General features: G+C 42.3%; 1 protein-coding gene and 2 pseudogenes across 2 annotated transcripts; 2 read left to right on the top strand and 1 right to left on the bottom strand.

Moving 5' to 3' along the window:
- Nucleotides 1-33,287: 33,287 nt before the first annotated feature.
- Nucleotides 33,288-36,284, top strand: LOC147446552 (uncharacterized; the record flags this gene model as incomplete). The annotated part of the gene is made up of 6 exons (XM_086524718.1): nucleotides 33,288-33,465; nucleotides 34,789-35,184; nucleotides 35,273-35,281; nucleotides 35,363-35,467; nucleotides 35,635-35,672; nucleotides 35,730-36,284. Coding segments are annotated over 6 exons (1,068 nt in total), but the record flags the coding sequence as incomplete, so codon positions are not given.
- A 14,094-nt stretch (nucleotides 36,285-50,378) lies between these two features.
- On the top strand, nucleotides 50,379-52,923 carry LOC147446551 (uncharacterized; annotated as a pseudogene). The gene is made up of 3 exons (XR_015189883.1): nucleotides 50,379-50,493; nucleotides 50,886-51,044; nucleotides 51,147-52,923. The product of XR_015189883.1 is annotated as an uncharacterized LOC147446551 (transcript).
- Nucleotides 52,924-65,785: 12,862 nt separating this feature from the next.
- On the bottom strand, nucleotides 65,786-67,244 carry LOC147446550 (uncharacterized; annotated as a pseudogene).
- Between the last annotated feature and the right edge of the window lie 4,845 nt (nucleotides 67,245-72,089).

Below are 72,089 nucleotides of genomic sequence, written 5' to 3'. Positions count from 1 at the left end.
CGCTTACCGCCCCACGGGCCGATTTCAATTACAGCCTGTTGTGTTTTTTTGCAAGTTTAGGGTTTTGCACCTAAACTATAGGGAATCGCCAAGGGAGCCTCGGAAAGGCCTTAGGATGCGTGTACAAGGTAGTACGTACCTAAAAGTGGAAAAACAAAAAATTATAGCATGCTGAAATTGACATGCAGCTCACTGGAAAGCTTCCATACCGCAAGGGGAAGTGTCCTTGACGTGTACTTTTGACCTACAGGGATATTTGCGCCGTTATGTTGGCGAAATTGGGTCAAAAACCTGCAATTACAGCCATGGACAAGTTTGGACAGCTTGGTGAGGGCTAGGTGCAAGGGTTCGGATCGTTTATTTGTCAGGGGATCCTCAGAAAAGCATTGGGTGCTTGTACAGTCCATTTTGGAGATATTTCCCGCGAGGAATCTCGTCTAATTCAAGGGGCAAGTGACCCTACAGGTGCGAGAGCTCGAGGACTACCCAGAATCCTTCTTGCTTATTAAGATTTTAACTTTTTGACACAATAGGCCTTGAGTGTACTAAAGATCTCTCTCTCTCTCTCTCTCTCTCTCTCTCTCTCTCAAACTTCAAATCCACCTAGAGCCATTGGGCTTGGGAGAGAGAGACAATTACGTCTACGAGGACCACCAAGACATTGATGGAGCTCTTTCATAGGATCAAGACTATCCTAGCACAACATGAGAGTCGTTCAATACAACTATTTACAGAGACGAACATTAACGATGCTCTTCAAAGACTGGTGCAGTACATCCTTGGATAGCGCCCAAAGTCGGACATCCTCAAGCACTCATGTTCTTTTAGCTTTCATTTTACTTTATTTTAATTTATACCCAAGCATATAATATTTCAGTTCATTTCACCTTCTCTCTCTCTCTCTCTCTCTCTCTCTCTCTCTCTCTCTCTCTCTCTCTCCCAACCTTAATTTAAAGGGTTGAAAATATACGTAGAGCTTTCTCGTTTTGCCAATCAGCAGATTTGTGCGCGCAGTTGAGGGAGGGATTAGGAGCTGAGGGCGAGGGAGGAAGATGCGACAGCAGTCTCGTGAGGGAGGCAGATGGGTGCAGCAACACGCACGCACAGGACTTAGAGCTACGCCATTGCAGCAAGATTAATAAAGCAGCTCTAGGGCGAAGGCTAGAAAAATGAAGGGGAAAAGTACCAAAATACCCCTCTTATTTGTGGACATTCCCAAAACACCTCTCAAATTAAACAAAATCCCAAAATACCCTCTATTTTGTCAAAAATTCCCAAAATACCCCCGGATAGGAGACTAAAAATCTCCAAAGACAACTTTTTTTGTACCTTTTCATAAGATAATTGATTGTTTATCATTGTAAGATGTTAAAACTAGAATTTGATATGGTTATGTAGGCTTTGATGATGAATTGTTTCATAATTTTTAGAGAAAAATGCCTTTTTTTGGCTGGCTAATTCATGAGAAATTATGTGTTCAGCAGTCAAAAATGGATCTCAATTGCCAAAAGGAATAAACTCTAAAAAATCCAAAGCAATCCATCCAAAATAGGTACAAGGGTATATTGGGAAATTTTGAAATTTGAGGGGTATTTTGGGAATTAGAGGGGTATTTGGGTAATTTTTCCAAAATAAAATTTTCATGTTCTCCCCGTTTTTTTGGTAAAAATTTGGTAATTAAACTAAAACTTATGTAAATCTCCCTCTCTCTTGAATAGCAGTTCTTGAGTTCAACTCTCCTCGGCACACAGATCTTTAAGGCCTCTTGGGATAGTTTCCTATGACGTTAAAATTCTCTTCTTCTTCTTCTTCTTCTCTACCTTATCTCGTACTTGCCCTAACCAGTGTCAGAAAAAAAAAATCGGGGTCTAGTGTATTTTAAATAGCTGAAATTGTAAAATCCCCGTTAGATTTTGAGCTTGGCTTTAGGAAAACCGGGATATTTACATAAGTTTTAGTGTAATTACTAGCAAATGCTTCAAATTTTGACCAAAAAAATTGGGATAATTTCAAGTTTGCCCTTATTTTCACCGGTTAGGAAAATTGTAGTTTTCTAGCCTTATTCGCGCGGGGAATTGTACGTGTGGCAATGTCAAAGAAACCCGAGGTCTAGTGTATTTTAACCGACTGAAATTGTAAAATGGCAGTTAGATTTTGAGCTTGCCCTTTAAGAAAACCGAAAAATTTACATAAGTTTTAGTGTATTACCAGCAAAAGCTTCAAATATGAAGAAAAAACTAGGAGAATTTCAAGTTTGCCCTTATTATCACCGGTTAGGAATATTGTATGTTTCTTGCCTGAATCGTGCGGGCACTCATCAAGACCTTCGGAGCTTGGTACAATGGTATCTGGGGAAAAAAAATCTCCAGTATTGGGAAAAGTCAAAGGACACACGACCTAGGAAAATCCTAACCAGGTGCCAACTTTCTCTATAAAAGAGGAAGCCATTGTATCCAGTGAGCATACTTACATTTGTAGTCTTTATGAGGATGCTTGCATTTCGAGACTCTCTGATGAGGCAGCAGACGACAAGGTGCTTTATCTTGATCATCTTGATCATCTAGCACTTCAGGACTATGAGGATTACATGTCTAAGCTAGATGATTACTATGCATGCTGTGTTTTGGAGTATATGGAAAATCTAGAGTTAGACGACCACTTTCCTTTAGGAGTAGAAAATCTGGCACTTCATGATCGAGACGATTATATGCCCAATCTAGATGATTACTGTGCATGCTGTGTTTTGTAGTATATGGAAAATCTGGAATGTATTTCAATGCATCTTGTGTGTTTGGATGTGTATTTGACTGTATACTTGGATGAGTCTGTGTGAATTTGGTTTGAATGTGTATTTGATTGTATATTTGGATGCATCTATGTATATTTGGTTTGAGTGTATATTTCACTTCATATGTGAATGCATATTTCAATATTGGCTAGATTGAGTATGATGCTTGAAAGAAAGCATTGTAAGTAGTAGATGAATTGTAAGTAGTGCAGACCTAAAGAAAGTAGTACAAACCCATGCGTAAGTAGTGTAGTAGTTAGCCCCATATATTAATAGCAAAGACCCATAATTAGATAGGAGACAACCATAGTTGGATAAGCGACAACCATAGTTGGGTAGCAAAGACCCATAGCTTGATAGGAGACACCCATAGGTGGCTATAGACATACGGATGGTGTCAGGGAGCTAATGAATGAAATATCAAAGAAGGAGATGCCCATGCTCATTAATTTATATGTAGAAGTTCTACTGTTTTTCCATTTCATTTAATAGCATGTCATGGGGTTGAAATTCAAAGTTTCATAAAACATGGGACCCAAGTGTACATAGTTAGCTGAGGGTTTCCCACATATCAAACGTGATAGCACGATAATCTGTGGTCTCTCAGCCTATGTCCACCAAAATCCTGTAAGACTTGGTGCACAAACTGGTGCTGCATACATAAGAGCTGGGGTGGGTAGTGTGTCAAAGAGTCATCCCTTGGTGCGGAGCTCCTGAAAATGTGCTTGGCAGTATCGTCGCTTTAGCATGGCTAATGCCGCATATCCTCATGCAATCATGTCTCTGGTTGCACTCGCCGTGGAGAACCAACCTGTAGTAGCAATGAAAGTGATCCGCAAGTATATATATGAGTTGGTGTGTGTGTGTGTGTGTGTGTGTGTGTGTGTGTGTGTGTGTGTGTGTGTGTGTGTGTGTGTGTGTGTGTGTGTGTGTGTGTGTGTGTGTGTGTGTGTGTGTGTGTGTGTGTGTGTGTGTGTGTGTGTGTGTGTGTGTGTGTGTGTGTGTGGTGGACATGTGTGTGGGAGCATATATCCACTATCACTGACGACTAGTGGGGATGTTGTAGTATTTAGTCATAACTATGCATGGTGGAGCTGATGGTTATGTTGACTTGTGGATAACTACCTTGCACTTTCCTTCAAAGGTGATTTTGGGCTTATCTAGGATTGATCTTGGTATGTATGTATTATTTGGTGACCTCAACTCACCCTCCTGCTACTAGTGTTCAACTAGCTCTACTCCTGACCTGTCTTGAACTATGAAAAATAAGAACCTTGGTTTTACTGAGGTTCATAGTGGGACCTCTCTGTGTGCAAAGTCGTCTAGAATCTAGAGAGGTCGATGTAGTCCCTCCTGTGACTCAGATACTCATACAATATCATCAGTTAATAACATAATATGGATAGGTGTACTTGCTAAATCCACGTCCCCGCCCCCGCCCCCATCTCTCGAAGGATATGCTGTGACAACTCGTGGATATATAGCTCAAACAAAGTCGATGACAAAGGGTGGCCCTGCTTCACACCAATGGTGCTAGCAAGAGATGGTGAGGTGCCTCCTAGACAAGGTACTCTAGCTAAGACGCGATCGTGTAGAGAAAACTCTGTTTCTTGCAATAGCTCTTCGACTAGAACAACCACTTATTTTGTTCCATCTCCCACTTATTCATCTTGAACTTTTGATATGTCAACTAGCACCCTTGTTGCTGGATTGTCTATGTGAAGAGCTTTCATGATAGTTGCTCCATCATTGGTGTCTGTTACACTTTGACCTCGCCCTGTAGATTGCAAAATCTTGTCCATTCCTTTTGGCCCAAGGGTGATTTTCACCTAATCTACAATGGCCATGGCACCAATAAAAGAAGCCATCCATGCACACTCTCCTTTCTCCTCCATGACTTCATCTTTAAGTAGCTTCTCGCCCTCGACTCCCATGGCTGATGCTTGAGAGAGAGAGAGAGAGAGAGAGAGAGTATCGCAGTCTACCTAATAGTGAGAGGAAGCTATATACGTAAGCATGTCGAATGTGGCACTGTTACCTCCCTAATAGGAAACTTATCTAATAATATGTGTTAATCTATGTAAGGGATCAAAAGTCACGTGAGAAGTGTATAGTGGGGAAACAACTCTTTCTGTCAAGAATTCTTGAACTTCTTGAGAAAAAGATTATTGAACAATGTTCCATTGCCCTATTTGCATTTCTAACAATAAGTGTCTCTACTATTGGCATGTAAGTTGGCCTTTTGGCTCTTCCAATTGCTACATGTGGTAGTCCATGTATATGTTTCATCCAAATTCCTTGTGGGAGAGCGAGATAAAACAAAGAGAGCCTCTGCATATTTTGTTACAAGGCAAATTTTTATGTTATTTTAAGTATGAGTCAATACAGGTGGGCTACACACATCATTATGTCATATATTTGATCCCGTGTTACTTAGTCATAAGGAAGGGCAACAAGTGAAATATCTAAGTCAATCATGAGATACTAACCCACCTCTTTTCTTGTAAAAAAAGAGAGAGAGTGCCCATGCGTAGGCAATGAAGGGGGAGGTTGAAAGGCTGCAGCAAGAGAAGGTCTGAAGTCGTCGATGCTCAACCGTTTGTTGTTGCTGGTGAAGCTATTGTTCAATTGTTGCTGGTGAAGCTGCTATCCTATGTAGTTGTCAAAATGTTATGGCTTTAGTATGTACCAAGTCACTAGGTGTACTTGCCATGATCAAAATGAGAGAACATATGGTCTTATTTACTTGAAGACATATCTTTTGGCATCTTCTGCTTTCTTGTTGTTTTGGTGAGTGGTGGTGGTGTCCGAGTAGTAGTTGTATGGACTAAAGCAGGAGGCTCTTGGCTGCTACCACCACCAATGGTACCTTACTCTTGACCAGTTTCTTGTGAAGCTGGTCAAGAGTAAGGTATGGACTAAAGCAGGAGGCTCCTGGCTACTACCACCACCAATGGTACCTTACTCTTGACCAGTTTCTTGTGAAGCCGGGCCTTTGTTGGCATGCCTCATCGGATGATATGCAAACCGCTATGTTGTGGTAACGATCGCAACTTCCTTTTTTCCTAGAAAATGTATCATGAAATTTTTTGTCACATGATGTTGAGATTTGTTACGTGCTCCATCAAGGCCGCGGCACACCCTCGATCGATTGCTAATCTTCTGCTCTTGCTACTAAATGGTGGTGTCCTAGTAGCAGCGGTATTCTTGAAGTGGGCAGAGGAGATATCAAACTTCTTGTGGCGGAGTAACTTGGAAGTGCATGGTGATCTACCAAAAGAAAATGTTGAAAGTCATGAGCTTGTGATCTATTGAGCTTGAAAAAGGCAACAAAGATCTACCTCTTGATTCTTGCAAATCTAGAACTCATCACCAAAAGGACATAATCTTTAGTAGCCACATATGATGTAAACCACTCTTTGTGCGGGGAAACATGTAAAGATGCTCCTGAGTTGATAATCCTATCACTCATAGCATGTCCATCCTCTGCAGTCAAGAAAACACAATCAAGATTGCTTGTGAGGAAGATATCACCAGCTGCTATACCAGAATCACTGTCTGAACCAGATCCTGTGACATTCACCTCTTTAATCTTCACTGAACTCTTCTTTTCATCTTGCTCAGAACTCTTTGTTTTGCCTTTTTCTTGTTTCCACTTCGTACAGTCTCTCTTCATGTGACCCTTCTTGCCACAATGGTAGCATTCTATGTCATCCTTAGACTTCGAGTCACGAGACTTACTTCGGTTTTGTGTCTTCTTACCCTTCTTCTCTTTAGACTGTTGTCTCCCTCGAACGACCAAAGCACTATTGCCTTTGCCTTTGTCAATGTTCTTCCTGTTCACTTCCTCTGTGAGCAAGCTTCCTTCTACATTGGCACTTGTAAGACCTTCTGGCGCGACAGAATTACTTAACGCTGTGCAAAAAGTATCCCAACTGTCTGGCAAAGTGATTAAGAGAAACATAGCCTTCACTGAATCTGGAAAGACTATCTCCTCTGCTGTTAGCTGGCTGAAAATTGTGTGAAATTCATTGAGATGATTTGACATTGCTGCTATCCCTTCCTTCATCTTCAAATCCACCAATTTCTTGAGCCAGTAAATCTGAGAAGTAGCACTTTGTTTCTCGTACATACCACATAGCTTTTGCCATACGCCATACGCTGTAGTCTCTTATGCTATGTTGAAGTAAACATTTTCTGCCAGTGTCAACATGATTGTGGAACAAGCTAACTCGTCAAGCTCTTCCCACTCATCTTCAGCCATATCTTCTGGTGTCTCCCCTTTGAGCTTGAGTGGCTTCACTTGTTTTTTCTGCACCAAAACCTGCCAAATCTGCTTCTTCCAGAATGGAAAGTTTGTGCCATCCAGCTTCTTTATGTTGTAAAGAGTCTCACTTTGAGAAGATGCCATATCTACCAAACTATTTACTTTTGGGAAAAATCCGGCAGAGTTCCCCTTGTAAATTGGCCTCTGTACACAATAAACAAGCTGTAAACAACAAGCTGAACACCTCTCCTCAAGAACTGTCAGTATTTTTGAAAAATTTTGACAGGGTCTCCTTTGTAAACTAAGATCTGGAAGCCAAAAGATAGCTCAAAAACAACCATAAATAGCTGACCAGTGACAAATCTAGAAATCTCTGTAATATGCTATCCAGTAAGCATACATTGTCTCCTGTCTGGACGCGCAGAACCTATATCTGTCTCAAGACTGAACTCTGAACAATGCCTCAACAACCTGACGCATAAGATGCAATCCACTATCTACACAAAGTCATACATCCTATGGGATAAAAGTCAGCGAAGAGGATGCGTGTAGAGGAAAACTCCAGCAACCTATCCACCTCACACTAGGTAACCCAACCCCCAGTGCTTGGCTTCAAAAAACCTCACACACGACCCTCTTAGATGGCTCAGCCAACTGCCCAGAACTAGCATACATCCTATAATAGACCAATCACTGTCTTATAACCGCTGCGGCGGTCTGTCTGCTAGAGTGACTCACAACTAGCAGACCCACAATCACAGTATATCAATCTGCAATACATTCCATTGGTGTCAAGCCGTCGTATGGACACACCTCCCCTAGAACCTGGCAAGCACAAGAAGTAGCAATGCAGACTGCAATATATATATCTGATGATATATATGTGTACCTGGTCTATAGATGATTCATTGAAGACTAATGAGTGATGTATGTCGATGTCGATATTGATGACAACCACCTCCTGCTTTCCAATCTACACAAGACGGGTTTCTTTGCGGTTGAAAGCTATCTTTTGATGTAGTGCTCATAACAAAATTTTGAGGGCATAAACAACTTCGAAAGGGGGGTAAAACCCTAGGTCAGGTCACCTACTGGAAATACTCCCGAAACGCCGAGTGTGAATTTCCAAGCTCCGGATTCAGAATCTGCCTGAAAAGTGCGTGCACGCGATTACGCAAAAAAGCACTAAACCTTGCTCTGATACCATTTGAAGTCACGAAATGGAGCTTAGATCAACTCACACACACACAAAGAGATACACAGACAGAGAGCTTACACAGTACGCAGAGAATTCGTTGAAGGGTTACCTCCCAAATCTTATTATTCACACAAGTATAAGTGAGTATATACAAAGAGTTAGTGATAAGAGAGTTAGGCGGGCGGGCGGCCATAACCGTATAAGAGGCCACTTGGGCTTTAATCCCAACAATACACCCACCACACCCTTCTTCATAGGCTGGGACATATGTCAAAAAGAGGAATGAAAATTCTTTCTCATTATGATTATTTGCCTGGCTTTTCATTTCAAGATTTTGAGTTTTGTGAGCATTTTGTTTATGGTAAGCAAACACAGGAACCGCACAGATCCAAGAGGAATCGTAGGGATGAACAGTTAGCTCTTGTGCATAGTGATCTATGCGGCCCAATGCCTAGTTTGTCACTAGAGGGAGCAGCGTACTTTTGTACCTTTATAGACGACTATTCTCGCAAAGTATGGGTTTACTTCTTGAAGCACAAGGATGATGTGCTCAAGGTCTTTAAGACATTTTTACAACTTGTGGAGAATCAGAGTGGTCAGAAGCTGAGATGCTTAAGGACAGACAATGGTGGAGATTATGTTTCCAAGACTTTGGTGAAGCAAAAGGGATAAAGCGGGAACTTATTGCACCATACAATACTTCACAAAATGGAGTTGCAGAACGTATGAATAGAACTATACAAAAGAAGGTCAGAAGCATGTTGTCAAATGCTGAGTTGCCTGATGGATTTTGGACGGAAGCAGTGGCTACAGCAGTCCATTTGATCAACAGGTCTCCTGGTAAGGTTTTGGATAAGAGTGAAGTGTCCGAGATGCTATGGACATGCAAGGCACCTTCGTATAAGCATCTTAGAGTCTTTGGTTGTGAAGCTTATAGCCATATTCCTAAGGAGTTCAAGAATAAGTTAGAACCAAAGAGCAGGAAGTGTATATTTCCTGGCTACGGAGAATCGGGCGAGATTGGTTACCGGCTTTGGGATCCTGAGTCCAGAAAAGTTATAGCAATGATGTGCATTTCAATGAAGCCAAGTTTCACGCTAAGCCAGAGAAGACAGAGGAGATCATAAGAGTTGTCTTCAGGGAAGATGGACCTAGTTGTTAGCGGGTACGCCGCGACGGACGATGGAGCACAGTGAGAACACAGACCAACAAACTATCAATCCGAGGACGTAGCTGACCCGACTAGGGCATGGGGGCAATCTCTGGGTTGTCAACCCTGATCTAGACACGAACAACACTCTACAGTCACTAATCCTACCACAACACTACCATAAAGCAAAGAAACAGACAACGCATCCTACGAAACACTACAAGCTCAAAACAGTCTCAAATCATATCGGAATGACTCGAAATCGGAGGGCAAGACTCACAAGGATATATCCTATATGGCCAAACACCTAAACCTTGAAAACCATAACTGTAAGACCTCTAATTGCTATCGCGATAGACTCAAAGCAGTAATTTCCAAAGTGTCCGGAACTGATCTACAAAGACATCAACACGAAGAGCTTCTCGCCCTGATCCTAATGACTACTTGATCATTCAGATAGGATGTTGTTTGAGGTACTTACGACCAAATATAGCTCGTAGCAGGCGGGCTCGCGATGTGGTCCTCGGCTTGCATTGCTTGCGTCGACGTGGAGAGCTCCTCGATGCTAACACGCTCTTACTCTCATATCTGCAATGTGATTAGTGTGCGCGATGGTGTGTGTGCGTGAAGCTCACTCCCATGTGCTGCAGAACCCACGACTGTATATTAATTGAGATAACGTAATGTGTTTTTTACAAAGCCTTAGGTTTTAGCTTATATATAAAGCCTTCAAACCTAATGTCCGGCCAAATGACCCGAATTGTCCCTAGGCTTCTACAGAGCTTAATTACAAGAAACAAAGTTGGCTTTACTCATTATACAAGCATCTGCGGCCAAAATACAAGTGCCGAGTTAAAATATGAGGTTCCCGTAAACATTACAAAAGTGGTCGTAATGGCTCAAAATAATAATAACGGGATATTCAATGACGTCCATGAACTCGTATCTTCATGTTGCAGCATCCATCTTCATCTTCATTACTTCATCACCATCTTCATGTGGAATCTTTGAGGAATCTTTAATGGAATCTTTATGGAAACGTTGTTGAAAGGGCGTCCTTTCAACACTCTCCTCCTCCGAATTCTTGTCATCCCCGACAAGACCCTATGTCTTTGCTGGCCTTGACAAGTTCTTGATGTCTTGGTGTTGGTTGAAGTTGTTGTGGCAGCCTCTTCTGTAGTTGGTTGCTTTGCGTGATATTAAAGCTACCTTGATATTAGTGTATCCGAAGCCTGGAACTCTCCCCCTCCGATTGGTTGTTGTATTTTGAATTGCATGAGGTTGTATCGACTTGTTGGTGCAGCAGGTCGTTGTCATTGTAGCTCTAGTATGCTTTTCCTGTGGTTGTTATCTAGAAGTCGTACCTGTAAGTTGACTTAAAGCTTTGTCCAGCTGTTTTTTGGCCTCTCCCTTTTGACTTGTCAGTAGATTTGCAATTAGTAGTGTGGGGATATCATGGTTCTTATTGTTTTTGTTGTTATAAAAAGAGTAAAAGTAAAATGTAGCGTATATACAAAATGAAGGTCTTGGATCCCTGGATAAGACTAAAGGGAAAAACCCAGTGGGAAAAAATGTCTTTAGTCATAATTAACTGTGAGGCTATATGTACTTAGGTTCTGATGTTATATAGTTATGCTGAGGTAAAGTACATATGGCCATATGGCTACTAGTATGGGCTTGATATACATGGATAAGTGTTAGTAGCATGAAGTCAGAGTCATTGTCGTTGAGCAAAGGCTTATAAAACCTGTTTCCACTTGGTCATCGTCATTTGTTTGTGTAAGTGCATGGGTGGAATAAAAAGAGTGCCTAATGGATATGTCCAATGATGGGACATCTATATGCTTGCACAAGGTGATGCATGTTAAACAAGATGTGGTGCGAGAGAAGAGTATTGATGGGTTCTTTATGGAGTTAGTGTAGCGAGAAAAACATATAGCATGAGTGCTTCAAAAGCTTTCACTACTCACAAGAAGGGTTTTCGTTGTCGAGGTTTCTCCACTCTTCCTCACTGTGTCAAGTGCGTGAGTGTTCTTGTTTTGGACTACTCTGCCTTCTCCACCTTATATATTATATGGACTTTGACTCTTATGCTCACCTCTTCCAGCATGAGCGACATGACTTTATGTATGCTCAACTCTCCAGCTTGAGGTTATACCTATTAGCTAGACTCATAGACCACAGAAAAATATTAACTTGAAGCTTGGGTCTGACACTTTGCTCATTTAGTGGCTTAGCTGCCCGACTCTAGACTCTTATGCCATGTAAATTTAATGGCGACTTGGACTTACCTGATCGCGGCCTGAAATCCAATTGCATATGCTTTTGATGTTTAGGCCTTTCTCGTTAGTTTTTGTTTGAGATGCCATGTTGTCCAATACATTGGCATATATTTGCTCTTCATTCCTTGGTAGAAAATTGTGGTCGCTTGATGAGACAGGTATTGATGTCGAAGCAATGGTTGATGAAGTCTTTTTCTTCCAGATAGTGTTCTTCAAAACTGTGACCTCTACATTTACCGTTGCTTTCTTTTTGTTGTTAAGAGGCTGTAAAGGAGTTGTGTATCTTTCTTGTTGTTGAGCCTCAATTGCGGATTTTGGAACCCACATTGTTCTTGGGCCTGGTGTGATCTCCTTTGCCACTTGCCTTGTTTCTTCTTTGACTTGATGGTACCTTGTCTTTAATTTTCAAATATGGCTGTTACTTTTGTAAAAGCCTTGCTCTTGTAGTAATTGACGAGGGTTCCATCTATAGGTTGTAGTACTCTTGGGTGTAGCGGGTGGATGCTCTTGATTTCTTGATGTTTCTTGCTTTTCCTGGGTGATTCCTTGATAAGCTGCTATCTTAGGTAACCAAATTTGAGAATCCTTGTGCTTCGAGTAACTCGATTGGAATGAATCTTTGGACTTGCTTGGAGGTGATCTTCACTTGACTTTGTTGTGTAGTCTGGTAGAATTCTGATTTCATTACCCAGACTTGTCGTATGGTTTTTCCGGTGGAAGACCTTCTCTTTTGCTTTTTGTACCTGTCCTTTCTCCTAGTTGAGTTATGTGATTGACGTTGACGGCTTTGTTGATTCCTGACTGAGTGGTTGTCATGAGATGGATATCGCCAGGCTATTATCTTGGGCTTGTTGACCCAAACATATGAATTTCCTTTCTTGAAGCCTTGTGCAATAATTGACTCGCTTGATGTGATCCATCCTGTTACCTTTGCTTGTTGAGGTTGTTCCTGTGATTGTATCCAAATTGGATCATTAACTTTAATATGTGCCTTGGATACTAGCACTTGGTTGACGTGTTTTGACTTCCTTTGGAGAATTTCGGGCGATGGAAACTTCGGTTGATAGAATTTTTGCTTGGGTTTCCATTGTTTTGTTGATGGTTTGGCTTTTGATGTAGAGGCTTTGTCTTGCACTTGCATTGGCTGGGCTAGAGACTGTGGGCTTACTTTAGCTTTTCCTTTTTCAATAGCCAAGAAACTTTAAACTGTTGTAGGCTTGACCTCTGTTGCCTCTTGATAGCTTGTCGTGATGACCATTGTTGAAGATTCAGGCTCGTCTTCAAAGACTTGTGCCCATGGCTTGGACAAAATCAAGTGTGTTCCCATTTGTCGAGAATCTACCACCAATAATTTTTCTTTGACATTCTGTGAGTGTAGTTGGAGAGTAGCTTCTGCAATCCCCATACTTATAAAATCCACTTCAGGTGAGAGATTTACCGTTATCTGAATATCATAAAGCTTTGGCTTACCTAGAAGTAACCACATGCCATATGACATGACATTAGTCATGGAATTTGTATCAATTTCTGCCATAAAATTCATCTTGACTCCGTCTTGTGCACTTAGCAAAAAGTTGATCTTTTTTGGTACTAGATTGCCTGTGTTCTCTTGAGTGACTTTAGCAATCTTTGGCCTGGACTCCTTGTCGTTTGAGGTTCCAGTGGTGAGAGATGCATCATGTGGTGGTGATTTGCATCTATCACTTTGGATAGCTCTCATACCTCCCTCCATTGTAGCAAGTGTAGCAATACCACCCAATGATATTGTAGACATCATGGAGGTATTCACTTCTTGCCTATCTGACCCTTCATTATCTGAATCACAAGCAGGATCACCCATAGAGTCATTTGTCTTGACTTTGAGTTCATCATACTTAGATTCTTCATCTGTCTCACACATAACCCTTAGCATGTAGTAGGGGACTATGTCATACCCATTCTCATCGCAAAATTTTGTTGGTGTGGTCTCATTAACATAGACATCCAAAGTAGCCAATATCTGAGTCCACTCTAGCGGTTCTAACGCCTCTTCCGGAAAAGGTTCTCTTATGTAAGCATCATCTTCTAAGACCCTCTCTAAGGAATTCTCATTTCTCCCAAAGTCACTACACTCCGATGCTCCGCACATCCAGATTTCTTTCTTTTTGCCCATCCACGGATGGTCTGTTGATCCACTTTGTGTTGCAGAATCAAAATCTTCCACGGGCGTTCTAGTTACATCTTGGTAACTATGATTTCTCATATTTACACGTATTGTGGTTTCAGCATGTCTCAAGTATAGATAATCATAACCCCAATCTTGTACCATCTTGAGTTGCCTCATGAATGGTCTTCTAAGGATGATTTCATAGTTATTTTTCTTGCCAAAGTCAACTATGGCAAAAGTATGTGCATACTCTATACCACAAGAAGACACCACTATCGCTTCTAGCAATCCCATGGGTCTTTCCACATGCCCATCAGCTAACTTTAATTTTATTCTAGTTGTTCTAAAGGCGGGCCTGCCCCATTTCTCCCATATTCATTTTGTTGCTATGGCAATTCCTGCTCCGCTGTCAAGTATAGCTTTCGTTTCAATCCCATTGTACTCGACAGGCAAAGTGGCATTACCATCTTCTCCTTCACAGTACTCTCCTACTTTGTTCGGAGGTACCGGTCTTACATTTGATCTAGGCTTCTCAATCTCATCTAGCTCTTTTTCCAGGAACGTTAACAGGCTTTTGATCCCAATTTTTTCCAAGCATTTTTCTATATCCGTCCACATACTTGGCCTGATTTTCAAAAGTTCTGCCAACGTAATTGTGCACTTCACTGGCGTGGATAGCAAGTCAGTCAAAATTTTTGTGTCCAGTTCTTTTGTCCCTCTTAGCCTCTGTGATGGAACTCTCACAAGCTCAGACTTTGCCTCAAAATCTCCCATGTATTGTGGCAAAGTTCTTAACGATGCAGGTCTACTGTCTTCGGAGGCTATTGATCCTACGTCACTATCATATGACCTCGCATCAACACTCATTTGTGGTCTATCTAATGTGATTTTAGGAAACGGTGCTGGTCCAGCATCCTCTTCTCTTTTTTGGGCATCTCAGACAACCTTCCATAACTCCTCTGGCCACTGCTCCTCAACTATAGGAACATAGGGTGGGAAATCCCTCATTGATTCATCTGTTGTATTTTGGACTACCCTCGAGTCTTGCGACCTTGGCAGTGGTTCTTCCCTATGATCCACTTCTTCTCTAGGCGATTCGTCTACTTTAATGCTCTCATCTTTGTGCACTAGGGTGACTATCCTATCCTTCACTTCTGGTGGAGGTGGTTCTAGCAATGCTTAAGCAGTTTCAATGAGCTGCTTACACATTTCTAGCCTCTGCTTCTCTAGTTCAGGATAAGGATAAGTCATCCATCTTTGTTCTAAGGTTTGTCTATTTGCCAATCTAGCCTCATAAGCCTGTAAAATCGCGTCTAAAGGCTCATTCACTTTGTCCACTAGGACAGATCCTCCTGAACTAGCACTCTTGGGTGCTTCAGCTGGTTTAAGGGTTTCAACTTCCCTTTGCTGTGTCTGTTGCTCTTGAGTTGTTTCCAACTCAGCTGTAACAACCTTTTCTTCTCCTTTCTCCCTTCCTAGTCTCGCTTTCATTCTAGTCCTTCTTGCTCGTCTAGAGTTTCTACGGCTTTTGGAACTCTTACTGGTCTCTCCATCTGTAGGCTTCTGCTCTTGCACTTTTGCTTGTGCTCTTGTGACAACGTTTACTGGAGCAACTTGCTTACTTTCACCTTCTTGTTGTTTAAGCACCTGTTCTTTTGCAATTGTTTCTTGCTCTGTTGTTGTTGTCACCTCTCCTTTTGTTGTGGCTCGTTCTTTCTCTGATTTGCTGGTAGAAGGAAAGGTAACATGTGGTTGCATTTTACCTTTCTTTCTTGGATTCTTAGGACAATCTAAAATCATATGTGTGATTGCACACTCATTACAATATACATTTATCATGATATCATGGTGTGGACAATCCTTAATCAAGTGATCACTACTACCACATCTATCACATGGACGTATTGGTTGTTGTGGCAATACTTGATATTAACCTTGAAGTGGCCTCTGATCTACCACATTTCTTTCTATTTGAAGCTCATGACTCACGTATGCATTTCTAGCAGCTATGGGTCTTTCACTTAAGAACACTTGTTCCGCTACAGGATGATATCTAAGCGGTTGAGAGATAACATGCTCAAACCCTGGTGGAGTCTTAGGTCTATAGTCAGGACAATGTTGCGTTGGATGGTCCCCTCCACATGTCATGCACCTGCGTCGTTGAGGAATTCTATAGGCTGGTACTCTGTCAGAGTGGTTGATGCGTTGCATCACATTCTCTATGATTTTCTCCTCAACATTTACTTGGTTTTGTTCTAGATTCCCTCTTTGATCCTCAAGATCAGCGGTTTTCTTTTTCTCACTCGCATCATTCATCTTCTTTTGACCATCTTTATAGAATTCACAATTGTCAGCTAGGTCAACTGCCGCTTTGGTCACCTCTTCCAAGGTTTGGTATCTTTTCATATATAGGTCCTTTTGGAGATTCTCATTCCTAAGCCCTCTAATGAAGCATAGGATCTGACGTTCTGGCGTGGGTAACTCTTGGGTAGGACATCTAGCAACATATTGCTTGAAACGCAGTATTGCATGTCGCAATGTTTCTATTTCGCCTTGTTTAAATTCCTGAATCTTAGGAAGGGTGTTATGTTTTATGCCCCTCTTGGTGAATTCTTGAACAAATTCATCCAACATTTTATCCATGGTTGTGAACTCTCTCTGTTTCAATAGTTCAAACCATGCTTGTGCATTGTCCTCCAATGTAAGTCCAAAACCCTCATACTGCGTGTGGAAGTCCTCTACTCGTTCTGCTCGTAGGACTTGCTTGAAAGCTGAGACATGGGCGTATGGGTCTCCTATGCCATTGTACTTTCTATTTACCCATTTTCTTAGCTGAGATGGTCTTATACTTTGGGGTGCAAAGTATGGAACCATACTCCTCTCTGGTATCGTTTCATCTCTCGTTATCTCTCTAGGAGGAAATCCATGTGGTGGTCCCCTCTTTGGAATTCTCTTAGAGGTTCCTGTGTTTGGTGGATGTATATGAGGTCCTCCTTCATTGACCAAATATCCACTCATCTCTAATTTTGTTCGCGGATTTGTGCTTTCTACAGCTCTATATTCTCGTCCATACTTTTCAACAAATAAAGATGTCCATTGTCGGTCGACCTCGTATGTATAGACATATAAGAGCTTGTACTCTGTCAACTCATCTGGGTAAGGCTCTAAGCAACTGTAAAGATTGAATTTATCTCCATTAATATACCTATATAGTCCTTCACTTTCATGGTTATACGTCCAAACTCTCTCCACAAAATTGGTCTTTATGTACTGTAGGTTTGGAAGATCTATTATGGGTGGGTGCTCATCTATCCCTGCAATCCATGTGCTTGTATAAACTGAGTCTGAGTCTGATGTAGACATGACTTCTAGGCTTAACAGATCTAGCTTGCTGTAGTAATACCTCTCTCAGTGTGTTCAAGTGTTTTCGTCAGGGAAAATCCAAAACTATGTCCAAAACCATGAGCGTTTTATCACAATTCTCTCAAATTGTCGATTTTAGACACCCCTGACTTCCGGATTTACTCTAAGATCTATAGTGCCGCTTTCAAGCTACATTTTGATTAAAAAAGTTTTGGAATCGGAGTCCGTATGTGAAAGTTATGACCAAAACAGTGAGATGTAATTTGGAAAGTTTCTCTATCTGATGTTTTTGCAAGTGGTCAGTTTGAGCTCAAAATTGGTGTGTGCACTCCTTAGGCAATGATAAACCCAGTGGTATACTTGGTTTCAAAAAAATTCTCAAAAAAATTTCGTGACTTGTCTATCGCGATAGACTCACCAAGTACCCCTTGCAGATGTCCAAATGCACTCAAACTTTGTGGACATGGTATAATGGGCCTTCTGAACCCAAATATGAAGTCATATTTGAATTTTGATTTTTCTACAGTGAATTCCTGAGTCTATCGCGATAGACTCACCAGAGTGTTACTGGGATACAGTTTTTCAACTGTTTTCACATATTTGAGTTCCCCCTTCTCTTGAGATACTACTCACCAATTTTCAACCAATTTGGAATACTTTTCCTTTGGAACTTGCATCAAACAACAGTCTCTTTTCTGATCTTATGAAGTAATCCTCTTAGATGCACTAATACTCCAAATTTACTCAAATTTTAACCATAGGCTCACAACAATATGTAGAACAAGGTCCTAAGGTCAGTTTTCAAAATTTTCAATTTTTGTGAAAAAGCCTCAGTCTATCGCGATAGACTCAGCAGATTCTTTAGTTTTGAAAATTTTCTAGATTTCTCTTCACCACTGTGTTCCCTATGCTCTGTACACCTTGCTCACCAATTTTCACTTGTTTTGGACTTTTTCTTAGGTCTCTAACTCCAACTCTAGAATTCTGAGTCTATCTGATCACTAGACAATAGACTTAGGATGACTTCCCAATTGTCCAAAATCCACCACATTTTGTGTGTAACCTCATGAGAGGCTAAACAAGCTATGCTCTAGAAGGTTTTGAAAATTTCAGTTTCTTTGGCCCTGCTTTGAGTCGATCGCGATAGACTGAGCAAGTACCCCTTTTATAGGTCAAACTTGAACTTTGACTATACCACTGTGTTCCAACACCTCTCCTTAGTCCTCCTACCAATTTTAAAGTGGTTTGGACTTTTACTTTGTCAGTTAGACCAGATCTGGTGTTTTCTACAAGTTGAATCCTCTCAAATGGTCTTAGACCCACTTTCTGATGTCCAAATGACTTCAAAATTTTTATGTGTCCTTGATAGCACCTTTCCAAGCTATGCTATAGAGGTTTTTGAAAAATTCAGTTTCTATCGTTGGGTTCTTAGTCTATCGAGATAGACTCACCAAGTATGTCAAAATGACACTTTTTTCAAATTTTCTCTTCACAGATGTGTTCCCTACCCTCTGTAGATCATGTATACCAAGTTTCACAAGGTTTGGAAATTTGGTCAAGTCCCTTTACCCAATTTGTCTCTGAACTTAGACTCTAAACACCAGACTTGAGGTTTAGTGGTCAAGCAGGTGTCCAAGTACACTCAATTTTTGGGAGCAGCCTTGTATTGATGTGTTTTACCTGTGGTATGAGGGTTTTTGCCTGATTGTGAGTCTATCTCCAATTCACCAGTCTATCGCGATAGACTGAGCAGAGAGCCACTGGGAAGTGATTTTTTTCTCTGTTTTTTGACAGTTTGGTTCCCAATGCCCTTAGAAGCCTATCCCCAAAGTTTCATTCAATTTGGACTTCTTTTCCTTTGGATTCAAGCATTTCACAGTTCACTTCCTTACACTCAGAAAAAGAAAATTCCCACTTAGATGCACAAGCACTGATGCAAATGCTTTGAAATTTCACATGCAAGCTCTAGAGCATATGCAAAACAAGGTCATGAGGTCAAACTTTTTTTTTTTTTTAAATTGCAGGTTTTAGATTTTTCTTTTTTGGATTTCTTATAGTTTTTTTTTTTTTTTTTGGATTGGACCAAATCTGTGTTTTCCCCCTACCTTAAGGTCTCCAATGCAAAATCAAGCACTCAAATCGGCTTTCAAACGACCATTTTAGAGCACTTTTACCATAATCAACACAATTCTGCCTTTTGTGCTTTCAAGCACATTTTCATGTCAAAATTGCTCTAGATCAACATCAGATGTCCTACACTACCTAAAGTCCTACTTTGGATGGTTGAATGGTTGTTTTTGCTTTCTAGCAAGCAAACAGCTTCCTGCTTACCTTTTGCGTTTTTTTTTTCCCTCTTTCAAGTTCTTCACAACCATAAGTCACAACCAAATACACAAACCATAAAACCTAATATAAACACACAACAAATTAATATAACCATACCTCAACCTCATGGTGGACCACCTCGGTGAGACGCACGCTCCCTGGCTATCCCTTAGTCAAGAGATCCGCTCTCTGACTTCCCACTAAGAAGGCAAATGGTGACAACACTCTAGAAAACTCTAGAGAAACGCTATACTATCAAACACGAGTGATGCGGTCTACGCTAGTTTAGGCGCTTCGTCCCCGGCAACGGCGCCAATGTTAGCGGGTACGCCGCGACGGACGATGGAGCACAGCGAGAACACAGACCAAAAAACTGTCAATCCGAGGATGTAGCTGACCCGACTAGGGCATGGGGGCAATCTCTGGGTTGTCAACCCTAAGCTAGACACGAACAACACTCTATAGTCACTAATCCTACCACAACACTACAATAAAGCAAAGAAACAGACAACGCATCCTACGAAACACTACAAGCTCGAAACAGTCTCAAATCATATCAGAATGACTCGAAATCGGAGGGCAAGACTCACAAGGATATATCCTTTATGGCCAAACACCTAAACCCTGAAAACCATAACTGTAAGACCTCTAATCGCTATCGCGAAAAACTCAAAACAGTAATTTCCAAAGTGTCTGGAACTGATCTACAAAGACATCAACACGAAGAGCTTCTCGCCCTAATTCTAACGACTACTTGATCATTCAGATAGGATGTCGTTTGAGGTACTTACGACCAAATATAGCTCGTAGCAGGCGGGCTCGCGATGTGGTCCTCGGCTTGCATTGCTTGCGTCGACGCGGAGAGCTCCTCGATGCTAACACGCTCCTACTCTCATATCTGCAATGTGATTAGTGTGCACGATGGTGTGTGTGCGTGAAGCTCACTCCCATGTGCTGCAGAACCCACGACTGTATATTAATTGAGATAACGTAATGAGTTTTTTACAAAGCCTTAGGTTTTAGCTTATATACAAAGCCTTCAAACCTAATGTCCGTCCAAATGACCTGAATTGTCCCTAGGCTTCTACAGAGCTTAATTACAAGAAACTAAGTTGGCTTTACTCATTATACAAGCATCTGCGGCCAAAATACAAGTGCCGAGTTAAAATATGAGGTTCCCGTAAACATTACAAAAGTGGCCGTAATGGCTCAAAATAATAATAACGGGATATTCAATGACGTCCATGAACTCGTATCTTCATGTTGCAGCATCCATCTTCATCTTCATTTGTCATAATTATCAATATCTAATTCTTCTAAATGATTTTCTCATATTAAACTGATCAATTAATGTGGGGAAGTGCCAAGGGAGAAAAAGCTAGAATATTGGTTAAGCTAGTAGACCGGCCACAGTAGGGATCCAAAGGAGGGAAAATAGGGATCCAAATGGGGGGGCCATCTGCAAAAGATCCATGTGCAACAATGGGCTAAAAAGACCGTAAGGTTCAGCCCATTAAGACTTCCAAAATGCTAAGGTTCCAAAATTCAAAGGTTGTGTCCAAAGGTCAACCCTAGGGAAAATTGGATGCTTTGTCTGTGCCCTAAAAGTCTTTGCACATCCCTACATGGGAGGGGGCGAGCCCCAAAGGTAGGGGATGAGAGAGAAAGCCACACACACACACACACACACACACACAGGCTCCCTTTACACAAAGGGAATGAGGGACACATGTCAGCTCCCTAGGCCAGATGCCCACAAGGTGTGCCCAATTCCTATTGGAAGACCCTTGAAGTGGACCAATGAGAATTAAGCTAGAGTAAATGTAGTTTAATTAATTTAAAAACATTTAATAAAAGAAACCAATGAGAATTAAGGCTCCTAGAAGACTATTGGGCAGTCTCCCAAAGGGTCCAATGATCATTCAAAAGCCCCATGGCTTGCCTGATTTCTATTGGCCAGGAGACAAAGGGGTCCAATGAGAGTTTAGTTTAATTATTTAATTACCTAAAGCTCTCACAAAAGGGGAAAGGGGGACACATGTCAGAAGGCTATCACTTATGCTGCTTAATACCTATTGGCTTGACTTGGGGAGGTCCAATGAGGCAAAAGCCAGACCTAATTAGCAGCTAGGGCTCGCCCAAGAGAGGGAGGGGGCTGATTTTTGCTGGGCATTGACACACACACACTCACACTTGACCATGTGTGAAGGAAGAATACTCTATCTCCTCCCAAGCTTTAATGAAGAGCTCATCACCTACTCCAAGCTTGTGAGATAGAAGCCTACATCAACACTCTCTTGGCATGTGGATGCAAATCCAACCAAGAGCCAAGCTTCAATGCATGCTCACCTCCTCTACCAAGCTAATTACTAAGCTAAGCTATGCCAATATGAGTGATTATGTGAGGAGATGTACATCTTTCTCGTAAGATACTCCTTTTTCCTCTCAATCTACTCTCATACCCTGCTAGCTCTCGCCATCTTCGAAGGTGTGCGAGGTCTTGGGTCTGAGAACGGGGATAATTCAAGTTGTGTTTGATTAAGTGTTTTGCTTGGTGTATGAAGCTTCCATCTTCATTGCACTAGCTAGTCTTGAAGGAACACAAAGAATTGTATTGTACAATGTCTCTCTTGATGGGAGAAACCATAATACAAAGCCTTTTGGAGGGGGGACCGGCTCCATGCAAATCCGGTCCTCAACTGTTGTCAATAGCTTAATTTCTCTCTCTTTTGAAAGTATTGTCGATGCTATCTAACTAGGTGTTATGCTTTTTGTTGCTCTCTCCACCCAAGCACTCTTGTAATTCTCATTAGGAATCTATTCTAATGAAATGCCCACTATGTTCATGCTTATTTCCGCTACACATAAGTTATTAGGCCATTAAATGTTACATTGGTATCAGAGCTCAAGGTTTCTCTTTTCTTGCTCAAGAAGGGAGTTCCTCAAGCTAGCTACAAATGGTTGGTATTATTAATTGCCTGTGAGTAAGTAGAATAGGGATTTTTCAGCCTTGCAGTGCGCCTGCCTTTGTGTAGTTAACGGGGCATCACCGTCGAGAGCTATGGTCTTAATAGTGGAGTCCTACGGGGCTTGCCTACGGCTTAACCACTATTGAGCTATTAGAAGCTTGACAGGAGCCGGTGCTGTTTTGGTGTCGAAAGACCCTCTCTTCTATTCCTTGCAATTAATGGTATTCGAGCCGTGGGTACAGTAGCTTGAGTGCTTTTTCTAAAGGGGTAAAGAGGAGTAGCAACTAGGGCTTGAAGTGCCAAAGTATACCTAAAAAGTTTACACCTAAAAGTTTTTAGAATGGCTGACAATAGTAAAGAGAGTGAAATTAATGTTGATAACTTTTATTTTGCTCATGAGCAAGCTACTAATGATGCTTCAATGCTTGTTAACTATCTTGTTTCTAGGCTTCAACAAGCCATGGGCAATCCATCTCTCCAAAGTGAAGTGCAACGGCAGCTCCGTGCTCACGGGATTCTCCAAGCTCATCACCATGACGAGAGAACACCTAGGAAGCCTCCTTGTGAGACTACCAAAAGAGGTCTCTCTCCGATTCGGGAAGAAGAAGAGAATCCATATGAAGGGCTCAAGAATTTACTTCTTGATGATGCATCTCCTTCCCAAAGGAGAACTCAAGAGCCTCCACCGAAGGAACGAGAAAGAAGCGAGTCTCCCGCCACCTCGGCGGAGATGGCTCCACGAAGACGGCGGGCTAAAGGCTCTCCATCACCACCAAAGCGGAGAAGACCATCGTATTCTTCTCCTCACCACAATTCAAAGAGGGATGATAAAAAGCAAGAGAAGAAAAAGGCGAGAAAGAGGACACCCTCTTCTCCATCTTCTTCATCCTCTTCCTCTTATGAAAGCTATGGTGAAGACGACACAGATCAAGACAAGAAAAAGGCGAGAAAGAGGTCACCCTCTTCTCCACCTTCTTCAAATTCTTCACCTTCTGAAGAAAGTGATGGTGCAACTTTTGAACCATCAAAAAGAAGAGGCCATAGGAAATCCTATGCCGCATGGAAGAGGTCGTCCAAGCTAAAGAAATTCAAAGAGGGAGGGAAGAGCATCTCTTTCCTTACCTATGATGGCACCTTCGGTGCTACGGACAAAGTCTTGGCCTTTATCCAGCAATTCGATGCGGCGTTTGGAGATGAGGGCTTCACGCAGTCCTCTAAGCTACGCCATGTAGCTATGCACTTTCAAAAGTCCGCCAGACAATGGTGGTCTAGCCTACGAGCCAACGGTGAAGCTCCACGAACATGGAAGGCTTTAAGAGCTTCCATTATGAAGCAGTTTTTGGCCACCAATGCCAAAGACAAAGTACTCACCGAATGGCGAAGCTTAAAGCTCTCTCCCAATGAATCCATCCACAAATATGTAGACAAGTTTTGGGACCTACAACTCAAAGCCACTGTCTTCAAAAAGTTGGATTTTGGAGAGCAAAAGCAACAATTTTGTGCGGGCTTAACCGAAGAAATGGCGGAGTATGTCAACTCCCAAAGGCCACGTACCATATCGGCGGTAATACACCATACTATGGTGGCCTCTCGAATCAATTTCCAAACGGGGGGTAAAAGAAATAATAAGCCCCCGGAAAACAAGGGTTCCAATGAGCCTAAGGGGAAGGACAATGTCCAAAAGTCTCCTAAGGGCAATTCCAACAAAGCTAAAGAGAAGGGAGTTTACAAAGGAAAGAATAAACTCTCTCCTGAAGAGCTTGAGCGTTACCGTAAGGATAACCGGTGTTTCAAGTGCGGCGAACAAGGGCATGCGTACCGCGCTTGTCCCCAAAAGAACAACCGCCAAGATCCTCCTAGAGCTTCTTTGGTTGAAATCCAAGAGGAGGAGATTCACCAAACTCACCACAAAGGATCTCCTCTATGCCATGCTTGGGGAAAGGTAAGAGAACATGATGCTTTTATTCTCTTTGACCCTGGTTCTACTCACAATTTCATATCTATGGAGTTAGCCACCAAGCTAGGTATACAATCCTACAAGATGGGAGATATCCTACCCGCAGGCAGTGCCTTCAAGGGGCAAGAAGCTTCAGTCACTCCCTTAATCGGGAAATTGAGGCTTCATGTCCAAGGCTATGTGGACAAAGAGGACTTCTTTATCTCTCCTCTCAAGCATGAGGATGTAATCCTAGGGGCACCATGGTTTGACCGCTTGGCTGCCGATGTTAAATTTCCTGAAAGGAGAATCTCCTTTAAGTTCAGGGAAAAAGACATGTATATAGATGCTAAGGAGATGGGTAATACCATCCCCATTGTACATACACCAGCTTTCAACAAGTCAATAAAGAGCTCTATTTCCGTGTACATGATTTTTGTTAAAGATTCTCAAAATGAACCTAATGCTTTAGCAAAATAAAATAAAAGCAACCAAAAGGAATTAGAGTTATCCAATTTTCTCAAGGGGTTTCTAGATGTTTTTATTGACGACATCCCTTGTGAGCTACCTCCTAAACGAGGTAATGATGACCATGCAATTGAACTTCTTCCAGGAAGTTCACCACCTAACAAACCTCCTTATAGAGTTTCTCAAGCTCAACAAGAGGAGATTATGGAGTTAGTTGAGAAGGGCATGGTTAGGCCTAGCTCATCTCCATTTTGCTCACCTGTGCTATTAGTGCAAAAGAAAGACGGCACATATCGTATGTGTGTCGACTATAGAGCACTAAATAGGATAACTATCAAGAATAGGTTTCCCGTTCCACGGGTAGAAGACCTATTTGATAAGCTACAAGGATCGACCTACTTCAGTAGGATTGACCTAAAAAGTGGCTATCATCAAATAAGGATAGTTGATCAAGACATTGTAAAGACCGCATTTCGTACTACATTTGGTCTTTATGAATACATTGTCATGCCTTTTGGCTTGACCAATGCACTAGCCACATTCAACCGCTTGATGGAGAAGCTGTTCAGGCCTCATCGAACCTTCACTGGAGTGTTCTTTGATGATATTATCATCTACTCTAATTCATTGGAGGAACACAAGCAACATCTCCAGGTAATATTTAAAGTTTTAAGAGAGAATAAACTTTATGTTAATCGAAAGAAAAGTTAATTTTTCTTGCAAGAGATTCAGTATTTAGGTCACATTATCTCTCAAGATGGCATCCAAATGGATCCATCCAAGTTAGAGGTAATAAAAGGATGGCCTAAACCAAGGAATCTTCATGAACTAAGAAGCTTTATAGGTATGTGTGCATACTATAGACGCTTCATAGAAAAGTTCTCACAAATTGCGGGACCATTACATGACCTAACAAAGAAAAGTGTTAGGTATACATGGTCAGCTAAGGAGAACAATGCTTTCGAAAAGCTTAAAGAAAAGCTTATTTCTCAACCTGTGCTTACACTACCGGATCTCTCAAAACCATTTGAGGTCCAATGCGATGCTTGTGGTGATTGCCTTGGAGCTGTTTTTCTCCAAGAAGGGCACGCCATAGGCTATGAGAGTCGAAGGCTCGACCCTGTTGAGCAAGCTCTAGGCATATACGAAAAGGAACTCCTTGCAGTTCTACATGCCTTAGACTCATGGAAGCACTATTTATTGGGGACTCCTTTCATTCTGCAAACGAATCACCAAAGTCTTAAGTACTTCATGACGTAGACCAAGCTCTCCGACAAACAAATGAGGTGGGAAAATTTCCTTTCGCAATTTCATTTTCATATTGCTCACATTGTTGGCAAGCATAATCAAGTAGCCGATGCACTCTCAAGACGACCGAGAGTGAATGCGGTTTCCATAGCAACTCACAATGATCTATCTTCAATGATAGATGAGTATGCTATTGATCCCAATTATAGAGATGTGATTTCAGCCCTTGCATTAGGGAAGAAAGAAGAACCATTTACTTTACAAGATGGTTATCTTCTATATGGCAATAGACTATGCGTTACTAACTCCCTGCGTGAGAAAGTAATGTATGAATCTCATGCTCCCCCGTATGCGGGGCATAGAGGGATTCAATCTACCTTAAAGGGAATTGAAACATATTTCTATTGGCCTACCATGAAAGTGAACATACAAGAGTATGTTTCCAAATGTGTGGTATGTCAAAAGACAAAATTTGATAGAGGAAAGCAACCTGGATTGCTTCAACCCTTGCCAATCCCTAATTCACCATGGGAGAGCATATCCATGGATTTTATCTTTTGATTGCCTAAGTCTATCCATGGGAATACGGGAATATGGACGATAATAGACAGGTTCAGTAAACAAGCTCATTTTATACTTGTCAAAAAGACTATCAAAGCCCATCAAATGGCAACCCTCTTCATTTCACAAATTTTCAAATACCATGGCTTGCCAATGTCCATAGTGTCGGATAGAGATCCTAGAATGACCAGTAATTTCTGGAAGGGTCTCTTTGAGAATTTAGGGACAAGGCTAAATTTCTCTTCGGCCTATCATCCACAAACGGATGGCCATAGTGAAATAGCTAACCTAACCATTCTCGATCTACTAAAATCCTATGTAACGGAAGTAGATCAAAGATCCCAATGGGAGAAGTACTTACCCTTAGTGGAGGATGCTTACAATAACATTGTACATACTTCCACGGGAAAAGCACCTTTCGAGGTAATTGAGGGAAGATCAAAAAGTCCCTTGCTACTTAAGGTACATGGGAAGATCTTCGCTACAGATGAGTATAGCCGAGACCTACAAGAATCTTTCCAAAAGATTAAGGATGCTATCTCTATCTCACAGCAAAGGCAAAAGGTTGCTGCTGACAAGCACAGAAGAGGCCAAGCCTTTAAAGAAAACGATTGGGTCTTGTTAAAGTTTCCCAAGGCTCGATTAAGGCACACGACGGGCAAGAATCCTACGGGCTGTCATAAAATCTAATATCTAACCAACCCAAATGATTTTCTCATATTAAATTGATCACTTAATCCTACGGGCTGTCATAATAATCAATATCTAATTCTCCTAAATGATTTTCTCATATTAAACTGATCAATTAATGTGGGGAAGTGCCAAGGGAGAAAAAGCTAGAATATTGGTTAAGCTAGCAGACCGGCCACAGTAGGGATCCAAAGGAGGGAAAATAGGGATCCAAATAGGGGGGCCATCTGCAAAAGAGCCATGTGCAACAATGGGCTAAAAAGACCCTAAGGTTCAGCCCATTAAGACTTCCAAAATGCTAAGGTTCCAAAATTCAAAGGTTGTGTCCAAAGGTCAACCCTAGGGAAAATTGGATGCTTTGTGTGTGCCCTAAAAGTCTTTGCACATCCCTACATGGGAGGGGGCGAGCCCCAAAGGTAGGGGATGAGAGAGAAATCCACACACACACACACACACACACAGGCTCCCTTTACACAAAGGGAATGAGGGACACATGTCAGCTCCCTAGGCCAGATGCCCACAAGGTGTGCCCAATTCCTATTGGAAGACCCTTGAAGTGGACCAATGAGAATTAAGCTAGAGTAAATGTAGTTTAATTAATTTAAAAACATTTAATAAAAGAAACCAATGAGAATTAAGGCTCCTAGAAGACTATTGGGCAGTCTCCCAAAGGGTCCAATGAGCATTCAAAAGCCCCATGGCTTGCCTGATTTCTATTGGCCAGGAGACAAAGGGGTCCAATGAGAGTTTAGTTTAATTATTTAATTACCTAAAGCTCTCACAAAAGGGGAAAGGGGGACACATGTCAGAAGGCTATCACTTATGCTGCTTAATACCTATTGGCTTGACTTGGGGAGGTCCAATGAGGCAAAAGCCAGACCTAATTAGCAGCTAGGGCTCGTCCAAGAGAGGGAGGGGGCTGATTTTTGCTGGGCATTGACACACACACACTCACACTTGACCATGTGTGAAGGAAGAATACTCTATCTCCTCCCAAGCTTTAATGAAGAGCTCATCACCTACTCCAAGCTTGTGAGATAGAAGCCTACATCAACACTCTCTTGGCATGTGGATGCAAATCCAACCAAGAGCCAAGCTTCAATGCATGCTCACCTCCTCTACCAAGCTAATTACTAAGCTAAGCTATGCCAATATGAGTGATTATGTGAGGAGATGTACATCTTTCTCGTAAGATACTCCTTTTTCCTCTCAATCTACTCTCATACCCTGCTAGCTCTCGCCATCTTCGAAGGTGTGCGAGGTCTTGGGTCTGAGAACGGGGATAATTCAAGTTGTGTTTGATTAAGTGTTTTGCTTGGTGTATGAAGCTTCCATCTTCATTGCACTAGCTAGTCTTGAAGGAACACAAAGAATTGTATTGTACAATGTCTCTCTTGATGGGAGAAACCATAATACAAAGCCTTTTGGAGGGGGGACCGGCTCCATGCAAATCCGGTCCTCAACTGTTGTCAATAGCTTAATTTCTCTCTCTTTTGAAAGTATTGTCGATGCTATCTAACTAGGTGTTATGCTTTTTGTTGCTCTCTCCACCCAAGCACTCTTGTAATTCTCATTAGGAATCTATTCTAATGAAATGCCCACTATGTTCATGCTAATTTCCGCTACACCTAAGTTATTAGGCCATTAAATGTTACATCATTACTTCATCACCATCTTCATGTGGAATCTTTACAGAATCTTTGAGGAATCTTTAATGGAATCTTTATGGAAACGTTGTTGAAAGGGCGTCCTTTCAACACTAGTGCTAGCACATCAAGACAGCATGGTCAGGCTCAGGGACAGCCTATAGTGTCTAGAGAGGCAGAAACAGTTGTGGTGAGACGTTCTAAGTGTGTCTCCAAACCACTTGATCGTTATGTGCCACCTCTAAATTATGTCATGCTCAGGGATTGCAGAGAACCATCTTGTTACAAGAAGGCATTACAAGTGGTTGACTCGAAAAAATGACAGTTGGCCATGCAATCAGAGATGACGGCTCTGCATAAGAATCAAACGTGGGATTTGGTTCAATTGCCAGAGGGCAAGAAAGCTCTACCTTGTAAGTGGGTTTACATGTATAAGCTTACTCCTCATGATGGACAGCCAAAATACAAAGCACAGTTGGTTGCTAAAGGTTTTAAGCAAGAACACGGAATAGATTTTGATGAAGTCTTTTCACCAGTTGTCAAGATGAAAACATTGAGAAATGTACTTGCTTTGGTTGCCAAACATGATCTGCATTTACATCAGATGGATGTGAAAACGGCATTTCTTCATGGAGATTTGCATGAGGAGGTTTATATGCAGGAACCAGAAGGGTATGTTGAGAAAGGCAAAGAGAAATTGGTATGTCGTTTGAGAAAGAGTCTCTATGGCTTGAAACAGGCACCAAGAGAATGGTACAAGAAGTTTCACCAATTTATGCTTTCTCAAGGATACAAAAGAAGTGAGACAGATCATTGCCTATATACTCGACAAGCTAAGGATGGTAGCTTGATAATCCTCACCTTGTATGTGGATGACATGTTACTTGCTGGAAGACAAATGGCAGAAATTTCAGCTCTTAAGTCAAAAATGGCAAAGGTTTTTGACATGAAAGACATGGGTGAGGCAAGTCATATACTGGGTATGTGTATCCAGCGAGATAGGTCAAAGAAGATGCTTGACTTATCTCAGGAAGAGTATATTGACAAGGTGTTGCAACGTTTCCATATGGACAGGGAAAAGGCATTGATGACACCATTGCCGTCATATGTGAAACTAAGCAACCAAGATTGCCCACAGTCTGAGGTGGAAAAGGTTGAAATGGATACGGTGTCGTATGCGTCTGCATGTGGGAGTTTGATGTATGCAATTATTGCTACACGTCCGGATATTGCATTTGCAGTGGGAGTGGTTATCAGATATATGTCAAATCCCGGCAAGAAACATTGGGAGGCAATGAAAGGTATCATGAGATACTTAAAACATACAAAGAGTAAGCGCATATGCTATGGTAGTCAGGATTTGAGTGTCAGAGGATACACTGACTCAGATTATGCAAGAGACTTGGATAAGAGGAGATCTACATCATGCTATGTCTGTACATTGGCTGGAGGTGCCATATCATGGCAATCTCGATTACAAGATTGTATTACGCACTCTACTACAGAAGCTGAGTATGTTGCAGCAAATGAGGCATGCAAAGAAGCTATTTGGCTTGGTAGATTGGTAGTAGACTTGGGAATCAAAGTAGATATGCCAGAGTTATATTGTGATAGTCAAAGTGCTATACAATTGGCAAAGAATCCAGTGTTCCATTCGAAGACTAAGCATATTGATGTGAAATATCCCTTCATTAGGGAAGTACTTGAAGACAAGCAAATACAACTGATGAAGATCCACACCAAGGACATTCCTGCTGATCTACTCACAAAGGGACTTCCAGGAGAGGTCTTTGTGCATTGTCGTGAGTTATTGGGCATTGGATAGATGGCATCCATGTAAATCTTTGTACATTTATGTTCATAGATTTACAATTACTTAAAGTGCCACATTGGACTTGAAGTGGGAGGTTGTTGGGATTAAAGCCCAAGTGGCCTCTTATACGGATATGGCCGGCCGCCCACCTAACTCGCTTATCACTAACTCTTTGTATATACTCACTTATACTTGTGTGAATAATAAGATTTGGGAGATAACCCTTCAACGAATTCTCTGTGTACTGTGTAAGCTCTCTGTCTATGTATCTTTGTGTGTGTGTGTGTGTGTGTGTGTGTGTGTGTGTGTGTGTGTGTGTGTGTGAGTTGATCTAAGCTCCGCTCCGCGACTTCATGTATGGTGGTCCAAGAGGTTGAGGGGGGGGGATGGTCAGAGGATGTGGAAGGAACAGAAGAAAGAAGTGGAAGAGAAGGAGGAAGAAGAAGAAGAAGAGGAGGAGGAGGAGGAGGAGGAGGAAGAAGAAGAAGAAGAAGATTATGATGATAATGATGAAGAAGAAAATGATGATGATGATGATGAGCCTTTACACGAGTATGATGAGACCCTTTTGCATGAGAATCCTCTTTTTCAGATGGTAATGAGGAAACAACATGTGTGTTACCCTGTTAGAGATCCTGCATCTTTGGGTGCTTTGCCAAGTACTAAGAAGTTTCCATGAAGCTAATTAGTTGGGCTTTAAACAAAGCATCCTCGTCTTGAGAAACTCTCTTGACGCCATCATGAGAGGATGAACCTTCCCGTCTCTATTCCCTGCCATAATAACTCTGTGCAACTTGTATTGCTTTCACCCACAACAATCCATGGCACACTCTTTGAGGAAATGGCTTTGATGAGAGGACAAAGGCTCTCACTTTCCTCCCAATAGTTTGACAAAGAATTTGCATGGGGAAACTTTACAGAGGTCTCCAAAGGTAGGAAAGCTGCCACTTCCTTGAAAGGCAATGCGGGACAATAGTGGACTACACTATTATTACAAGGATAGGCTCCGTCCACATGGATATAGTTTAAATAGGTATTTGCAGTTGCATGGTTGTTAGAGGAGTTTGAAGCTGATGTCATGACGGATTGGCATCAAATCACTGCGGCATTTTGCAAGGATTTGGTTGATTACAATAGGAAGTACTGGAAAGTACTATTGCCAATGACTTTCTACAGGTTCGTGTCACTGATAGAGAAAATTGAGAAGTACTGTTGTGAATTGCCAAAACGACTAAGGAATTACTGTATGAAGACAAAGGTGACCACTCAAACCAAACCCTACGCATGTGTTGCTCTGACAATTTAGCTTAAGTAAAAAAATAACGCAAAGTTTGGTGATCTGTTTGCACCACAAAATCAGCACCCACCAACAACTTATGGTTTGCGAGACAATGCATCTGCTACCACATTCTTTTTGCCTTCCACAAGCACAAACTGGAAATGAACGATGGACAAAAAGTTTGCCCATCGTATGTGTTGTTATGACAGTTTAGCTTAAGTCAAAAAATAACGCAAAGTCTGGTGATCTGTTTGCACCACAAAATCAGCACCCAACAAAAAGTGTTTCCAATCGGAGAGAGCATGCATGACTACCAGCATTTCTTTCTCATAAATCTATAGGTCCTCTCTCAACTAGACAACACTCTGCTTTCATAAGCCCCTACTCGGCCATCTTGCATAAGAACTGCACCAAGGTTGTTCCCACATGCATCGCATTGAACCACAAATAGCTTCAAAAGATTTGGTAGAATGATAACCGGATCTGATGTCAACTTTTCTTTCAAGTGCTTGAAAGCTGTAATTTCTTTAGTGGTCCACTTGAAAGAGACTCCCTTTTGCGTTAAGGCATGAAAGGGTGAAGCAATCTCAACAAAGGGAAGTATGAATATCATGTAGTAGGAACATAGGCCAAGAAAGCTTCGAATTTCATGTACAAACTTTAAATCTGGCCATGACTTAATTGCCTTGACTATAGCAGGATCCATACGTACCCCACTCCTTGAAACAATGTACCCAAGAAAGTGAATTTCTTCCAAAATGAATTTACTCTTCTTTGCACTAATGAATCGCTTGTTATTGCGTAACTCATTGAAAACTACACTTAAATGAGCCCTATGCTCCTCTTCGGACTTAAAAAAGACAATCGTGTCAATGAAGAATGTCCCCACATAATTCTGTGTGGTCTAAAAATTATGTCCATCATTCTATTGAAAGTGGCAAGAGCATGTGTACTACCAAATGGCATCACAAAAAACTCATAAAGACCAAAGGTTGTCCTGAAAGCAGTTTTGTGGACATCTTCTGGCCTAATGCGTATCCACTCTTTAAGTCTACCTTGCTAAACAATGATGTCCCCCGCCCTGAAGTCGATCAAGAATGTCATCTATCCTTGGAATAATGGGGAGCCTATTCTTGATAGATAATCTGATGATGTATCTGCAGCGAGCAAGGTCACAACTCTGGATCTGAAGGTGAGCTCTCTAACTTTGAAGAGATACTGACTCTGCCTTCTTCCCCTGACGGTAAGAGGACGAGACTCATGCCTCAAGAGGCAGTGTCTTGTGGCTCCAATCTTGTGGTGGGAACCTCTGATGATGGTGGAAGAGGAGGAGGAGGTACCTTCCTACAATAAACCAGGAGAGGGGGTGCCGCTCTCTGCTTTGGTCCTCCTGCCCCGTGCTACCAGTGTGACTTGATGACAGTTGTTGTGGGACAAATGTCTGTTGAGTTCTCCTCCTCCTAGTCAGCCCTTGAGTCTTCCCAGAAAAACGAGGACACTCTCGAAACCAAGTGCCCCATCAAATGGCAGTAGTGGCACTGATTCGGTCTACCCCAATAGTTGTGATTTTCCTATGACTGGATGACTCTCTCCCCACTCATACTGAGTGGAATCTGAAAAACTCTGAGAAGGGGTACCAAAAACAAAACTGAACTGTAAAAGGACTTCCGACGGCAGCCGAAACTGAGCTGGTAACTCTGGGAAGGAGAGAGTGACTGGAAAGCACGGGGTTTGGTGAAATAAAGAGAGATCAAAATCCGGGTACCATACCATCGAATGGCAAAAAGAAAGAAAAACAAGGTCGTGGGAGCGGAGACCACGATGCAACAGAGTGGGTTGTTGCACTAGAGTGGCAGATGAAGGCGCTCACATGCCGCAAGCTGCATAGGAGCTTGAGCTCTTCCACCTATTTATGAGCATGGACAATGCTACAGCATGGCACACTCTCATAGACTGCTATAAAGCCCCTGTGTCTGAAGAGTATGGCCACTCCTCCTCCTGAGACCCGTGAGAGGTGTGCATCCCTGGTGTAGAGACTCCCACACTGGAACCCATGTATCCGTGGTAACCCTCTCTCTAGGCTCTCATGTGTCTAATATATCTGTATATCATATAGCCACCAAAAATACATATATACAACAAGTGATGCATGCAAGGCATGTGTTTGATGGATGCAAATATGCTTGGCATGCTCGAATATTCCAAATGGAGTCTCTCTTTATTCATCTCCGAGTTTTGGGCTTGAGTATTTGCTACTAGGGCATGGTTTCTAGGCAAAGTGTTTGTGCACCTGAGTAGATCAATGGTCATGATACAAGCTTGCATAATAATCAACATAAGTGATTTGTGTCTTGCTCAAGATATTATGCCGACTCAGCCTTTCATCTACCCTCATAAATATCGCAGAAATCATTTTGTGAAGATTTGATGGCGCGGATTTGAAGCAGAGGGATTTGAGGCTCGGGAGAAAAAAGGAGGCTGAGCAAGCAGACACTAGGCCTAGTAGTAGGGACGAGGGAAGGAAATGGAGGCCGAGCAAGCAGACACTAGTAAGGGGCTTAGTCAGAAGCTCAATCAGTCCGTAGTAGAGAAGCTTTGTTAGACCGTCGAAAAGCTCAGTCAGTTTGTTCCAGATTTGTATCCTTTAGGCATGCTGTAGAGCTTCTAGCCCTTGAGTACGCCAAGTCATGTTTGCCAGATGAAAATACAGGGAGCCCCCCACTGGTGCGGCATGTCCCATTGCTTTGTGAAATCTTTACACCTCAATCTGTGGGTGAAGATTCATTCACAGATGCATACGTTGACCACATGCATAGAAAAGTATTGAGTGGGCCTCTAGCTACTGTAGAAGAGTTCAAATGTGTAGTAGATGCACTTTGCAAGACCAAAAGTGAAGAGGACGCCAAGGAGCTAAGATGTAAAGCCACATCTGAGTATTATTTCTTGCTTCTACCACATGAGAACCGAGATTGGATCAAAATGAAGATAGAGAGTGCTTTTACTGGTGTACAACATTATGTTGCTGAAATAAAAGCCTTCAAAGATTGGGAGCAAAGTGAGATTAAAAGAAAAGAAAGAACTGAAAGAAAACGACAAGGAATTGTTTTCGCCAAGCTTGAAGAGTATGACTATCTGCAGCCCAGGAAGTGATGGTAATATTTTTTGTGATTAATTCCTGGTAACCTCCATTATCTATTCTTCGTCATAAATGGCTAATTCAATGTTGTGCTCAGGAAAAGCCGCTCTCAGAAGACAAGACAGGATAAGAGCTGATATTGAGCACCATCAAAAGGGAGCTAGAACTTTTAAAAGAAGAGTACGAAAAGCTTTTGTTGAAGGTATGCCGTTGCCTTGCCCGTGTTCGCATGTTTACTTGTGTTTAAGGTATGCCTCTCCCCTGCCCATCTTCACATAACATTGTGCCAGTCCCATCTTCACATTGCTTGCGATAACGTTGATCACGAAGTAGGTCTGAAGCAAAGTGAGGATGCTGAGTTGGTGACAGATGATGAGCAAACTGATCCTATGGCTGAGCAAAGTGAGGTGACCAAAGTTTGATTGTTTCATAATGGTCTAACTCTATGGCACCTTCACGTTAAGAGCGAGGTGGACGAGGTGGTTCAGCAGATCAATGTGATTGAGGTGGCTGAACAGACTGATGTGGTTGAGGCGATTGAGCAGTGCGATGTACTTGAGGTGGCTAGGATGGCTGAGGTGGTTGGGATGGCCATGGTGGCTGAGGTGGATGAGCAGAACACGGTGGCTGAGGTGGCTGAGCAGAGCAAGACGGCTGAGCAGGACAAAGTGGCGGTTGCTGAGCAGAGCAAGGTGGTTATGACACCAGCAGCAGCTGTTGCTGACGACTCTGTGAAGGATAATCGGAAAAATGCTAAGTGGAAAGTTGTCTCTTTTGACGACAACTCTAGAGTTTCTCCTGACTAGAAACATGTTTCCTTTGATGACAGCTCTAGAACAAGAAAAAAATCTAGTAACAAATCAAGGCTGAGGAAGAGAAAGAACAAAAGTAATGGGGAAGTATGATGCGTGAAACACCAGCATTGACCTGATTCATGTTTTTAGTCTTGACCTGATTCATGTTTTTAGTCCTACAAGGGGGATATTTGCTTTAACAGGCTTACTTTTGAGAGGTTTGTAGTTTGTGACTAGGGTTTCTAGCATGGACTAGGTGATTTCTAGTAGTGCGTGGCTAGTTTGTATATTTCTTTGACAGGTTTCTAGTTGTTTCTATGTGGTTTGATGCTCTAATAGGTGTTTTGTAGCTCCATGACAATGTGGTTTCTAGCAATGTGGCAAGTGGTTTCTAGCTTTGACTAGGTGGTTTCAAGAAGAAATTAAATGTTTATCAGTAGTGCTTGGGAGGTTTCTAGCAATAGATTCATTGTTTTTACCATTCCTTGGGAGGTTTCTAGGAGTGCTTTGATGGTTTGTAGCCCTGTTGTGCTTTGGTGATTGGACTACCTGGTTTCTAGCACCAACAGCTGCTGCTGCTGACGACTGTGTGAAGGATAATTAGAAAACTGCTAAGCGGAAAGTTGTCTCTTTTGACAACAACTCTAGAGTTTCTCCTGACTAGAAACATGTTTCCTTTGATGACAGCTCTAGAACAAGAAAAAAATATAGTAACAAAGCAAGGCTGAGGGAGAGAAAGAACAATAGTAATCGGGAAGTATGATGCCTGAAACACCAGCATTGACCTGATTCATGTTTTTAGCCCTACAGGGGGGATATTTGCTTTAACAGGCTTACTTTTGAGAGGTTTGTAGTTTGTGATTGGGGTTTCTAGCATGGACTAGGTGATTTCTAGTAGTGCGTGGCTAGTTTGTATATTGCTTTGACAAGTTTCTAGCTGTTTCTACGTGGTTTGATGCTCTAAATAGGTGTTTTGTAGCTCCAAAACAATGTGGTTTCTAGCAATGTGGCAAGTGGTTTCTAGCTTTGACTAGGTGGTTTCAAGAAGAAATTAAATGTTTATCAATAGTGCTTGGGAGGTTTCTAGCAATAGATTCATTGTTTTTACCATTGCTTGGAAGGTTTCTAGGAGTGCTTTGATGGTTTGTAGCATTGTTGTGCTTTGGTGATTGGACGAGTAGGTGTTTTCTAGTAATCCTTGACAGTAGGCTCTTTCTAGCTGTGACATGTGGTTTCTACCAAGTGCACATTTTTTGGTTTATATAACTAATGTTACCTTGTTGTAGAGTGCTATGGTTACATGTGACGATGCTGAGCTTGTTGAGGCTCTTATCAAACCCGACATCCCTTTGGATGCTAAATTTGGTGAAATTAAAAACGTGCAGATTGACCTCGATGACCCAATTGTGCAAATATGCATATAATTAGATATTCAAATATGCATACACATCTCTCCTCCCAAGCTCTACAATAGCGTGCTTGAATCTCCTGGATCTTCCTCTGGTGTAGGTCTCGTGCTCTACATCTAGATGGGTGTGCTTGACGGGCCCCTGATCTCCTCAACTTGCTGTAATGTGACCCCTTTCCAGGATGCGAGAGCTTTACATGTCCACTTTGCAAACCACAAGAAGAACTTGGAGATAGTGGAAGGTGTTTATAGGAGAATATTAACCTATTGTAACTGACTACATTACATCCCCCCTTATAGGCATATTATGTGTTTAAATGCCTATCAGATGCAATATGCACTCAAATAGACATCTCACTTATCATATGCAGCCAAATATACAATATAATATGCATGATAAATATAATATGAGAGTTAAAATGCATCATAAGTGCTTATTAGATGTCATAGATGCTCAAATAGATATGTTGGATAGGGCACACCACTGGGTTGCATGTTGCATCATATGGAACAACCTTTGCATACTTGATTGCCGTTGACTCTGCACATATTACACACAAAGACGAATTGGCACATAACATCACCTATCGGTCTCTTGGGCGCATACATCACATACTGACCTTGGAATTCTCAATCAACCTTAAAGTCATTTAACACTCTTGCCTTGTCCTCTGAGCTTCACACAACGATTGAGCTAGGGCTTTGCAGAGCGATTGAGCTAGGGTTTCACAGTAGCGATTGAGCTAGGGTTTCACATAATGATTGAGCTAGGGTTTCACAATGATTGAGAGCTAGGGTTTCACAAATGATTGAGCTAGGGTTTGACAAACGATTGAGCTACGGTTTCACAACGATTGAGCTATGGCTTTACAAGCGATTGAGTTAGGGCTTCATAGAAATTGAACCAAGGCCTCACAGTGATTGAGCTAGGGCTTCATAGAGTAATTGAGCTAACATCACATCTATTTCGCTTCACAAACAACGGTTGGAGCTAGGGCTTCACCGCTAGGGTTTCATAGCGATTGAGCTAGGGCTTTACACTGATTGAGTGAGGCCTTCATCGCTAGGGCTTCACAATGATCGAGCTATCTAGCGTGAGCGATCATCCACATAAAGTAAGTGAGACTAATGCCAACCTCCCAACACCAAATGATATTCGAATACCAATCTAGTTCCCCAATGTATAGAGAGTAAGCCCGTTTTCAAAAGGATCCAACGATACCTGTAACTGCTTGGACCATATATCAATCTTGGAACCAATCTAGTTCCCCAATAATGTATAGAGAGTAAACCCCTTTGTGTTGGATGTATCCATGTGCTCCCGGTATCTAGCTGAATCAGATCCTAACTTATGAGTCTGGTGATCAATGTCCGCGTGAGAGATAGGGAGGGTGCATCATAGGAGTACTGGAACGGAGGCAATCTATCCATGTTGAATCCATGTGACTAAAATCCTGATGCCATCTGCCCATACCAACATGTTGTATCACCTTGCAGTGCTAACTGTCGGGATGACTGTAAGGCCAGTAGAGCATTTATCTTACTAATAATAATTTACTTTAGTAACATCAGGATGCACGAATACAAAGGACACTTTTCTAATTTTTCCATCTAAAGATAAAGGCGAAATGGATTCCATTCCGCTGCTCCCTCCCCCCACGTGTCCTTATATGCAAGTTGCGGTTGTCGGTGTGGTCGTTGTGTGGTGTGAGCCTTGAGCATGGACAGTTCTCTCTCTTGCTCCGACGTTGCACCCTCTCTCTCTCTTTCTCGCTCTAGGTTAGTAGCGCAAGCCTTGATGTGCAGCTGAGACGACTCTCTCTCTCTCTCTCTCTCTCTCTCTCTCTCTCTCTCTCTCTCTCTCTAGGTTAGTAGTGTAAGCCTTGATGTGCAGCTGAGACACACACACACTCTCTCTCTCTCTCTCTTTCTCTTACAACTGCTGCAGGACCCCAATTGATGGACGCTGGTCCTCCCCCCTCCGCCCCCCCGGAGGCAAGTGTTGTCCATGCGGATGTGTGTGGGGTTTGAGAGAGAGAGAAAGAGGCCTGCACTCTTGTTTATGATCTCTCTCTCTCTCTCTCTCTCTCTCTCTCTCTCTCACACACACACACACACACACACACCCCGTCGACTGAATAATCCTTCTTGCCTCCACTGGCTCTCACGCATGGTTGGAAACTTCACTACCATATGTTGTGTGCAATATGTCCTTGAGGTGCCTTCTGATTGAGTTGCCCTGTGTCCTTGATGCTTAGGACGTTTCCGGAGTCCCAAGCTTCTACTGGAATGTGTTGAAGTTCTTTCTTCAGAGGTGCTACAAGGCGTGTACTATTGTTCGTGCTTAGTTCTACTACGCTTGACCAACCCATATAACAAGGAGCGTTCTCCGGAGGAGGTTCTATGTGTCAACCACTGCCTAGTGCGCACTGTGTGTGCTCTTAATTGATCTGTATTATACGCTCGTCGTCCTGGGTGTTGTATATATGTTTGACTAGCAGCTAGGGTCTTGCCTGCACACAATACAGTGTTCAAGCTCTCTTTCCAGTTCCCTCCCACTCAGAAGACCAGTGTAGCGCCTTCTATACTTGTCAGAGTCGTCTGCCACCTCAGAAGACTCGCGTTAGCGCCTCGGCTCTTTTATGTTTGTCAGCTACGCACTAGTGCGCTCACAACCGCAATCATGATGAATGACATGCTCTCCATGTCCCGACTGCCACAACTTGGGATCATCGTTGGCATGGCAGTGCCCATACAAGTGGTACAGCAGTCGATAGAGTTTTTAAACCATAAAATTGGAGCGTAGGGGCTTTTCTCGACAAGAATTAAAAGCAAAGTTCTTAGCTTCCTCCAATAAGAATTTGCCAAGTGGCATAGCTTTCTTATGCCAAGTGGCATAGCTGGTCTTGCTTTTTAAGGTAATAATTTCAAACCTAATTTCAAACAAGGGTCAATTCTATTGATGGAGAGTCTAGAGAGAATCTAGAACATCTTTTGTCTAGTCTAGAGAGTCGACAGAGAATCCGCAGAGTTGTGGAGTCCTGGCATTAACACACTGTGATGGAGTCTAGAGAGAATTTAGTTCTTACTTGTGTGCACATGTGGGACCTAATCGACTGAGGAGAGTACCTACACAGCACCGATGGAGATTACAGCAGAGGATTCAAGCCAAAACATGTGTGTGTGTGTGTGTGTGAGAGAGAGAGAGCACGCGCGACAAAGGCCGACGTGAGCCAATGTGAAAGTTCAAAGAGACAAAAAAATCGCACATGGCAAAGCCGAAAACACAAATCTTGATGATGGCGATGATGGGCAGTAATGGAACACTTGATGCCTGTGCGGGAATGACCAAGGGAAGGCTCGATGGGCTGCCAAAGTATCGAACCACAACGGGTAACATGAAGAGTATACCCCAAGCATGTGTGCAACCGTTCAGACAATATATTTCCTTATTAAAGGTTTTCTTTAATGCATGTATTTAGAACAACAATGATGGCATAGCAATTGTAACCACAACACAGTTATGAGCTAACAATAACTTTAAATCTGTGTGCCTTCATTGCCATTTATGTAAGTTTAATAATAAATGGCAAGACCCTACTTTAATGTATTGCATATAAAAATTAAGTTTTATATTTCAATGCATATTCTTTTGTATATTTGATTGTGTATTACAATGTTTGTTTCGATGCATATTTAAATGTATATCTGAGTATATATATATATATATATATATATATATATATATATATATATATGCATATTTAAATGTATATTTGAATGCATATTACATATCTATGCTGTATACACGAGTGCAAGAAGTCATCATCATTAATCAGGGCATGCTAAGAAAAATTAAGCTTAGAGTGACTTACGCAAGACTCATAGAGTAGATGAGACGTTGATCTAACATGTACACTAAACAAGCTCTTCGTATCATGTGCATGAGCAAGAGACTTCTAAGGAGCTACAAAGAGAGCAGTGGAGCGCTGTGTGTGTGTGTGTGTGTGTGTGTGTGTGTGTGTGAGTGAGAGAGAGAGAGAGAGAGAGAGAGAGAGAACAATAGCAACCGCATGGGGATAGAGGCCGACGTGAGCTAATGTAAAAGTTCAAAGAGATGAACAAATTGCACATGGCAAAGCTGAAAAAACAAATCTCGATGATAGCGATGATGGACAACAATGGAATACTCGATGCGGGCGAGGGAATGGCCGAGGGAAGGCTCGATGGGTTGCCGAAGTATCGACTGCAACAGGTAACACGCGTAGGCTTGATCATACGAGCTTCCCGACGAGGAGAAGGGCTGAAATATGAAAATGTTAATGCTGATTTACTGCAGCTAGGGTTCATGCACAACGAGGATTTGCAAAAAATGCCAAGGCTAAAGAAGACGCTGGCTGTAGAGAATGTGTTGGGTCGCGTGCTACTATCTATATTCTATTGTGGAGTGAGCGATGATAGAGGACTACTACCCCACTAGAGCCGTTGGAAGTGTTATGCGTATACACTTCTTATATAGGGACTTCCACTGGTAGTTTTATACTCTATATATAATATACGTGATATAGTTAATATACAGTAATACATTATTGACATTACTGACTTTAAGCTTTATAATTTATTGTTTTAGGACGCAATTCGGTTGCAACAACGGGACCGCCTTTCTTTGTGGATTAGAGCAACTATTTCTTTTCGTTTAGGTTCAGTATTCATTGGCTCAAGCCTATAAATTGCACGGAATTAATATTAAAACATAGTCAAGACAAGATGGTAAACCTCAAATTAAAAGCGAGATATTATAAGCCAATCATATTAGTATTACAATAATTTTGTGATATTGTATTATAATAATATTACAATATAGTAAAACAATATTATAATATTACAGTAATACTGATATTATTAGTTGCAATATCTGTTCTATAATTTGAGGTTTACCATTTTGTTTTAACTATGTTACAATACTAATTCCAATTTATAAACTTAAGTCAATGAATACTGAGCTTAAAAGGAGAAAAGTAGTTTACTCCAATTCACATAGAAAGGCGGTTCATTGTTGCAACTTAAGTGCGTTCTGGAACATCAAGTCAGGAAACTTAAAGCTAGTAATGTCAATAATATACTAGTAACATCAGTAATACAAGTAATGTATTACTGACATTATTGATAATACATAACTAAACACTATGGCTAGTAACATTAGTAATGTCAATCATCAAAGTTGGAGGTAATAAAAGGATGGCATATTCCAAGGAATTTTCATGAACTAAGAAGCTTTATAGGTATGTGTGCATACTATAAACGCTTTATAGAAAAACTATTGTATGACCTAACTAAAAAGAACATTAACTTTACATGGTTTGTAAAAGAAAACAATGCTTTTGAAAAGCTCAAGGAAAAGCTTATCTCTCAACCTGTGCTTACACTGCCGAGGACCTCTCAAAGCCGTGGTACTTGAAGATTTGTGAAATGAAGAGGGTAGCCATTTGATGGGCTTTGATAGTCTTCTTGGCAGGTATAAAATGAGCTTGTTTGCTAAACCTGTCTACTATCGTCCATATTCCCGTATTCCCATGGATAGACTTGCATAATCCAAAGATGAAGTCCATGGATATGCTCTCCCATGGTGAATTAGGGATTGGCAAAGGTTGAAGCAAACCGGGTTGCTTCCCCCTATCAAACTTCAAACCACACATTTTGAGCCATACTCTTGTATGTTCGCTTTCATGGTAGGCCAACAGAAGTAGGTTTCTATCCCTCTTAGGGTAGCTTGAATCCCTCTATGTCCCGCATAAGGAGGAGCATGGGATTCGTACATCACTTTCTCACGTAGTGAGCTAGTAACACACAGCCTATTGCCATAGAGAAGATAGCCATCTTGTAGGGTAAATGGCTCCTCTTTCTTCCCTGGTGCAAGGGCTGAAATTACATCTTTGAAATTGGGATCATTAGCGTACTCATCTATCATCATAGATAGATCATTGTGAGTAGCTATTGACACCGCATTCACTCTCGGTCGTCTTGAGAGTGCATCGGCTACAAGATTATGCTTGCCAGCAATGTGAGCAATATGAAAGTGAAACTGTGAGAGGAAATTTGCCCACCTCATTTGTTTGTCGGAGAGCTTAGCCTATGTCATGAAGTACATTTTTTTGTCGGAGAGCTTAGTCTGTGTCATGAAGTACTTAAGGCTTTGGTGATCCGTTCGTAGATTGAACGGAGTCCCCATTAAATAGTGCTTCCACGAGTCTAAGGCATGAAGAACTGCGAGGAGTTCCTTTTCATATATGCCTAGAGCTTGCTCAACAGGGTCCAGCCTTCGACTGGCATGCCCTTCTTGGAGCAAAACAGCCCCAAGGCAAGCACCACAAGTGTCGCATTGGACCTCAAATGGCTTTGAGAGGCCCGGTAGTGTAAGCACAGGTTGAGAGATGAGCTTTTCTTTAAGCTTTTCGAAAGCATTTTTTTCTTTAGGTGACCATGTAAACTTTATGTTCTTTTTAGTTAGGTCATGCAAAGGTCCTGCTATTAGGGAGAATTTTTCTATAAAGCGTCTATAGTATGCACACATACCTATAAAGCTTCTTAGTTCATGTAAATTCCTTGGGATAGGCCATCCTTTTATTACCTCTAACCTTGATGGATCCATTTGGATGCCATCTTGAGAGATAATGTGACCTAAATATTAAATTTGTTGTAAGAAAAATTCACTTTTCTTTCAATTTATGAAAAGCCTATTCTCTCTCAGGACTTGAAATATTACCTGGAGATGTCACTTGTGTTCATCCAAAGAGTTGGAGTAGATGATAATGCCATCGAAGAACACTCCAGTGTAGCCATGGTGGGGCCGGAATAGCTTCTTCATCATTCGGTTGAAGGTAGCTAGTGCATTGGTCAAGCCAAAAGGCATGACAATGTACTCATAGAGACAAAACGTTGTGCAAAAACGCGGTCTTCACTTTGTCTTGTTCCACTATCCTTATTTGATGATAGCCAGTTTTTAGGTCAATCCTACTGAAGTAGATCGATCCTTGTGGGCCCGCACAAAACTGTTGCTTTTGCTCTCCAAAATATATCTTTTGGTAGATAGTGGCTTTGAGATGGAGGTCCCAAAACTTGTCTACATACTTATGTATAGATTCATAGGGAGAGAGCTTGAAGCTCCGCCATTCGGTGAGCACTTTGTCTTTGGCATCGATGGCCAAAAACTGCTTCAAGATGGAAGCTGGTAGGAGTTTCCACTTTCGTGGAGCTTCACCGTTGGCACATAGGCTAGACCACCATTGGCGGGCAGATTTTTGGAAATGCATGGCTACATGGCGTAGCTTAGAGGATTCCGTGAAGCCCTTGTCACCAAATGCTGAATCAAAATATTGGATGAAGGCCACGACTTTATCCGTAGCACCAAAGGTGCCGTCGTAGGTCAGAAAAGATATGCTCTTTCCTCCCTCTTTGAACTTTTTAAGCTTGGACGACCTCTTCCATGCGGCATAGGATTTCCTATGGCCTCTCCTTTTGTGCTCCTTAAGAGCTCCGCCATCACTTTCTTCAAAAATAAGATGAGGAGGATGAAGATGGAGAAGAGGGTGACCTCTTTCTTGCCCTTTTCTTCTCTTCTTTCCTCTCTTCCTTCTTGGAATTATGGCGAGAGGGACTAGGCGATGGTCTCCTCCGTTTAGGGGGAGTTGTAGAGCGTTTAGCCCGCCGTCTATGTGGTGCCATCTTCGACGAGGTGGCAGGAGACTCACTCCTTTCTTGATCTTTGGGTGGGGGCTCTACCATAGAGACTTGGGCTCTCCTTTGTGAGGGGGATGCACCATCACTTTGTAGCAAAGTTTTGAGCCCTTCGTACGGATTCTCCTCTTCCTCCATCACCGTAGAGAGACTTAGGCTCTCCTTTGTGAGGGAGATGCACCATCGCTTTGTAGCAAAGTTTTGAGCCCTTCGTACGGATTCTCCTCTTTCTCCATCATTGTAGAGAGACCTCTTTTGGGAACCTCATGAGGGGGCTTCCAAGGCACTCTCTCTTCTTGGTGGGGAGCTTCAAGAATCCTGTGTGTACATAGCTGCTGTAGCACTTCACCTTGAAGGGATGGATTGCCCATGGCTTGTTGAAGCTTGCTAACGAGGTAATTAACAAGCATAGGGGCATCATTAGTAGCACTTTCATTAGCAAAATCAAAGCTATCAACATTAATTCCACTCTCTTTACTATTGTCAGCCATTCTAACAAATTTTTAGGTGCAAAATTTTAGGTGTGCTTTGGCACTTCAAACCCTAGTTGCTACTCCTCTTAACCCTTTAGAAAAGCACTCAAACTCCTGTACCCGCGGCTCGAATATCATTAATTGCAAGGAATAGAAGAGAGGGTCTTTCACCACCAATACATTGCCGCTCCTGCCAAGCTTCTAATAGCTCAATAATTGTGGTTAAGCCGTAGGCAACAAGCCCCGTAGGACTCCACAATTAAGACCATAGCTCTCGACGGTGTTGCCCCTTTATCTACACGAAGTAGGCGCACCACACAACTGAAAAATCCCTATTCTACTTACTCACAGGCAATTAACGACACCAACCATTTATAGTCAGCTTAAGGACCTCCCTTCTTGAGCAAGAAAAGAGAAACCTTGTGGTCTGATACCAATGTAACATTAAGGTGGGTAGTAACTTTATGTGTAGCAAAAATTACATAAACTTAGAGAGTATTTCATTAAGAATAGATTCCTAATGAGCATAGCATAGAGTGCTTGGTTGTGGAGAGAGAGAGAGAGAGATAGCAACAAAAGCATTACACCTAGTTAGAATTAGGCATGAACAATAGTTCAAAAAGAGAGAGAAATTAAGCATTGACAATAGTTGAGGACCGGATGTACATGGAGCCGGCGGTCCCCCCTCCAAAAGGCTTTGTATTATAGGTTTCTCTCATCAAGAGAGACATTTTACAATACAAGAACTTGTGTTCCTTCAATTACTTGCTAGGGCTTTGAAGATGGAATCTTGAAGCACCTAAAAAACACTTAATTAAACACAACATCAATTCCTCGGGGATCTCAGACCCAAGACCTCACACACCTTTGAAGATGGTGAGAGCTAGCGGTGTATGAGAGCAGATCTAGAGGAAGAAGAAGTAGTACTACGAGAAAGAAGTATTTTTCCTCACATAATCACTCTTATTAGCATAGCTTAGCTTAGTAATTGGCATGGTAGAGGAGATGAGCATGCTTTGGAGCTTCTCCAAAGCATGCTCATCTCCTCTACCATGCCAATTACTAAGCTAAGCTATGCTAATAAGAGTGATTATGTGAAGAAGAAGTAGTACTACGAGAAAGAAGTATTTTTCCTCACATAATCACTCTTATTAGCATAGCTTAGCTTAGTAATTGGCATGGTAGAGGAGATGAGCATGCTTTGGAGCTTGGCTCTTGGTTGGATTTTCATCACAAGCCAAGAGTGTGTCGATGTAGGCTTCTATCTCACAAGCTTAGCTTAGTAATTAGCATGGTAGAGGAGATGAGAATGCTTTGGAGCTTGGATCTTGGTTGGATTTTCATCACAAGCCAAGAGTGTGTCGATGTAGGCTTCTATCTCACAAGAGTGTGTCGATGTAGGCTTCTATCTCACAAGCTTGAAGTAGGTGATGAGCTCTCCATTAAAGCTTGGAAAGAGATAGTCTTTTTCTTGCTTCACACATAGACTTGTGTGAGTGTGTTTTGTATAATGCCTTGCAAAATCAGCCCATCCTCTCTCTTGGTTGACCCCTGTTGCTATTTCCTCTTGCAGGCACCTCATTGGCTCATGCCAAGCTTAGCCAATAGGAAAACAAGGGCAGATTGAAGAGCCCAATCCATCCTCCATAGCCTCTCTCTCTCTCTCCTCTGCAAACCCTCTAGTAACGTCTTCCTCGGCTTTACAAAGGCTTCCTTTTTGGCTACGGTGCACGCAGCGCTGGATCAGCTTTTGCATTTGGCTCGGTAGGGAGCTTATACCGCGGATAATGCCCTCTGTTTGCTAGAGAACCTAGCTAGCCTCCTATGCAGAGGGGCGAGCTACCATCGTCAGCCATGAACTTGCAATGCCAACGATAGTCAATCTTTTGACTAAACATTTCCAAATAAGTGTTTCTAGAGAAGGAATGGAGTCAATCGTGGTGGTTCTATGGAAGCTGTGTTGTTATTCGAGCGAGGAACGCATGAGGCGATAGTCCATGGCATATTGTGTGCCCTCAAAGCTGGTACTGCTCTTTCAAATGAGCCATTGTAGCAACATAACTAAAGCAAAAGGAGGGACGCTAGTGAAATTGCTTTTGAAATTGTTTTTTTCTTAGAAGAGGACAAGAGCATACATTGCATCTTGTCTCAAGAAAGGAGGAATTTACCTTTTATGTTTGATGCACGAGCCAATGGTCTCCTTGTTCAAAGACAAATAAAATTGATACTGTTTTTTTCATGTACCGGTCAACATGGATTTTGACATCCTCTCTCTCTCTCTCTCTCTCTCTCTCTCATGCGCATGCGGCATGACCTCTTTCTCTCTCTTGGAGTTGTTTCGCATGTACACAGATTCTTGCTAATAAAGTCATTTTCTTTAAGTTATAAAAGTTTTTAATGGCACATTTTGGTTAAGTTATAAAAGTGCTCCCTCAATCGAGCCCAAAAAGTATGTACTGCTCTGGCTTATTCTTCACAATGCTCTTTGGACAGGGAAGAGAGCTCTCAAAGTCCACCTCGGTCATGGGATTTGCTGCAGATGTAATCTTGTCATTGAAGTATGCTATCTTTTCTTAGCCTGCCCCTGCAAAACAAGGAAATTCTTGCCCCGCTGTCCCGAACTCTTGGCTTCACTCCCTCGTGGAAACAACTGTTGCTTGGGGATTATGCAGGAGTCCTATCAGTGTTTTGGAATAAGTCTCGTTCTGAATTTCTGTGGTTGATCTGGCGGATGAGGAAATTGTAAAATGTTTGAGGTTGCTTACCAGACACCTAGTTTGAGAACCATGCTCTCTTCTCTTAATGTGCAGGATATGAAGATCACCCATGATCAAGAGGAAATCTTGAGGGATTCAAAGCATTTCTATGATCGAGTTCAGTCTTGGGGAGCAGGAGGAAACGACCTGGAAGACAAAGCCTTTGCCCAAGATGATTGGGAGAATGAGATGGATATAGAAATTGCACACCTTGAGGAAAGGATCAACGAAGGGCATTACTACATGGAACGGCTTCAAACCGAAATTGACAAGCTTCAATGAATGCTTTTGTATATATGATGAACTGGATGTCTAGGGTTTATGTCTCAGAGCATGCAGTAGGCTTTTTGTATCTTTTTGCTCTCCTTTAATATAAATTTCACCCGCGCTTATGGTTTTTTTTTTTTTTTTTAAAAGTTATAAAAGTGGAGGTAGAGAACGTATTCATACTAAAAAGCTAGACGGCTTCACCAATACAAAAGCTAGGGAAGAGCAACTCCTCAAGCAACTCAGATATAAGCAAACAAGTAAAAGAAGGCTCAATGGCCATCAAAGTATCCCCAATGAAGCATCCACTTAAAGGGAAGGGCAAAAGTTCAACCCCCAATGAAGCAGCCATGCTTTCAAAGGATCATTATACTGCGCCTTCTCTGCCAGTTGAACAGCTTCAGGCCAGGCACTCCTCTCTTCAAATTGTTTCTCCCACAAATTTAACAATGTCGATGCTTCTGAATGCTCATTCCCATGGCTGGCTCAGGAGCATGGGCTATACCAAGTCTACTACAACGTAGCTGCTTGTCAAAGCGAGGATCACTCAGTAAAAACACAGCTTTTAAAAGAGAGACAAGATCATCCTGGGCCTCAAAAACAACTGATGAAGGATCTTCTACACATTGCCGTAATATGTGTGTCGATGCTATCAGTAATTTGCCATGAAAAGGTGGTTTGCAATAGAAGGCCTACGATTGCCAAAGATAAGAGATGTGCCTAAGAGGGCTCGCCGATACCAAGAAGCCAAATCGAGAGATGCCAAGGGCAAATTCACTCTCATCCAAGGTAGTTTCATGGCACCCCCATGGTAACTCAAGGGCACTCTCATCCCATGGTATTCCCAGTGCAATTCCATGGAAGTCCAAGCAATCCTATGGTAGCTCCATGACACTCCCAAGCTTATCATGGTAGTTTCATGCGATGGTAGTTTCATGGCACTCTCAAGCATATCAAGGCTTGCTTTGATGCTCTTCCATCCTGTGTGTTAATTGCAGCACTATCGTGCAGCTCATTTAATTGGACCAGCTCGACCTCTCGCTGTTCATTTCCAATAGTCTGAACCCGACCTTAGATTGGTGCCTATAACCTAATTGTCCCCTCTCTCCTCTCCCCTCGTGTCTCCTCTCCAATGTTCGGGAAAAATGTGGCTCAGCTTAATACCGTGCCGTTTTCAATTTCCAAAATGCCGGTAGAGCGCAAGGGGAAAAGGAGAAATTCCGCCCCAAAATAGAGAAAAATAGTGTAAAAACCTAAAGAAGTAACCTAATTTTCTAAATTTTCATCTTGGCAAATTCAAGGAAAGGCATTTTGTATGTTTGAGAAAATGATTTTTCCCGAACACTGCTCCTCTCTCCTCTCCAAATAGGTGCCCCCCTCAAACTGATGGTGGTGAGGATTACCCGTCCCACCAAAAAAACTCATGTAGCGACACCCACAAGCTGTGGGCTGTTTTAAATAAAAAAGTAAAATGAATATATGGGGTTGGTGCTTTTGGACAGGTCCCTTGTGCAGGCTTTTTGATTTGAAAGAATAAAAAATCGAAAGCCTTAGAAAAGTGGAAGCTATGAGAGAATAAAAAATTCAAAGTCTAAAAACGTTGGAAGCTTTGAAAGAATAAAAAATATTTCATTGCACTTCTTTTCATGCTCTTCACCATTGAAATTAATGTTACACATGGAAAGGTTTGAAAACGTGGAAGAATATCACGGTGCACTAGCCAACTGCAACCCAAATGGGTGCAGGTTGGGTGCAGTTGCTCTACCCCCTTCCAAATAACAATGACGGCGTGCAAGGTATGTGTGGCCATGACATGGATTTGTAACATCACCTCAAATAACAAATTGCCCCCCATCGTGTGGGGTACCCAAGTGACGGTTATCACCCAAATCCCCCCCCCCCCCCCCCCCCCCCCCTTTTTTAGTGTCTCCTCTCTCCTATCCCCTCTTTTCTATCACAGACTCAGCATTCATCATAGCTTAGACTCTGTTGATTTTCGCGCCTGACATACCAACTTTGAGCCATCGATCCTTTTTGAGCATGCCCGTGCGAGATAGTGTGGAGGCCCCCCTACCCTGTAGTGTCTCCTCTCTCCTCTCCCCTCTTTTCTATCACAGCCTCAGCGTTCATCATAGCTTACACTCTGTTGATTTTCGCGCCTGACATACCGCTTTGTGCATTTACTCAGGATGTCGAAGTTACGAAGTAAAAGAACGAGGAAGCGGGAAAGTTGTATGCCTAGTAACGTTATGGAAGACAAGGGGAGGAGGAAGGGCAAAGAGCCTGAGGAAAAGCAGGAAGCGTTGCTTGCACTGGTCCCTCAGGAAAAGGAAGCATTCCCCACCAGGTAATATATCCCTCTGATTCTCTTATGCCAGGTGGCACGGATGATCTGGTTAGTCATGTAATTAATAGATGGGTCTTGTTCATTCTTGTCCGCTGGCTCCAGATGGATCCGACCGAATCGTGGCAAATATGGTGACAATGGAATTTCTTGAGAAAATGGGAAATTTTTTTGAGTCCAAGTTGCAACAGAACAATGAGAATTTGGAGTCCATGTTGCAACAGAACAACGAGAATTTGGAGTCCAAGTGGGAGTCCAAATTACAACTCATGTATGGGGCGCTCATGCAGGCTACAAAAGGTACCTGCTTAAGTCAAACACCGGCTGAACTTGGACTCCTGGTGAAGGAGAGTGCAGAAGTAAGGCTTGATTGTGTCCCCGTCCCTGTGGACGAAAGGCTAGCAAACCGCATTTGGGGTAGCCGGGATGAGTGTGATAGCCTGAACAATTCGAAGTTACGAATTCTTAAAGAAAACATCAATAGAATGCTACTTAAAGTCAAATGGGATCAGTGCAAGCAAGAGATGGTCTTTACAGGTCATGAAAGGGAAGAATTACCTGACCAAAAGCAGATTGATTATACCATTTATGTCAAGGGTAACGTCATGTGGCTTCCAATGTAACGGCGCTTGTAAGCTTATGTTCTTTTCCCGATCCTAGCAAGGGTTCGAAAAGGCCAAAATACCACTGTAAGGCTCATGTTGGGCATGCTATCAGAAAAGCAATTATTGTTTTGCGGTCTGCAGGCCCTGCCAAGACAAAAATAGCAGTTGCTGTTACAAATTTGCAATGTGTTCAGTGATACACAGTTGAGGAGGTTTGGTCAGGAGATGTGGGGGATACTACTTTCTTGTACAATAGAACCCCAGAAATTGATTCAGGTAAAAGGTCTTTAGCTGCCGTTTTTTTCGCTGACCCGTCTCATCTGTTCTGTCAACAGAGTGACAAGTATGTTGTAGATGGTCATGAACTTGAGTTCCTTGAGTACCTGGGTTCCGGAGCGACAAGCACTGTTTATAGGGCTCATTATCTTGACAAAGATTTAGCTGTAAAAGTTTCTAAAAGCGAAGTTGATGTCTCTTATGAGAAGGAGATATTGGAGTTGCTGAAGGGAGTGCCTGGTGTTCCAAGTGTCGAGGGAGTTGCTTCTGATTTGAAGTTACTTTTGATTTTGCCAGTTGAAGAAAAGGTGAAAGGGTCAGTTCCACTAGAAGCCAGGGAAAATTTTGCTAATGTTATCGATACATTGAGAGAAGCACATGAAAGGAAGATTGTACATAGAGATGTGAGGATGGGTAATATAGTAGTTTTTGATCAGTCTTTTCTACTCATTGACTGGGGTTTTGCTTGCCGTGTTGTACATGCCTAAGGATGATGTGGTTTCTTTTGTGAAGTCTTTATTCTTATTATCTCATCCAAGCGAGGCTCGCAATATGCGACATTATGCCCAATGCAGTTCTCAATTCCGACTATCACGGAGTCAGGTGTTGCAACCTGAGAAGCTAGCTGATTACTGGGATTTGATGTTGGGAAAGGCAAGTGCTTGGCTGGAACCATTGCAGTATGCAGAAGCTTTAGGTTATGATGAGTTAAAGATATGGGTTGCTCATTGGGCTGTGAACTTTTGCCCCTGATCTTGTAATGTGCTTTCATCAACTGTCTTTGACTTTGTTGCTAAACTGCTTTGCAATGTGCCCCCATTCTACTGATCCACTTTCAGACTGAATCGAGTCAGAGCAGTTATCAATAATCAACTCCCCACATCTGGAGCTGTTACCATGGCTTTTGTACCAATACAGAGCTATCAAAGCCTGTATAGCAGGGAAACACAAATGCATCACTAGGCTGTTAAGTAAGGTTCCTCAACAGTGCTTTAGGTGGATAAATTCAAATATGCATAATTTTATATATATTATATATATATATATATATATATATATATATATATATATATATATATATATATATATATTTATGTATATTTGAATGTATATTCCAATGTATATGGCATATTTGAATGTGCTCTCTCTCTGTTCTTGGGTTTGTCTAGCTTGTTCAACCCATTTTAGCTTTTTGAACTTGTCACACACATGTGATTAGTGTTTCCTCAAGCATTGGTTTGTTGTGTCATAGAACAAAGACAACCCATTTTTCTCTTTGCAATGCAGGAAATATGTTGCAATACTAATTCAATACCTACTAATTTCACACATAGGATTGAGAAGAGGAGAGAGCGCAGATCATCCAACAACTAGATTATCCAAGTGAGAGATATTTGTCAGAATACCATTTCACCCCCTACAGTCATACTTGCCTGGAGAGGAGGTCGTCAGCTCTCCACCCAACCATTGAGATAATGAGGAGTGCTCCTCACTAATAGAATTACCTACTAATTTCACACAGAGGATTAAAAAGAAGAGAGAACATAGGTACATCCAGCAACTATATTATCACTACGTACAGGAAGATCGACAGTCCGAGAGTGAAAGATACCTATTAGAATGGCATAACACCAATCGTGCGTACCTGCCATATAACATCATTACGCACACAAAGACTGACAATCCGAGTGAAAGATATCTTTTAGAATACTATAAGACCCTTATGGGCGTACTTGCCATGGAGGGATAGGTCGTAAGCTCTATAGGTCTACCTGACATTTCTCCTACCCTTCAAGAAGAGTTTCTATCCTTTAAAACCAAATGGAAAAACCTCTTGGAAATTGCACATCGGCGTTCCGAGTGAAAGATATCTTTTAGAATACTATAAGACCCCTACGGGCGTACTTGTCATGGAGGGATAGGTCGTAAGCTCTCCACCCAACCATTGAGATAATGAGAGAAGTGTCTCTCATTCCCAGACCTTGGAGATGTGTGGCCTGCTGTTCACATTGGTCTGGCCGCTCGAGCACTATGACCAGACGGTCCCTCCCTGAATCCCATCCTTACGGCTCTATGGCTAGAGGACGGTCGACCTCGTCACAGCCGTGATATGCTACCTGACATTGCCCCTCCCCTTTAAGAAGAGTTTCTTGCCTGGAGAGGTAAGTCGTCAACTCTCCACCCAACCATTGAGACAATGAGGAGTGCTTCTCACTAATAGAATTACCTACTAATTTCACACAGAGGATTAAGAAGAAGAGAGAACATAGATATATCCAGCAAGTATATATTATCACTACGCACAGGAAGACCTACAGTCCAAGAGTGAAAGATACCTATTAGAATAGCATAACACCAATACGAGCGTACTTGCCATATATCATCATTACGCACACAAAGATCGACAATCTGAGTGAAAGATATCTTTTAGAGTACTATAAGACCCCTACGGGCGTATTTGCCATGGAGGGATAGGTCGTAAGCTGTATAGGCTACCTGACATTGCCCCTACCCTTTAGAAAGAGTTTCTATCCTCAAAAACCAAATGGAAAAACCTCTTGGAAATTGCACATTGGCGTTCCAAGTGAAAGATATCTTATAGAATACTATAAAACCCCTACGGGCGTACTTGCCATGAGAGATAGGTAGTAAGCTCTCCACCCAACCATTGAGATAATGAGAGAAGTGTCTCTTATTCCCAGACCTTAGAGATGTGTGGCCTGCCATCCACATTGGTCTGCCGCCCGGGCAGTACGACCAGACGGTCCTCCCCTAAACCCCGTCCTCACAGCTCTATGGCTAGAGAACGGTCGACCTCGTCATAGCTGTTATAGGCTACTTGACATGGTGATAACCGCTCTTCCTCGTTCAACACCATAGGTACAATCTCTTCCCAAGAGATAGTATTCAGCCGGCCACTAGTAATCAACGAATAATAGAAGTTGGAATATCGAGGAGGTAACTAGGCCATGGCCACGTCCTCTGAATTGATAAGCTTTCCCATATGAAGTATCTCTTGGTGAAGCTCCTGCATCTCTTTGATATGATCCCTCATGGACGAGTGCTTCGCTTCGAGGGTCCTCAATTGCACTTCCATAGCTATCCTCTTCATTAGAGAAAGTCAATCATATAGGAAGAAAGCATTTCCCAAATCTGCTTCACGTTCTTGATCGACCGAATGTGACTGATGACAGATGGTGTACTCTTGAGATTGATGAGTGATCGGATCCGATTATTGACATGCTCCCATAACTTTGCTCCTGTACAATCCGTCGGCTTTTGAAAGTTGCGCGGCGTACCGAAGCTTCTAAGCTCGTATGAGTCCAAAACCGCCATTGTGGTGGCTTTCCCAATGGCATAATTGTCGCCATTCATTGGCCGATCCAAGGGAAAGGTGGGAAGGGTGGGGCTCTTGATTGGTTGATGAGTTGCGCTGATGTAAACCTAGGACAATCTTCCCACTCCTCGTTGACGAGCAGTGCCATGTCATTGCCAAAAGCTCCGTGGATCAGAACATCGTCTCGTCGTACTTCTTCATCGTGGACCGAGTTCATGTCAGAATCGTCACTACTCTCCATCGTGTTGGAGAATTTAGGCATGTGATAGGGTTAGGTCCACACAGAGAGAAAAAGTTCAAATCTGCTCACTACAACCGAAAACAACCCCAAAAGAGTGAAAAACGCAGAAATTACAGCAAACCGTCTTTTTCTCGTAGCGAAAATTAAGTGCCAAAAACTCGCACAAATCATCAAGCCGATTCGAGAGCCCGTCGTGCTTTGATACAATGTCAAAGGTGCAACGGAAACGGGTGAAACTGATGATGATCTCATCTGCAACCGCGAGCAAAACACCTCTCTAATTATGGAAGACAGGGCGTACTTGAGAAGTCTTTGGTAATTCAAGCTTCGATACATGGACAGAGGTATCCCTCTCAAATATCCAAAACTGAGAAACATCGGGCTTTCTACCAAAATAAGCCTCAAACTAAATCTTCTCTAGAACTGAAGAGGTCGAACATCGGTTTATGATATGAACTACTATCGCATCCAGATGACAATCCAGAAGAGGTAAGGGAATCAGATGATAATGCATCCAAGGTTCCGAAGAAGAAGAAGAAGAATGGGAATCAGCTAATGGTTCATCAGAGCATTCCGACGATTCAGATGTTTGGGCAGTCCCTTGTGCTTTCACGACGTCTTGTAATCGTCCTTCACGGCACGATATTGTGTGCTTCTAAAAGTTTGAAGCGGCTACCATCGCTCTGTTTGGGAATTCTGAGAAACTACCATGGCAAGGACAAAGCAAACCGCTAGAAAGGTTTACAAGGTCCCAGAAGAATCAAAGAAGGATGATGGCACCCAAGATGATGCGAAGGACAAAGCAAACCGCTAGAAAGGTTTACAAGGTCCCAGAAGAGTCAGAGAAGGATGATGGAACCCAAGATGATACCAATCTGGAATCTGAGAAGCTAGTTCAAGAACCTCTTGAGAGGCCCATTGGTAGAAGAGAATGAATTATCAAGTGAAATCTGTAAGGGAGATAAGGAAAGCACAAAAATCTACTTGTTTTCTTATCCCAAGGTTGCCCTTCATGAGAATAGTCAAGGAGAGAGAGAGATCTTGAAAAGGCTCTCTATGCTGATAACAATTTGCTCATACAAGTGACCAAGGGTGGTCCGGCATAGGACTGGCATTCCCAATGGATAGACCTGGAGGTACACATAACTGCGATTGCTACTGACACTGCCAACTGCTCTTGCACATGAGACCATCGACACGGTCTCCTCATGGGCTTCCCTAGCCTCCTATGGAACTGAGGCTCTGGCGGGATCTCCTCTTGGCTTGAAGGCTGGTCTGAAGGGAGAACAGCCGGATCGGGGCTGCCCTATGGTGTGGCTGTCCCAAGACGAACATGGATTTTCTTCTCATGTATGCTTGCACCATGCCGTGAATTGTTTGAATTGTTAATTCCGTTCACAGGTTCATTACGGTTTCAAGGGAGAAGACAACCTTTCCATTAAAGCTTCAAGCACGAAAATCCACTCACATCATAGCAAAATCAGCCCCCTCTCTCTCTCTCGGGCGCCCCCAAGTTGGGCCCGAGCTTCTGGGTTGTGAGTTGTCAAGCAGGTGAAAGGGCCCTTGGGTCTCTTACTTTGTAGAGCATCTGGACGTAGAGTCCTCGAGTGTTGTCCATTGACGATTGAATAATAGAGAAATACCAAAAGGGGTGCCAGTCTTTGGGGCCACTGCATATGGGCGTGGAACTTTGTGGTGCTGTGTGTCAACTTTCCTTTTCTCTCCCTCTCTATTAAAGTTTTGTCCAGATGTTTGAAGATTTGTTCGTGTGCTGCTATTGATTTCTCGCTTGGAGTGTCCAAGCCTATAACAGTGTTATCAGAGCTCAGATGTTTCTTCTCTTATGGAGAATCCGATCCTTTTTGCAGCACACAAGGGGTTCTTGCGGAGAATTGGAGAGAATTTAAAAAGAAAAAAGTTACGTGTCCTTGCCCCGGACTTGCTAGCCACTCTTTTCCTTCGTACATTGCGCATCGGGCCCGCTCTTGTCTTCATCGCTCTGTCTTAAGGGGCATAAGCCATAAAGAATGCAAGAAATGAAATAGAAAGAAAAGACATACAGGCAAGCGGAGGCTGTACGCACAGAAAGAGGGTGACGAAGCTGTAGAGCGGCGAGTCTACAGATTGATGAAGAACAAGCAACACTCTTGGAAGAAGAGGAAGTCAGTGGATTCCCCCGATTATTTGGCCAGGAGGTCGGCTTTCGAGATGGCTTGCAGATCCACAAAGCGTGTTCGCTGTGAGAATGACCTAGATTTTTTTTCAGCTTCAGAGAGTCATGAGAGGCGATCTAGAAGTTCAGAGGAGAGGATGTCTTCTTTTTTTGACAGATTGGACAGAAAGAAAAAGAACAAGTTTCACACGTTTTCAGGCTATCAGGACACCCATCGAGCCCTTGCGTTTGTATAGCAGTTTGATATCGCCTTCTCAGGGGGTTGTATTTCAGAACACTGGTACGAAGGGGGCGGCATCTTACTTGAAAGGAAATGCATAGACATGGTGGTCTACTCTGTTGTTACGTAGGGAAGCACCAAGGAAGTGGGTAAAATTTAAGAGAATTTTCACTTCCGCATGGTTGACGAAAGAATATGAATACGATGTCATCACAACATGGAACCATCTAAGGATAACTGAAGAAGACACTTTGGATGACTATTGCCAGAGGTTTTGGGATACATATTTGCATGTGTTCTCATTTAAGAGTATCACTTTGAAGAACAAGATTGAGCGGTTTTGCTGTGGATTACCAGAAGAGATATGAACCTTCTATCTACAAAAGAAGTCTGACTCCATTCAGAGGTTAATGGGGTATGCGAAACAAGGTTTGGTATGTATGCCGACTCATTGAGTTCTCCCACGGATAGGACAGTGTCGACCTCAACAGGGCAAGAGTCTTCAAGTGAAGATAAAGAACCAAAGGAGCGAGATGCAAGTTCATTAGAGGATTCCGGAGAGGTAAGGGAATCAAATGATACTGCATCCAAGGTTCCGAAGAAGAAGAAGAATGGGAATCAGCTGATGGTTCATCAGTGCATTCCGACGATTCAGATGTTTGGCCAGTCCCTTGGGCTTGCACGATGTCTTCTAATCGTCCTTCACGGCGCGTGTTGTGTGCTTCTAAAAGTTTGAAGCGGCTACCATCGCTCTGTTCGGGCATTCTGAGAAGCTAACATGGCAAGGACAAAGCAAACCGCTAGAAAGGTTTACAAGGTCCCAGAAGAATCAGAGAAGGATGATGGCACCCAAGATGATGCCAAGGACAAAGCAAACCGCCAGAAAGGTTTACAAGGTCCCAGAAGAGTCAGAGAAGGATTATGGCACCCAAGATGATGCCAATCTGGAATCAGAGAAGCTAGTTCCAAAACCTCTTCAGAGGCCCATTGGTAGAAAGAGAATGAATTATCAAGTGAAATCTGTAAGGGAGATAAGGAAAGCACAAAAATCTACTTGTTTTCTTATCCCAAGGTTGTCCTTCATGAGAGTAGTCAAGGAGAGAGAGAGAGAGAGAGATCTTGAAAAGGCTCTCCATGCTGATAACGATTTGCTCATGGCTCTGGCGGGATCTCCTCCTGGCTGGAAGGTTGGTCTGAAGGGAGAACAAGACGGATCGGCGCTGCCCTATGGTGTGGCTGCCCCAAGACGAACATGGATTTGCTTCTCTCGTATGCTTGCACCATGACGAAGGTGCTATGCATCTCCATGATCATAGCGCCTCCATGCATCTACCAGGGGAAGGAGAAACGCAAGGCTAATGTATTGGCTACCCATACGGGATCGTGGTCCACTGCCCTCGAACACTTCCCATGGGGTCGCTATGGGAGCAACCCGCTAACTCTAGGTCTGCCTCGTCATGGCTTGAGACGATCCCCCAAAGTCAAAAATGGTAGAGTGGGAGGCAGTCAAAATCGCTAGGCTGTCCCCTACTTCCATTACCATGGGGACACGACCCACAAGGGGGCTACCCCCCGGGGTGCCCAAGAGAGGGCTCCCCAGCCTCGAGCTTGCGACCACCTCACACTGACCTTGCCCTCCCTAAGTACTCTCAAATCACTAGGTCGGTTGGCGGTCCACCAGCCCCCCACGACTAAGGATAATGGGGAAATAAAAGGAAAATGGGTTGGAATGGTTGAGTGAAGCCTTGGAGAAAAACGGGAATGGCTTGGAAAAATATTCCCACCCTAAACCACCAGGTCTGCTGGCTGTCCACCCCTCAGTCCCCACGATTGAGGATAATGGGGAAATAGAAGGGAAGGGAAATGGGCTGGAATGGCCGGGTGAAGCCTTGGAGAAAAATGGGCATGGTTTGGAAAAATATTCCCAGCCTGCAGAAAGTCGATGGCCATGAAACCAAGCCTAAAATCCAAGGCTAAACATGACTGAAAACACCCCGAGCTCTAGATGGAATGAGATGGTGTAAGCTGCAGCGGAATGAATGTTTGCACTTTGCTCAAGATGAGTGCTCCAAACTGTGCTCAAGGTTTCTTTCGTTCTTATGGAAGGTAGAGCCTTCCGTTCTTAATGAGAGAATGCTATGATTACAAACAAAGTGAATGGACACTGTGCGTGCAAGTGTATGAGACCGAGAGATAGAGAGAGAAGAGAGATACGACATCAAAGACGTTATAAAACCCTCCTCCGAAGGCTCCACTCTCGTCGGTGAGAGTGGTCTTCTTATGATTGCACAATCTGGTACAAACGGTTTGTAATGAGACTGATGCAAGTCTAGACTATGTCGACGACGATGACAGGAATGACAACACCGACATAAGGGCTGAAATCTGCAATCTGGTTTCCAAAAACGCTATGGGCTGAAATTTGCTACAGTTTGAAAACGCTGATTTTGGGGGTTGTTTCTGTGGGTCTTTTGTCGCTGAAATTCTACAGGTTTAGAGCTGAAAATTGAGGTTTCTTAAGGCTAAAAACTGATAGTCTTTCCAGGCTGAATCTGCTACTCCTTTAGGGGCTGAACTTGTAGTTTCTTCATTGCTGAAAACGATGCATTGTTGTGGCTGAAAACACGGCAAATCTGCAAACACTGGGATCCAAAAACGCTAGGGATGTGGCTCAGCAAAAACGCTATCTGATGGGGTCTGTGGCGATGGTATCTGGATGCAAAAATTCTAGGTTGATGCACTCCAGAAACGCTAGGTGTTAAGCTTTGCAAAAACGCTAGGGGATGGGGGACGGTCTTTGCTTGGAGGAAATCCACCAAGTTCTTGTTGGAGAAGTTGCCTGCTCAGCTTGTCTCCTGTTGCCTCTTCTGCCAAATAGTGCTAATTTAGGTTTGCTTATATACAAACTTACTCAATTGACCCTACCTAGTTTCCAACAAAAGTCACTTAAATTAATAAGTGAAAAATGTCAAAAATAGGTAAAATAGGCTAAATGCATTGGAAAATTTCCCTGAAGGATTTTGATGGGAATGCTTATGATCATGTTGTGTGCAACCAGAGGATATGCATGTACACTAAGTGACTGGGCATGCACGGTCTACGAATAGACTCACAAAAAGTGCTAAATCACTTCTTATCTAGACTGACTGGACTGACTGAACCCTTGTCGTGCTGTAGCTTGTCCACGGACACATAGGATTGGATGTGTCACTTGACATCCCCTCCTTTTCAAAGTGAGGTTATGATGTGAGTGGATTTTCGTGCTTGAAGCTTTAATGGAAAGGTTGTCTTCTCCCTTGAAACCGTAATGAACCGTGAACGGAATTAACAATTCAAACAATTCACGGCATGGTGCAAGCATACATGAGAAGAAAATCCATGTTCGTCTTGGGACAGCCACACCATAGGGCAGCCCCGATCCGGCTGTTCTCCCTTCAGACCAGCCTTCAAGCCCAAGAGGAGATCCCGCCAGAGCCTCAGTTCCATAGGAGGCTAGGGAAGCCCATGAGGGAGACCGTGTCGATGGTCTCATGTGCAAGAGCAGTTGGCAGTGTCAGTAGCAATCGCAGTTATGTGTACATCCAGGTCTATCCATTGGGAATGCCAGTCCTATGCCGCGACCACCCTTGGTCACTTGTATGAGCAAATTGTTATCAGCATAGAGAGCCTTTTCAAGATCTCTCTCTCTCCTTGACTATTCTCAGAAGGGCAACCTTGGGTAAGAAAACAAGTAGATTTTTTGTGCTTTCCTTATCTCCCTTACAGATTTCACTTGATATACATTCTCTTCTACCAAGGGCCTCTCAAGAGGTTCTTGAACTAGCTTCTCAGATTCCAGATTGGTATCATCTTGGGTTCCATCATCCTTCTCTGACTCTTCTGGGACCTTGAAAACCTTTCTAGCGGTTTGCTTTGTCCTTCGCATCATCTTGGGTGCCATCATCCTTCTTTGATTCTTCTGGGACTTGTAAACCTTTTCTAGCGGTTTGCTTTGTCCTTGCCATGGTAGTTTCTCAGAATTCCCAAACAGAGCGATGGTAGCCGCTTCAAACTTTAGAAGCACACAATATCGTGCCGTGAAGGGACGATTACAAGACGTCGTGTGAAAGCACAAGGGACTGCCCCAAACATCTGAATGTCGGGAATGCTCTGATGAACCATTAGCTGATTCCCATTCTTCTTCTTCTTCTTCGGAACCTTGGATGCATTATCATCTGATTCCCTTACCTCTTCTGGATTGTCATCTGGATGCGATAGTAGTTCTATCATAAACCGATGTTCGACCTCTTCAGTTCTAGAGAAGATTTAGTTTGAGGCTTATTTTGGTAGAAAAGCCGATGTTTCTCAGTTTTGGATATTTGAGAGGGATACCTCTGTCCATGTATCGAAGCTTGAATTACCAAAGACTTCTCAAGTACGCCCTGTCTTCCATAATTAGAGAGGTGTTTTGCTCGCGGTTGCAGATGAGATCATCATCAGTTTCACCCGTTTCCGTTGCACCTTTGACATTGTATCAAAGCACGACGGGCTCTCGAATCGGCTTGATGATTTGTGCGAGTTTTTGGCACTTAATTTTCGCTACGAGAAAAAAGACGGTTTGCTGTAATTTCTGCGTTTTTCACTCTTTTGGGGGTTGTTTTCGGTTGTAGTGAGCAGATTTGAACTTTTTCTCTCTGTGTGGACCTAACCCTATCACATGCCTAATTCTCCAACACGATGGAGAGTAGAGTGACGATTCTGACATGAACTCGGTCCACGATGAAGAAGTACGACGAGAACGATGTTCTGATCCACGGAGCTTTTGGCAATGACATGGCACTGCTCGTCAACGAGGAGTGGGAGAATTGTCCTAGGTTTACATCAGCGCAACTCATCAACCCAATCAAGAGCCCCACCCTTCCCACCTTTCCCTTGGAATCGGCCAATGAATGGCGACAATTATGCCATTGGGAAAAGCCACACAATGGCGGTTTTGGACTCATACGAGCTTAGAAGCTTCTGTACGCCGCGCAACTTTCAAAAACCGACGGATTGTACAGGAGCAAAGTTATGGGAGCATGTCAATAATCGGATCCGATCACTCATCAATCTCAAGAGTACACCATCTGTCATCAGTCACATTCGGTCGATCAAAGAACGTGAAGCAGATTTGGGAAATGCTTTCTCCTATATGATTGACATTTCTCTAATGAAGAGGATAGCTATGGAAGTGCAATTGAGGACCCTCGAAGCGAAGCACTCGTCCATGAGGGATCATATCAAAGAGATGCAGGAGCTTCACCAAGAGATACTTCATATGGGAAAGCTTATCAATTCAGAGGACGGGGCCATGGCCTAGTTACCTCCTCGATATTCCAACTCTATTATTCGTTGATTACTAGTGGCCGGCTGAATACTATCTCTTGGGAAGAGATTGTACCTATGGTGTTGAACGAGGAAGAGCGGTTATCACCATGTCAAGTAGCCTATAAACAGCTATGACGAGGTCGACCGTTCTCTAGCATAGAGCTGTGAGGACGGGGTTTAGGGGGAGGACCGTCTGGTCGTACTGCCGGGCGGCAGACCAATGTGGATGGCGCCACACATCTCTAAGGTCTGGGAATAAGAGACATTCTCTCATTATCTCAATGTTGGTGGAGAGCTTACTACCTATCTCTCATGGCAAGTACGCCCGTAGGGGTTTTATAGTATTCTATAAGATATCTTTCACTTGGAACGCCAATGTGCAATTTCCAGAGGTTTTTCCATTTGGTTTTTGAGGATAGAAACTCTTTCTAAAGGGTAGGGGCAATGTCAGGTAGCCTATACAGCTTACGACCTATCCCTCCATGGCAAATACGCCCGTAGGGTCTTATAGTACTCTAAAAGATATCTTTCACTCAGATTGTCGATCTTTGTGTGCGTAATGATGATATTATGGCAAGTACGCTCGTATTGGTGTTATGCTATTCTAATAGGTATCTTTCACTCTTGGACTGTAGGTCTTCCTGTGCGTAGTGATAATATATACTTGCTGGATATATCTATGTTCTCTCTTCTTCTTTAATCCTCTGTGTGAAATTAGTAGGTAATTCTATTAGTGAGAAGCACTCCTCATTGTCTCAATGGTTGGGTGGAGAGTTGACGACTTACCTCTCCAGGCAAAGAACTCTTCTTAAAGGGGAGGGGCAATGTCAGGTAGCATATCACGGCTGTGACGAGGTCGACCGTCCTCTAGCCATAGAGCCGTAAGGATGGGATTCAGGGAGGGACCGTCTGGTCATAGTGCTCGAGCGGCCAGACCAATGGACAGCAGGCCACACATTCCAAGGTCTGGGAATGAGAGACACTTCTCTCATTATCTCAATGGTTGGGTGGAGAGCTTTCGACCTATCCCTCCATGACAAGTACGCCGTAGGGGTCTTATAGTATTCTAAAAGATATCTTTCACTCGGAACGCCGATGTGCAATTTCCAAGAGGTTTTTTCCATTTGGTTTTAAAGGATAGAAACTCTTCTTGAAGGGTAGGAGAAATGTCAGGTAGACCTATAGAGCTTACGACCTATCCCTCCATGGCAAGTACGCCCATAAGGGTCTTATAGTATTCTAAAAGATATCTTTCACTCGGATTGTCAGTCTGTGTGTGCGTAATGATGTTATATGGCAGGTACGCACGATTGGTGTTATGCCATTCTAATAGGTATCTTTCACTCTCGGACTGTCGATTCTTCCTGTACGTAGTGATAATATAGTTGCTGGATGTACCTATGTTCTCTCTTCTTTTTAATCCTCTGTGTGAAATTAGTAGGTAATTCTATTAGTGAGGAGCACTCCTCATTATCTCAATGGTTGGGTGGAGAGCTGACGACCTCCTCTCCAGGCAAGTATGACTGTAGGGGGTGAAATGGTATTCTGACAAATATCTCTCACTTGGATAATCTAGTTGTTGGATGATCTGCGCTCTCTCCTCTTCTCAATCCTATGTGTGAAATTAGTAGGTATTGAATTAGTATTGCAACATATTTCCTGCATTGCAAAGAGAAAATGGGTTGTCTTTGTTCTATGACACAACAAACCAATGCTTGAGGAAACACTAATCACATGTGTGTGACAAGTTCAAAAAGCTAAAATGGGTTGAACAAGCTAGACAAACCCAAGAACAGAGAGAGAGCACATTCAAATATGCCATATACATTGGAATATACATTCAAATATACATAAATATATATATATATATATTATATATATATATATATTATATATATTATATATATATATATAATATATATAAAATTATGCATATTTGAATTTATCCACCTAAAGCACTGTTGAGGAACCTTACTTAACAGCCTAGTGATGCATTTGTGTTTCCCTGCTATACAGGCTTTGATAGCTCTGTATTGGTACAAAAGCCATGGTAACAGCTCCAGATGTGGGGAGTTGATTATTGATAACTGCTCTGACTCGATTCAGTCTGAAAGTGGATCAGTAGAATGGGGGCACATTGCAAAGCAGTTTAGCAACAAAGTCAAAGACAGTTGATGAAAGCACATTACAAGATCAGGGGCAAAAGTTCACAGCCCAATGAGCAACCCATATCTTTAACTCATCATAACCTAAAGCTTCTGCATACTGCAATGGTTCCAGCCAAGCACTTGCCTTTCCCAACATCAAATCCCAGTAATCAGCTAGCTTCTCAGGTTGCAACACCTGACTCCGTGATAGTCGGAATTGAGAACTGCATTGGGCATAATGTCGCATATTGCGAGCCTCGCTTGGATGAGATAATAAGAATAAAGACTTCACAAAAGAAACCACATCATCCTTAGGCATGTACAACACGGCAAGCAAAACCCCAGTCAATGAGTAGAAAAGACTGATCAAAAACTACTATATTACCCATTCTTCATCTCTATGTACAATCTTCCTTTCATGTGCTTCTCTCAATGTATCGATAACATTAGCAAAATTTTCCCTGGCTTCTAGTGGAACTGACCCTTTCACCTTTTCTTCAACTGGCAAAATCAAAAGTAACTTCAAATCAGAAGCAACTCCCTCGACACTTGGAACACCAGGCACTCCCTTCAGCAACTCCAATATCTCCTTCTCATAAGAGACATCAACTTCGCTTTTAGAAACTTTTACAGCTAAATCTTTGTCAAGATAATGAGCCCTATAAACAGTGCTTGTCGCTCCGGAACCCAGGTACTCAAGGAACTCAAGTTCATGACCATCTACAACATACTTGTCACTCTGTTGACAGAACAGATGAGAGGTCAGCGAAAAAAAAACGGCAGCTAAAGACCTTTTACCTGAATCAATTTCTGGGGTTCTATTGTACAAGAAAGTAGTATCCCCCACATCTCTGACCAAACCTCCTCAACTGTGTATCACTGAACACATTGCAAATTTGTAACAGCAACTGCTATTTTTGTCTTGGCAGGGCCTGCAGACCGCAAAACAATAATTGCTTTTCTGATAGCATGCCCAACATGAGCCTTACAGTGGTATTTTGGCCTTTTCGAACCCTTGCTAGGATCGGGAAAAGAACATAAGCTTACAAGCGCCGTTACATTGGAAGCCACATGACGTTACCCTTGACATAAATGGTATAATCAATCTGCTTTTGGTCAGGTAATTCTTCCCTTTCATGACCTGTAAAGACCATCTCTTGCTTGCACTATCCCATTTGACTTTAAGTAGCATTCTATTGATGTTTTCTTTAAGAATTCGTAACTTCGAATTGTTCAGGGCTATCACACTCATCCCGGCTACCCCAAATGCGGTTTGCTAGCCTTTCGTCCACAGGGACGGGGACACAATCAAGCCTTACTTCTGCACTCTCCTTCACCAGGAGTCCAAGTTCAGCCGGTGTTTGACTTAAAGCAGGTACCTTTTGTAGCCTGCATGAGCGCCCCATACATGAGTTGTAATTTGGACTCCCACTTTGGACTCCAAATTCTCGTTGTTCTGTTGCAACATGGACTCCAAATTCTCATTGTTCTGTTGCAACTTGGACTCAAAAAAATTTCCCATTTTTCTCAAGAAATTCCATTGTCACCATATTTGCCACGATTCGGTCGGATCCATTGGAGCCAGCGGACAAGAATGAACAAGACCCATCTATTAATTACATGACTAACCAGATCATCCGTGCCACCTGGCATAAGAGAATCAGAGGGATATTTTACCTGGTGGGGAATGCTTCCTTTTCCTGAGGGACCAGTGCAAGCAACGCTTCCTGCTTTTCCTCAGGCTCTTTGCCCTTCCTCCTCCCCTTGTCTTCCATAACGTTACTAGGCATACAACTTTCCCGCTTCCTCGTTCTTTTACTTCGTAACTTCGACATCCTGAGTAAATGCACAAAGCGGTATGTCAGCAAACTCTACTGATTCAAACGGTAAATGTCGCAGCTGTAACTCTTCGAAATGAAGTATTTCTGGGGCTGATTTGTTGCACCTTTGGATCCGTCTCGATGTGCATTGCGGATGGCCATTGATGGCCATCAAGGGGCTGATTTGCGCTCCCAATGTGAGAGGAATGAAGGGCTGAAAAACGCAGATATCGACGAGGTCGATGATGGGCAACAATGGGAGCACTCGATGCCGGCAAGGGAATGGCCGAGGAGATGCTCGATGGGCTACTGAAGTACCAGAACGCAATGGGAAATTAGCGAAGATAGATCTGAGCCATTCTGGCGAGCAAAAGGGGTTGGAATCTGAAAACGCTGGGGGATCTTTCTGAAAACTACAAAGATCGGCTCGATCTAGCGATTGTTGCCAAAAACGCTGTGGCTGATTGACGAGGAGATGGCAATAGGGCTGATCATGCACAGGAGGAAAGTGCATGCACTCGACACTTGGTGTATGCCTACACACAGAGACATGCCTATTTAAAGGGTGCCCAAACTTTCAGATTCGTTTACTTCTATCGTGTGTTGCTTGAATTTTGCCCCATAGAAGGAAGCTTGGTTGAAGTTGTGATACCATTGTAACCAAGTTGGGTGAAGTTGTGATACCATTGGACACTCGAGGGTTGTGATACCATTGTAACCAAATTGGTTGAAGCTGTGGTACCATTGTAACCAAATTGGACACCCTGGGGGGGGGCATCAACTAAATAGATTAATCTTTAATACTCAATTGTAGACACTTACAGTAGTCGACAATGATTGTTTTTTTATATTTATAGCTCTGCAAGGTTGTCTTTAGGTACTCTGAGGACTTCACTACCTCTTAGTTTCCCATGTAATTAGATTTAGAATTTAATTTTATACTTGAAAAATTGATTGAAGCTGTGATACCATTGTAACCAAATTGGACACTCCCGGGGGTGATCAATTGTAAACACGAATAGAATAGATCAATCTTTAATACTAAATTTCAAACACCAACATTAGTCGACAATGGTTATTTTTTTATGTTTTAAGCTCTTCAAAAGGTTGTCTTTGGGTACTCTGAGGATTTCACTATCTCTTAGTCACCCATATCTAGATTTACGAATTTTATTTTTATATTTGAAAAACAGCTGAAAAAATGAAATAATCAAAACAACTTAGGGTACTTTGAGTCACTCATATAATCAAACTCGAAAATTTAATTTTATGCTTGGAAAACAAATGGAAAAATGAAGTAATAAAAAAAAGAGAACTTTAATGAAAATAATTTTTTTCTTAGAAATCAAAGTAATTGGTGATGCTACTATGGAAAATTTTGAAAAGGACAAGAGTAGTCCTTTGACTTAAAATCTGACATCATGAGAAATTCATGATCTCATGATGACTTTATTGCTAAGAGTTTATTAAACATTAGTTCTTTTCAACATTCTATGGTTTGCTTTGATTAGAACAATAATTAGTCTTCAGTGTTTTTAAGTTTGAGACGGATAACAATCGATAGACTTGTCGACACTTGTAGTCTTATTTAAGACTAACAAATCTTTTTGTTACTTGTTTGCATGGATGCATTGCTCAACTGATGCTCAGAACTAGTGCTTTTGTTGTTTTGACATATTTCATGGGTTGAAAGAAGGAATGGATGAATGATATCGATAACACCTTGTGGATGGAGCATCAATTTTTGGTGTAGAATGAATTTGGTCCACATCCCTTACTTGTATAGTTCAGAGATTCAATGCAATGTAATAAGCATGTAGTATTTTTCATTTGTATGGAGTCTCTTGGTGTTTGAAACTATAGTCTTGCTCTTTTGAACAATGGTCGTGCCCTTCATGTGATGTTTAAGTTCAGAACGTGTTAGGATAAGCACATGAATAAAATGGTATCACCAATTTGTTGAGAAAGTCATGATTAAATATTTTACTGTGGCCGCTTATGAAACCGATTGGTCAAACATAGTATAAGTACTCCTCGACGAGACGAGGGTAACCGAAGCTCGAGGATGTGAAAAACAACAGTCATACATGTTCCTGATTTGAGTTATAACATGAAAAAAAGGCTAAAAAATAACGTGCTATTTTTGGAAGGGCAGCGTCGGGAATTTCTTTGTCTCTCCCACTGCTTGCGATTTTAAGATGATAGCGCTCTTTATTAAGAACACTTCCTCTTCAATTAAAGGGTAATACAGAAGATTTTAAGATGACAGCACTCCCTATTAAGAACACTCTCCTCTTCACTTATTAAAAGGTAATACAAAAGCAGTGGAGAAGCTCTCTCTCTCTCTCTCTCTCTTTAAAAACTAAAAATAAAAAAAAATATCACCAGTATGGATTATAATGAGTCCATCAACAAGACAAATGCATATCGATGATCCATAAGTCAGGCGCGTATATGCTTATACATTAGGCATATACACTATAGCATAGCGTATATGTCTAATGAATTAGTGTAAATGCCTATACCAAGCTGAGTTTCATAATTGTAGCTAAAATTAACTTCATCTACTTTGAGCTCCAAAGCAGCTTGACGCATGTTTAACTGTTGAACAGCTTTTATCCTTAGCACATTCTTTTTTTCGAATTTCTTTGATACCTCCTCTTCCTCGCTCTATTAAGTTGTTGAATAGCTTTCATCCTTAGCACATTCTCTTCTTCGAATTTCTTTGATACCTCCACTAATTGCTTTGATACCTACTCTTTCTCGCTCTCATATTGCAATTCCAAACTGCTAGTATTCTCCTTTAAAATGTTGATTCTTTCTTCCAGACTCCAATTATCCTCCTGCTGGTGGACCCTCACCAAATCCTCTAGTTGCTGTATACTTGCTTCCATCTTCACTTTCTGTGTAAACATCTTCCGCTCTGGTGGGAAAGCTTGCTCTACGGAGAAGAGCTTGTTGGATGTACTTCAACTGTTCTTCTACCTGTGGGCCCATGTAAATTCTCAGACCTGAACACAATGCTTCTTTGCGTGAAAATGTATCCCAGCCTGCTGGATCATCACCCATCAACACCTATAGCTCCTTTGTACTGGAAAGCAGACGTTATGCTTGTGATGCATGAAGCTTTCCATCTTCATTGCATCACCTAGGTCACAAGGAACACAAAGATTGTATTGTAACAAGTCTCTCTTAATGGGAGAAATCATAATGCAAATGCCTATCGGAGGGGGGACCGGCTCCACATAAATCGGCTCCTCAACTGTTGTCATGTTCTCTAAATTCTCTCTCTTGCAAAAGTATTGTTCATGCCAAGTTAAGTAATTGCTATGACTATGTTGTTATCTTCAATTATGTTCACCTGCTATGGTCACAAAGTAATCTCTCAAAAGTATTCTCATTAATTTCCGCTACTCTCAAGTTAACTCGGGCTTAGTCGCCAGCAGCTCTAGCACACGTCTGCTCACCTTCTTCAATTTCTATGATATTTGACGAGAGTTTGTAGGTCGTCAAAATTTTTGGGTGAGCTTAGTCAGCTCAAATTTTTTATTCGGTCTCATTTCGGCCTCCGTTTCCTATACAGGCAGTACTACGCGGTCTATTTTGTCATTTTGTGCAGAATTTTTTTCAATGCCATTTTTTGCATAATAGGTCTCTTAAATTCTTCTACCATTTGTGTTGTATAGCACGTGTTGTTCCCGCTTTGTTTCTCCTCTTTTTGGGAAAGTTTCACATCAGGTGTAGGTATTCGCCATGGCCGACAACAACACAAGTGTGTTCAAGATGTTTGTTGATGAGGACATATTGGATAGGGCCAATTACTCTATGTGGGCTTACATGATGCAACATGTTCCTAACCGAAGATAAAAGTGGAGAGGCTCTCAATTACGTCAAAAGCTTCGTCAGAGGGCAATGTGGGTGAAATATCTATCTCTCTCTCTCTCTCTCTCTAGAACACTCTCCCCCTTCACTTAGAGGATAATACAGAAGAAGTGCAAAAGCGCTCTCTCTCTCTCTCTCTCTCTCTCTCTCTCTCTCTCTCAACACTCACACATATGCTTGCTCTTTTTGAGTAGTGGTCGTGCTCTTTGTGTGATGTGTTAGGACAAGCACATTAAGAAGATGATATCATCAGTATTCTTGAGAGAGTAATGATTAAATATTTTACCTTGGTAGCTCGTGAAATCGTCTAGTCGGACATGGTATAACTACGCCTCGGCAAGACCAAGGAAACTAAGTCTCGAGAATGTGAAAAACATAAAAGTCATACATGCTTTTGATTGATGAAAAACTCACCCTGTAGTACTCCTTTTTAAGTTTAAGGTTTAAAAACTTTAAAAATAAGTGCCTTGGTCCATACCTCGCACCTCCACTAGCTCCTACTCGCTCCACTTTTGTTTTTCATTAGATAGAATCTCCCCAAGATCCTTCAACATCTCCAATTAGCATGTCCATGCACGTCACCACTTAAAACCAATATTAATGAGTAGCACTTGAACTCATCACCTACATAGCATGAAACTCAATGTAAACCACTAGGCTATATGTCTACGTTGGTCCTTGAGCTCCCTTTGAGCCATAAAAAAAAGGATACACCCCCCCCCCCCCCCCCCCCCCACCCCACAAAAAAAACCCTACCCTGCCCTACCCTACACCCTCCCCCTCCCCCTCCCCCTCTCCTTCCCTTTTTTTTTTCCCACCCTTCCCTTTTCCTTTCTTCCCCCTCCCCAAACTAATTAATGCATTTGTGAAAAAGTCGTTTTGGCCACATACTCGACCAAGATGATAAGGGTCAATAGTTATTAACATTTAAAAAGGCTAAAAAGTTAACTCACTACTCTCATGCATGGGAATTTCCCTCTTCTCTCTCACTCTCCCACTCA

The sequence above is a fragment of the Adiantum capillus-veneris genome, chromosome 12, assembly GCF_014529385.1.
Source record: "Adiantum capillus-veneris isolate H3 chromosome 12, ASM1452938v2, whole genome shotgun sequence".
Lineage (NCBI taxonomy): Eukaryota > Viridiplantae > Streptophyta > Polypodiopsida > Polypodiales > Pteridaceae > Adiantum > Adiantum capillus-veneris.
This window is presented reverse-complemented; position numbering and strand designations above follow the sequence as displayed.